Raw genomic sequence first — 71,679 nt, 5'->3', positions numbered from 1 at the left:
TGAATTGCATGTACAGATTCCTGATTAGAGGATAGAAAGGCTTGATTGTTAAGTATGTTGTGGTTAGATTTTTTCCCTTGTTCGAATGTTGCTTGCTTTGTGCATTATGGGATTTTGAGTGATGGGAGTTAGCCATTAGGTGAATACGTCATGTCACATGTGATCAGGGTTGAATAATCTCAGAGTGCTGGATTTGGCCCTATTGTGCAGCTCTTGTCTGAGTCCAACCGTTGTAGGGACGAGTCTTCTACTCGAAGGATTATCTGAGCCTCGTCACATGTCATGGTATTCAGGTGATGGCTAATTGGCATCACAAGGAAGCCTTCAGCAGCTGAGGACTGGTTTGAGTTGAGTCACATGTTTCCCTAGGGTAAGCCTAGGATGAGATAGTACTGGGAGCAGTGTTAGTAGTAGTGAAAGGGACTTGGTGAAGTTGAAGCAACCCTTGAGGAAAGTACGGATAGATGTGGAAGGTAGTATGGGCCCGTACTACTGGAAGCAGAGGATTCGTACTCGAGTCAAGGAGGGCCGAGATGGAACCAGGAATCTTGGAAAGTATTTGGGACCCTGACAACTATATGTTCATTTGCAGAATGGTGGTCACGCGACATGGAGTGGGGGGTTCAGGATCTGGGTCAGGATCGGGCTCGGGTGCAGGGTCCGAGCATGTGGATGATGGGTTATGCGAGTTCATCACGTCCGAGATCACGAGAGGTATCCTTGATGTGACGTCGGTTATCTTCGGGTCGATCAAGGAAGGGATCATTGAGCTGATGGAGGATCGCCTCCGAGCTTTCAGGAGCGATTTAGCATCTGGCCAGACGAGTACGCACATACTGTCCTTCAAGGACTTCAGAGGGAGTGGTGCGCCAGATTTTCACGGGGTGAAGAACCCCATTGCTGCTAGGAGATGGATCGCAGACATCGAGTCTGCGCAGCTGACGAGCTTCTGCCCAGAGGGGTCGAAGGTCCGCTTTCCGGCGGGATGTTTGAGATACAGAGCCAGAGACTGGTGGGAGTCAGTTGGTGATTCCTTGGGAGCCTCATCCATTGAGGCTATTGATGGGTTTTGGTCCTAAGAACATCCTATGTGCTCATACAAACCCTAATGCTTGGATCTAGGTTTCTCTATTGTACATGCAAGTTATCCAAGACTATAAACCCAAATTCTAGCATATAAGTAATCATATTAACATAAGAATGGGTTTAAGATGTTACCTTGATTGTTATGTAGCAATAACAATCCCAAATCTCCTTGTATTGACTTTAGAAAGCTTAGAGTCACAATTGTCACTCCTCTAATGGTTCACAAACACCATAAGCAAGAGGATGAAGAGGAGAGAGGATGGAGGCTGCCCAAAACCATGTACAAACCCTAGAGGATTCTTCACCACGTTTTTGGATCATAAGGGTCTTATATATAGTGAGGCTATTAGGGTTATCTAACAAGGAAACCCTAATTTGGATGCTTAAGCCCTAAGCAACCCATGGACTCCTTTAATTAGGGCCTTGGACGATTTCCTTATGGGTTTCCCCATAGAATTCGTCCACTCCTTATTATAAGGCAATCCATGGCCCAAATTACAATTATCTTATAATTACAATTCCAATCCCTTAAGTTTAATTAATCTCTTTTAGTCACAAAACTAATTACCAATTAATTCTTGACTAATATTAATTAAACAATATGATTTCTCCTTTAATATATTATTCTCATAATATATTAATAAATCATATTTAATCCTTTCTCTCCATAATTCATCCTATCAAGTTGCTTTGGTGAAGGCAACCCAAAAGGACCATGCACCATCGGGTCAAGTACATATCAAAATAGTTATGGACTTAGACACTAATCCAACAGCTATGACCTGACCCGACTTTGTGACCAGGTTTAGGGCGGAGTTTGCACCGAAAGTGAAGCTTCAGCAGTTGGCCAGAGAGTTCCTAGACATGAGACAGACGACAGAGTCGGTGGCGAAGATTATCGCCATGTTTCGGGAGAGGGCCTTATTGGTGCCTCAGTATGCAGGGGATGATGAGATGCAGAGGACCCGCTATCATGACATGTTAAGAGCTGATATTCAGGAGCATGTCAGCTTCTCGGCATGACCGACCCTGGACTCTATGATTTCCAGGGCGCGGGAAAGGGAGATTGATTTGGAGCACATTGCGAAGAAGAGGTCGGATCATATGTATAATCTGGAGGGTCCCGGGAAGAGACCCAAGACTTCAGATCAGCGATTAGTAGGTCGGCAGGTCCGAAGTCAATGCAGCACGTGCGGGAAACCACACGAGGGAGTTTGTCGTTCCAGGGGTTCAGGCTGCTACAAGTATGGTAGTGATGGTCACGTCAGTAGGGACTGCCCACGAGGGGCAAGCCCATTATGTTTTCAGTGCAATCAGGTGGGTCACAAGAAAGCCAACTGCCCGACGGGGAGGGGAGGAGCAGGGAGTGCGTCTGCCCCGACGACTTCGAGGATTACGGATGGGTGAGAGGGTAGGGCTTTGCAGCGACAGATGAGGGAGATCTGGATTACAGCAGCGAATGTTGCAGGTATGTATCTATGGCTATTTTGATTCCATGTGTATTAGGGTTGTTCTTACCCCAGACTCTGGTGATAGTATGTATGAGTTGTCTCTCTGCTTGTATTCGGATTGTACTTTCAGAATTGTATTATGCCAATTGCATACCAGGAACCATTAGTAGCTAGTGTAGGGTCATCTCTCACTCGGGTTCGAAGTGTCCAGTATTATCTCAATTATGACCAAAAACGGTTCAAGAGCGTTGCGTGGAGGTCGGTGGGCAGGGTCCAGGGAGTAGCCCTCCACCATTATCAGGGTTTGGTGACTCTGGCTTGGTACTTGGGATAGCTTTTGGAAGCATCAAGGGAAGTGGTCTATCACTGGTGGGGTTGCTCTGAGCATTAGTTATCCGGACCTTAAGGGCATTAGTTGGAGCCCAAGGGATTATCAGTATTGGGATGCAGGAGGTGTTCATCTAGTATTCAGTAATCGTATGGTATTTGGAATGGGCTGGTGATGGATCGCTAGCGGCATCAAGGCGATGGTAGTTATCATGCCGATTGTGCAAGGGAGGAAGGAATGGAAATCCTCGGGTTTTTCACGTGCAGTAAAGACTTGGCCGAAGCTAAGTGGGGGAGAAACAATCATGTCATAGGAACAACAACGGTTTTGGAACTAGGATAAGTTTTGCTCTCTTGTCAGGAAGAAAGACGGCCCAGGTGGCTGTATGAATTGAGGAAAGTGTGAACCAAAAATTCGGAAAACTTTCCAATCGTGATATCGCATTCTCGGGTTGCCCGATAACAGATTGCAGAAGAATCGATTAGGAGTTTCAGATAGGACGTGCGTACAGCTCGGTGGTACTAGATTGTGCTTGTATGCTCGACTATGGGTTAGTCGTAGCCTCTACTAGCAGCCAGGCGGTGTGGAAAGGTGTTGTCAGACTACCGGATGGCCGTAGCGTTCACCAGGGGTCATATAGTAAGAGGAGTGTGGTAAGACTGCGGTGCGGCCCGTAGCACTAGTTTAGTAAGACTGCGGTATGCCTGTAGCACTAGTTTAGTAAGACTGCGGGGTGGCCCGTAGCATTAGTTTAGCAAGACTGCAGTGTGGCCCGTAGCATTAGTTTAGCAAGACTGCGGTGTGGCACGTGGCATTAGTTTAGTAAGACTGTGGTGTGGCCTGTAGCACTGGTATAGCAAGACTGCGAGGGTGACCCATAGCTTTAGATGGCTGACAGCGCTGAAGTGTTGTGAGACTATGTGGATGGCCCGTAGCATTCACTAGTTGGTAGAGCGAGTATAGTCAGACTGTGGGGTGGCCCGTAGCATTTTTCGGTCCCTATTCGCTAGTGCGAATGTATCAGGTGTGTGAGTCACTAGCAGGGTTTTTCAGATAGTCAAGTTTAGAATGGGGCAGCCGCTCAGATGTGAGTGGGCCACATTATGATTGGGACCAGAATACGGTAGGTCATTGGAGGCCAGGAGTGGCGTAAGACTACAGGTAAGCTGTGGCATTCATTAGTAGCTTGGTTTGCGGAGTGTGGGTGGAGGGGCCCGTACCACCGAGGTAGCATGGGGGAAACCGGTATTCTGGGAAATGGTAGATCAGTTGGGACCAGGACGGTCTTGGTTCACCCGGTAGGTGAATGGGAGTCATCAGGATTTCAGGCAGGGATGATGGTAAGGGATTCGCAGCGAAAAGCCATGAACTGATTAGATGATGCTAAGCTGCTCATCGCGGGATCAAATGGTCTCAGAGTAAAGGATTTGGCTCGGTGGCGCCATTCTCGTTTGAGCCTTAAACGTAATAGAGAGGGATCTGCTACCCGAAGGATTGTCGGAATTCTCATGATTGGTGGAGCCTTCAGTATTGGAGCATTGCATGGGGATTATTCGGTGAGTATTGGTATGATGGTCGACACTGGGAGTGGTCGGGATTGCGGTTGCAGCAGAGGATCGGTCCTCGGAGGAAATTGGGAAGGTTGTTACTTGTGGAAAGTACCTTAGGAAGGCCAGTGACAATGAAGGGTAAAAGGGTAAACCCCTTGCGAATCAAGGGTAAGTGTAACAGGAGTATCGATATCATTACCGGTCGGATAAAAGTATTGTACTTAAAGGTAGTAAGGAAACGGGTTATTCTTAAGATGACATCTTCAAGGTTTGGATCGGATGGGCGGAGTGTGTACCTAGTGGTAAAGTGGTGCCCAGATGGTAAGGTAGTTGGCCGTGGCAAACTTCGAGGACGAAGTTTAGTGTAAGTGGGGAAGAGTTGTAACACCCATAATCAGAAAGACCAAGAAAGGAAAGGAAACCCTGGGTCAAAGGGGTCAACTCGTCGAGTCTAGGGTGGAACTCGACGAGTCCGAGCAAGATCCGGGTCGAAGAGTAAGTGACCGACTCGACGAGTCGGCAAATGGACTCGGTGAGTCCGGTATGGGTTGGGAAACCCTAAGTTCGGGACTTGGTGCCCTATTTAAACGTCTCATTCTCTTCCCTAGGGTTCATATGCAGTCTCTCTCACCCATAATACCGAACCCTAGCCACCATATCCATTTTGAGCAAGATCTAGCCTTGGTGAAGTGATTTGAAGCTTGGAAGGGAAGGAGGTTCATAGTGGTGCAAAAGGAAGCATAGTTGGTGTGACTTTTCAGATCCTTCGAGCTAGTGGAGCTAGTGGAGCAGGGGCTCAGAGAGTTGTCAGTCAGCAGCTAGAGGATCATCAGCAAAGTTCAGCAGTGCGAGGTGAGTCTCCTCACTGTTTGTATGGGTCTAAGGCACCAATGCCGGCCCATTTAGTTTATGTATGATAAGAAGACCCGAGGTTAGCCCTAGGCATTATGCATGAAAGACCAGGAGGCGGCTCCTGGCACACAGTATGTTATTATGTATGGTAGGAAGACCCGGGGGTTAGCCTTGGGCAATATGTATGAAAGACCAGGAGGTGGCTCCTGGCGCACTGTATGCTATTATATATGAAAGACCAGGAGGTGGCTTCTGGCACACTATATGCTGATTAGCTAAGTAAAGTAGTATGTACAGTTGTCTTGTGATAATTGCATAAAAGACCAGGGTGTCCCTTGGCACTTGTCTGTGAGACCGAGGGGGTGGCCCCCAGCTTGGCAAGAAAGACCACGTGGCGGCCCGTGGCATAATGGCAAGACTATGTTTGGCACATAGCGCCTTAGCAAGACTATGTTTGGCACATAGCGCGTTAGCAAGACTATGTTTGGCACATAGCACCTTACTTGATTACGGATATGTTGGATATTTATGGTTCTTGGCTATGTATGGCATGTATGGATCAATTGGTTTGTATGGTATGTGGTATCTGGGGAACTCACTAAGCTTCGTGCTTACGGTTTTCAGTTTTGGTTTCAGGTATTTTGTTTTCAAGGAAAGAAGTCGGCTCGATCGCAGCGCATCACACTATGTTTTTCGCACATGAGATCTTGGGGATTACACTCTGATATGGTTTTATGATAATATGTGTTGATTACTGACACCTTGGTTGTCATGAAATATTATAATGAATGTTTTTGTACTGATGGTTTTATGTAATATCTTATTTAAAAATGAAATTTTTAGCCTTGAATTTTGGGATGTTACACAGGCTACGGTGGGCGTAGCCCAGATTACACCCCGTGTATGGCGTCCCTTGCCAAACTTTATTTTAAGCACTTACTACATTAAGACCTTTCACTCAAAGCTCAGATCTGGTTCCTAATAGCTCCATAATGGATAAAGTTTCCAGCTTTATCCATTAGGATGGTCCAAACAACCAATATCTAGTCTTTAAGTCTCAAAGGGACCAAAAATGCATCTTTCTCAAGCTAATCCATTAAGTCCACGTCTCCAACCTTTAGATCTAAACCAATATGATGTTTAAATGTATAAAGTTTCCAACTTTATCCATAACAAGGTCACAAACTTGCAAAATCCAAACTTTATGCTCTAAAATGACCAAAAATGCTAACACAAATTGCATAGCTTAATGAACAAGCACCAAAGAACAACTTTCCAAGTCCAATAAGTCCCAAGAGTGTTCCATATAGACCAAAAGGTGATAGAGTTGCCTCAGCTCCCAAAACACAAGCTCAAGGGAGCAAAAAGTGACAACTATGACAATTAACAAGATCTATGGAACCAATGAGCAAGTTTGAAGCTTTTTACATCCTGCGTAACTTGCCTACACACCTCAGATTTATCAGATCAAAGCAATAGAACCGTAATCCAACAACAAACCACAAGTGATGCCTTCATCGGACCTTATGCAAAATCGTGTGGGTTTGATACCATAAATGAACAAAAACTTATCACAACATCAACAACTCTATTATTAAATCAAGAACCGATTGGTTTTAATGAACAGACGAGAAAACCTCACTACATAAAACTCTCTAATTTTTTACATTCAAACTTACTACAACTCTAAATCTAATCTACTCTCAAATCTGAGTGTAAGAGCTAAGAACCCTAATCTAGAAAAGATAACATGTAGGTAACGCTCAAGAGGAGAACTAAAGAGAGAAATATGAAAGAAACCCTGATTTCATGTCACCAAATGAGTCTCATCTCAACATTAAATACTCCTAGCTGAACTTCGGGTCCAGATCAGAGCGACAAACCCGCGAGAATTCGATTGAAGTTTCATAACCTATACACTTTACACCCTTTGACAACAATTCTTTACCAAATATAGTTTAAATTAATAAACAAAAATAATTTATTTATCTCACAATAACAAATTAATTCAACTCTTATACCAACCATTTAACAAATAATCTCATGTTTAGTTTGCCGACAACACTAATTTCAACATAATAGTTTTTATATAACTTTTTTTCTTTTTTATTTCATCTCTCATCATATGTTTTATTTATACATGAATAAAATGTTTATAAAATTTATATAAAACTCATTCTCTATTAACATGTGGATATAATAAACCACAAATATACACGGTTTATTTACATGTAAATAAAGCGTATGATGAGTGCTAATTTTAAAAAATAAAAATAAATTGACATATATCAATATGAATATGGATTAATAGAGAATAAAACATTATAAATTTTGATATATTTGAAAGTTTTTTTTTTTTCTATAAACATAGCATTCTAAGATGGGTAGCCAATATTTATTCTTACATTCCCAACATTTTTATTATTCTCCACTGAACCTAATTCCCAAAAAAAAAATTGATTTGTCCCCAACGCCCCTTAATTTAAAGGAATTATAAACTTAAAAAGTTTTTTAGCATCCCATGCTTTTCATTAATTCTCGTTTCTCAAATTGTGTTAGTAGGTATGGCCGCAACTTGTTAGTATTATTATAGGTAGTTAGGTATCGATTTTCTTAATTGAATACCTAATTGAGACGTGAGAATTGATATGTCACCCGCCTTGACTACAGTCCAAATCTTATATGTTTCGCCTTTATATTCTTCTTTGGAGAGCTCTGGTGCCCATGTGAATGAGATCCATTAGTATAAAATTTGCTTTAAACGTGGGTTTCTTCATTAAATCGATCATATAAAACTAGTTTACCAAACTTAACTACTCCCACGTGTATTGTCCCGGCGGGATCGTAGCCATTGATCTATAAAAACAACAGAAAAGGAAAAAAGCCGCCAAGATTAATGCAAAGCAGATTGGTCAAGGTAAGTATGCACTCATATGAAACACGCATATGCAGATATACATAAATATGTATTCATATATCATATATATGTTGTTGTTCACTTAGAAAGAACATGAAGGATTTGCCCCATGATTGCGTAGTACACATCCTCTCTCGTGGGTCCCCTCGGGATGCTTGTCGGTTTGCAGTTGTCTCTTCGGTGATTAGGGACGCTGCAGAATCGGATGTTTTGTGGGATGAATTTTTGCCATCTGATTACCAAGAAATCATATCGAGATGTGTGTGTCCTGTGAAGTATAAATCCAAGAGGGATCTATTCTTCAGGCTTTCAAGTCCCCTTTTGATTGATGGTGGCATGAAGGTAATTAGCTTATAATCATTTTATTAAATGTTTTCTCTCTATATATTTTGTTGGTCGGATAGTAATCGTTTTTTTGTTTTATGGGTGTAAAGTTAACATTCATTGTGATGGCTCAACTATTCTTTATACCAAGTTACTCAAAAGAAAGCAAATTTTGTAGAATGCAATTGATATAATGATTAATATTAGAGTGTGACGTGGAATTTGGGGGTCCAAATGAATTTATGATCCGACCCAAAACAAAGTGGACAAACCCGAATTGTGAAATCAAATTGATAAGTGGGACACGTTCAGTTCTTTCAGATTTACTTGTATATGGGTTCGGCCCAATAATTACAAAGATTTTTAGTTAACAGTTGAATAATATAAGATATCTGTGGTTCATGTTCTTGGACGTAATTCAAAACTCTTTAGCCGAACCACATAGATTATGGTGTCATGTATTCTTGCTTATCTTTGATTGTATTGCTTAACAATTAAAAATCTTATTTGCCACAAATATTTCTCTTTATCCATTGATTGTTGATCTAACACTCGTGGTTTTGGATTGTAGACATTCTCGATAGACAAAGCGACAGGTAAAAGATGTTACATGTTAAGCGCAAGAGATCTCAACATCGCTTGGTCAGACAATCCACTCTTTTGGTGTTGGAAACCCATTCTACAATCAAGGTGATGTATAATGTACATCTAATAATCACCATAAATGCTCATTTTTATACATTTGATATAAAATAATCATATCTATCTCTACAACTTTTTGATAAATTGCTTTATAGATGGTCCTTACAACAAAATCCTTAAAATTTTGAAAATTTACTGTCAAAAGTCAGGAGAGCCCTTTTATGAGAAATTGGTGGTTATTTAGTGATATAATATGTAGTCATTACTCATTAGACACCTATTTTGATCATTTTTCCGTTATTACATATTATATAAGATTATATGATGATGCTAATTGTATTTATGGATTAAATATGAAACTTTTAATAGATTTGCTGAAGCCGTGGAGCTTAGAATGACAAGTTGGCTTGAAATTGAAGGAAAAATAAACACCAAACTTTTATCACCAAATACCCAATATCGAGCCTACGTCATTGTCAATATGGCATCTCATCGTGCATATGGTTTAGACATTTTACCATCCGAGGTTTCATTGGAAGTGGGCAAATTCCATTCGCAAGGGACAATAATCTTGTCTCCCAAACAAGGATCAAGCTCAAAATTTGGAGAAAATATTTCTAGGGTTTATCATGAACGAAATGACGGATGGTTGGAGATAGAATTGGGAGAATTTTACAACTATGGAATACATGAAAAAGATGTTATAATGAGGTTGAAAGAGATTGAAGGTGTCCATTTAAAAGGAGGGCTTCTTGTTGAGGGAATGGAAATTAGACCTATCTAGTATTATTATCAAAATTGGAAGTGTTTTGTACCGAAGTTGTAAATGTGACATATAACATGAAACTTGTAAAAACATTCAAACGATTTGTGACATGTTCACTTAACTTGGTGATGCAATCTAAATCTTGCTTAAAATATGTCTTGGAGTGCTAACGAGAACCATAAATAGCCCACGATTTCGGTTCATGATGGTCTAATAGCAAACCGTGTAAAAAAACATTAACCAGCAATAGCCGATTAAAATTGTAGGTGTTAATAGCAAAACCTATAAAATAATAATAATACTTCAATACCCTTTACTAGTTTACTTTTAACTTTTTTCAATTATCTATTTTTGTAATATTTTGAATTCCAAGCTTGTTCCGTAGAACTTATCATATGCCGACCTTGACTAGAATCCAAATCTTATCTGTTTTGCGGATATATTTGTCTTTGGATAGGTATGGTGCCTAATATGTGAACGAGATCCATCTTTAGTACCACATAGTCAATATATATACATTTAAATTAAAAAAAGATTATATTTAGAGAAAATTAATCGTAATCCATGACAAGTGGATAATATTATAAAATGAATTTCCAGTTTCCGTCCAAAATACACAGATTATTTTTCCAACTTGACTTGTAAAACCACACCCCTAGTCACGTTTGTGTTCCCACATAATGGCTGCCGCCGCCATTGATCTATAAAAGTTAAAAACTAAAACAAATAAACGAATAAGATCCCCAATGGTGATAAAACTTGTAAAAAAAAAAAAACAACAAAATATTACAAGTGATTTGTTAGCAAAGTAGAATATATATATAACATAAAAGTAGTAAAAAAAAAAAAAACACTTTGAAACGATTTCTTGACTTACTTGACAAGTTCATTGAACTTGATGATGCATTCTAAAGCCCGGTTAAAATCTGTGTCTTGTAGTGCTAACGTGAACCGAAAATAGCCCGGGATTCCAGTCCATGAAGGACCATTGATGCAAAGACCAGTGGCTCTAACCATTGCTTCTCTGATATTCGAGTCATTCAAAACGGCTTTCCAAGAGCAAGAAGAATTTTGTTGATTCAGCTCCAATTTTTTTCCTATGTAAGCAGATGGCTTTGCAACTATGGAAACACCACCACAAGCTTCAACTACCTCCCAACCACACCCCTCCAGTGTCTAATAGTCATACATAAAAAAGAAGACAGAGTGAGAGCTAACAAATTTGAAGCATAACTTTTCAAAGTAAAATGTTACCTCTTTCAGCTGTTTAAATCTTCCAGACAGCAACTTCCACTGTCCTTGAGTAGCATCCAAAAGATCCCCCGCTTTCTGCTCTCTAAGATCCAGCAACTTTTTTGCAGTATATCTAATAGTACTATGCGGTTTACTCAACCCTGAAAAATTATAAATCCCATCACCCCAAAACCTCCGATCTACAACCAAAAACCCAAACGTAATCCCTCCACTAACCATCTTAAAAAACAACCCTCCAAGCAAACACACATTAAAACTCGGTTTTCCCGAAATCAATTTCACCAAACTCCCATCCAAATCCCACTCTTTCAACCCATAATTCTGTTCAAACTCCACCCCAGAAAACGAAGTATCAATTATAACCCGGGCCCCGTATTTCGCACAAACAGTCAGCAAATTTCCGATTTCCTCATTGCTGTAGATCAAACCGGTCGGGTTTACCGTGGGCCCCGCAATATAAACCCATGGTTTACTCACGTTTTCCAATACATCACTGAGTTGATCTTGGGTCATTTTGAAATGGTTTTCGGGCTTGGTGACAACTGGCATGATTTTTGCATTTAGAAATTTGGCAACGGAAATGTAGTTCCCGTTTGATCCTGTTGGCAAACAGAGAGTGGCATTTTCTTGAATGCATGTATGGACTAATTTGGTGAAAATGGCTTGTGGGCAGTCTGCGTATATGAATTCTGAATTGTGATTGGTGGAAAAACCGTATGCGGTTTTGATGAATGTTTTGAGGCTGGGTGTTGTGTCGCATTCGGATTCTGTTACGTTTTGTCTTGCGAAGCTTTCGAAAATGGCGGATTTTACGGGAGTTGGAGTGGGGAGAAAGATTTGGTCCACATCCATGTGGATCAGGGGAGAGTTTTCGGTTTCTGTTATTGAGAATTCCGAGTTGGTAAGAACCGAGATTGCTGATGTTGAAAAGCCGATCATTTCACTGGATTTTGCATCATTGGATTCCCTCTAAAAAAAATAATCATCATAATAGGAGTCAAATCTAGATATATGTAGAGACGTCTAAAAGAGCTTTTAGCTTTACATACAAGACATAATTAAGTGAAAGAAGTAACCTCTGCAGGTGGATGTCGATCAGGAAGCTGGAATGAGAGAAGTTCGTTGAAAAGACAACCATAATAGTATTGGCTAATTAGTGCGATATTTCCCTGTAGTAGCTCCACACTCTTAGACAATGCCTTACAAATGGTTGGCTCTTCTGATATCACAAAAGCTACTTCAAGATCTTTATAAACCTGGAAAAAGAATTTCAGTACATTACAACAGAATAAGCCAAAAACAGAGACTGCAGATTACCTGATTTTTCAATAATCCACAGATAATAGCTGCATGAGGAGGCAATGGAGTTCTAGCAAGATATTTGAGGACCCCATTAGAACTGGGGAGGCTAGAAAGCTCAAACTGATCAGATATATCTATAAAAAGACGAGCTCCAATTTCCATTGTAGTCATTAAAATATGCTCAAAAGCAGAACTAGTAACAGCCTCAAACTCAGCCATCCCAGTAACCACAACTTGTGGCCGTAACTTCTTTATCAGCTCTATCATTAAATCTGATTGGCGTGGTGCTTCTATAACTGTAATTCCACTTGCACACGAATTATCATTCTCGTTATGCTGAAATTTTTAATCCCAAATTGTTATTATATATTGAAGTAAATGTTTAAAAGTTATTATTATATTTATTATACCTCCATCTGAAGTGAAGTTAACCATTGCCTGGGTAGGTGTCTGCTAAGATGATCATCAACAATGGCAAGACGGGGAGTAAACAATTGCAGAGCATTCTCAATTGCTGTAGCTCGTGAAGGAAACACAACAACATTCTTGCAACAAGGTTAACAATGAACAAGTCAGGAATGCAAGTTATTTCTCACAAAAAGATGTAAAAAAAAAAAGGAAAATAGCATTTTATTTTACTCTTTTTTAAAAAGGGAAGGAAGACTTCTTACATCAGCGGTGATTGGTACATGGTGGTATGTTTTCATGAAGCCTGCAATAAGATTCCGGAACCTTTTACTTCCAGATGGAGGCTCATATGGGAAGTGTGAATCGTCTTTCAAAACACTAGCAAGATATGCTAGGAAAGGTATCTTCTCATCAGCAACAGAGTCGTCTTCAAATGATAAATCCAAGGAATTGCTGATATCTTGAAACCCGTTTTTCAGAAACTCGAATATTTTTTTAACCTGTCAGTTTAGTTGGTTTAGTATTCAATCAATTTTCAGTAAGTAGTATCCCCATCAGCTATTTCTTGCATTTAGCTCTATAAATTAAAGAGGACCTGATTCGGTTGTCGAAGCTGACAGCTGTAAACTGACAAAGCATGAGAAATACGTCCACCAGCCTTCCCAAAAGCCCATGCAGTTCTAGCACAAATTGGTTGATCCCCAACAAGTCCCATGAAAAACTCAAAACGATGTGGATTTTTCTTCTCAATTTCAACTAAAGCCGAAATGTCAGTGTCAGAAGCCTGAAGAATTTTAGTCTGCCATAGCTGTGTCACAATGAGACCACGCCTTTGAAATAACCTTTTACAAACAGCTTGCCCTGGTCGACCTCCGATATTGAAAATCATGATTCCCATTGGTTTCATCACTTCAATTCCTTCTTCAACTGCCCTAGCAATTAGACCTAACCCAAATTGATCCTCAACAAAACCCTGTAGTGCACAGTAGTTGCTTAATGAATATAGAAACTCTTCACTTGCGTTTTCCGTGATAAGCTTGGACATTGCATCGGGATTTGGATTGAGAATCTACAAGACAATGAAGATAATTGAAAACATAATCTTGTATTTATCCCTAATTGTAAGCACAAGATGAAAAACAAGAGTAGCTGATTTCATAAGCAGACCTGTGGTATACATCCAACAATTCGTTCAAGCTCTATGTGATTATCTCTGCAATAAGATAGCAGATCAGATTCATAAAACTCCACTCTGTCGAGCAAAGTTTTCTTCTCGTGGTCATAAATAGGCTCTCCATTCTCATCGAAAGCATTTAAATACAAGTTTATCCAGGAAATCTTCACTGCTCTTGGATTTATATCAAGGCCATAAACCTGTAGGAGAAATTTTCATTACCATATTTCAATCAGCATTTCATTAGTATGGATGGACTCATTACCTTCGATGGCAACCATCTCTCGGCAATTGCTATTGATATCCATCCATTTCCACAACCAAGTTCAGCAACTATTTTGTCTTTGAAGATAGTGTCAGGATGTCTATTCAGCCCTTCGTAGAAAGTAAAGGACCAGTCCTCTGGCATAAAGATGCTGGGGATCACCATCATAGTCAGCTTGTTTCTCTTTTGATAACCTAAATCAGGCAGAAAAAGGTAAGAAGGCAAAGCAACATTTCGTCCAGACATACATTCTTCTGCGAAAAATGATGTATAAACACAAATTTCAACAAATATGGCAAAAAAGGAAGAAAAAAAAAAGTGAGTAAAGCTACGCAAATAACCAGTGCTGCTCTTTGCAAACCTCAATTGCAGATTTTAGTCAAAAAAGGGGAAAGGGAAAAAACATAGACGGTGACAAACATCGACAACTTCGATTGGGTACATATGTAGTAGACAGAGAGGACCTTCATTTTGTCCGAGATATACGTCTTGTATTTGGAAATGGTAAGTATCCAGACACTGATCGGACGCTCCATCGCTTTCGAGCTTTTTCTTGAGATGTGCAAAGAAGATCCTGGCTTCGGTTCGGGTCTTCGGATCCTCGAGGCGCTCTAGAAGTGATCTGAATGCACTGTAGGCAGAGTCACCTGACTGTGAACAGTCCTTCAAGAACTCATCTATCGACCCGTACAATCCCTTCACTGCAGCCATTGATGGAGAAAAAGCTTCCGAGTAATCGAATCGCGTAGAACGGTACTGCGAACAGTGTTGTAGAAGCTGCTAGAGTATATGTATATCCGTAGTATGGGTTTTCGCGCTATTTTAAAGATATTTACACAAATAGCCCGCAAATTATGCATGTGGTTTCACAAAATCTGCTAACTCCATCAAGTTTTGTCTGTTAAGTGAAGGGTATTTTCGTCATTTATTTTAGAAAAAAATAAAAAATAATTGTTTTAATATATAATCTCTCTCTCTCTCTCAATAACCCAACCACACACTCTCTCTCACTAAACTTTGAAGGGATGTTCACAAGAAAATCTGATAAGGAACCATGAAGATTCATATTGCTTGATAGATCCAGACTCTGTAAATCCTGCAATTCCAGGACCTTTGAGGGAAATGTTCCATGCAAATTACAAGCACCAAAATATGGTCCAAAAATTTCTTTAAATTATAAATAAAACATAGTAATCCAAATCATCTCATGAGAGTATAAGTAAAATATTTCAAAAGAACATATCAATCACTGTATCAAAATCATATAACAAAATATCATAGTAAATCATCCTAGACTAAAAGTTGTGGTGTCTGCCATACAGTCATTCCAAACTCTTCCTTGCTACTGGAAGTACCTGAAACCAAAACTGAAAACTATAAGCACGAAGCTTAGTGAGTCTCCCCCAACTACCACATACCATACACATAAACGCATACTACAAACATTGGGCCTAGCCCGCTACATCGGTCCCCGCCCGGCATCGGACGAATCCGGCATTAGAGCTCGCCTGACATTGAGCCCCGCTCGGTATACAGATATGTTTCTACTAGGCCCCGCCCGCTATACACATACAGACATATAATCATAATCAAGCTAGTACATAACAATCAACACAACACTATAATTGTTAGTCTCAAGGCCCCGCCTATCTTGGCCCCCGCCCATACTATGCTAATGATAAGATATTGAACCCCGTCCACACTCAGCTAGCGATGAGATACAAGTCCCCGTCCACACCTACCTCCCTACCAGGCACATACAAATATCACAAAGATAACAAGTATAACTAAACATGAATTCCTTCATTGGGCCCCGCCCGACATCGGACTTGTAACATCCCAAAATTCAAGGCCAAAAATTTCATTTTTAAATAAGTTATTATAAAACCAACAGTATAAGAAAACATATATAATAACATATCATGTCAAAACCAATACGTTAATAATCAAAGCAGGTCATCATAAAACAATATCAGAGTAAAATCCCAAAGATATAATAATATCAGAGTGTAATCTCAAAGATCTCAAGTGCGGAAAACATAGTGTGATGCGTTGCGATCGAGCCGACTCATTTCCTTTGAAAAGGAAGTACCTGAAACCAAACTGAAAACCATAAGCACGAAGCTTAGTAAGTTCCCTCATCATACCACATACCATACACTAACATACATAGCCAAGCATATCTGGGTGTCAGCCTCCCCTTCGGTCTATTTCAACCGGATAGCTACTGGGTGCTAGCCTCCCCTTTGGTCTCCTCCAACTGGATAACTGCCTAGCATATTTAGGTGATGGTCTCCCATGCGGTCTGTTTCAACCGGATAACATGCTAGCATATTTGGGTGCTGGTCTCCCCTGCGGTCTGTTTCAACCGGATAACTACCTAGCATATTTGGGTGCTGGCCTCCCCTTCAGTCTGTTTCAACCGGATAACGGGGACTATTTCACCCCTACCACTACCACATAATATCATAGCACATATATCATAATATGTCTATCATAACTGGGTACTAACTACCCCTTCGGTCCTTTCGACCGATACTGGGGTCTATCCTACCCCTCCTATCACATATCACATAACATCATAGCATACTAGCACATAATCATAACAAAGAGCAACATAGCAGATAATTATCACAGAGACAATCATCTTTACTATAACTCTTACTAGTGGGCCGACTATAGCACCTGGTTCTTGGTACATATTTCTTTTTATTTTTATCTAAGTGTTTTGCATTTTTGGCATGGGACTCGGCGAGTTGAAGGACCAACTTGCTAAGTAGAAGCGAGACGGGATGCGGGATTTAAGTGATGGACTCTGCGAGTCGGGTCCTGGACTCAACGAGTAGGCCCTGGCTGGACAAAAACCCTAATTTGAGGGTTTGCACCCTATTTAAACATCTCATTCAGTCACCCATCTTCCTATTTGCTCCCAGAAGACCCCCATAGCGAACCCCAATCGTGTGAGTGAAGATCTAAGGCCTTTTGAGTGATTTTGGTGCTTTTGTGATCTAAGAAAGGAAGGAAAAGCTTGAAGAAACAAGAAGAGGCTAGAGGGATCCGAGTTTGAGCATCTTCCACAGTGCATTTGAGGTATAAAGCTTATACCTTACTCATTATTATTATAGATCTATTCTTGAAGGAAGTTAGGGCTTCTAAGAGCCATTTTGGCTACCAACCATGATTGCAAGCATGGTTGAGGGCTAGGGTTTCGGATCCAGGGTTCTTGAGGGACCCTAAGGTAGAAAGCAATTGTTTTAGAACCCATGGAAAGCCTCATGTATGTTAGGAGTTCCTTTTTGAGCCATTTGGGCTCATTCTTCCATGCATGCACGTAAAGTTAGTAACTTTACGTGCTAGATTGAGCCTAAGGGCTTGGATCTATCTTTTGGTCAAAGTTTGTACATCAAAAATCGAGAATTTAGGGTGTGAACGTTACCGACTCGGCGAGTCCAAGGCATAAAGTCGCATATCTGTTGAGGGTCTAAAGAACTCAGTTGGGTGTTAGAAGGACTATAGAAGGTCAGAAGGAGCGACCCAACGTTTTGGACTTAGCCTTAGACTTGGAATTCATGGGACTCGACGAGTGCTAGAACAGACTCGGTGAGTCCAAGACAATCTCCTTAAGATTGAAGATGAACTCGACGAGTTGTTCATACAACTCAGCGAGTCGAGGTCAGGACTTGTTCATCAGATGAAGGTGAAATAGACGAGTTGTTCATACAACTCGGCGAGTCGGATGAAGGATCATTCGATGTTCTTATAGAAGAGGAACTCGTCGAGTCATCGCCAAACTCAACGAGTCGAGTCATGGATGAGGTCGTGTAAAGGGATAAGGACTCGATGAGTTGACGGCCGAAATCGGCGAGTCGGGTCAACTTGAAGTTGACTTTGACTTGGACTTGATTGGGGGTAAAATAGTCATTTTACCCTAAGAGTAGATGTCAGTTTCTGACTAAGTGTTTTGTGGGGATTGTAGCCGGAGGATTTCCGAAGCAGCAGTAGACAGAGACTTCCCACACGGATTATCAGCAGCTACTTGTTCGATGTGAGTTACCTTCCAGTAGCGGTGGGTCTACGGCCACAATGCCGACCCTCCAGTAGGAGTTGTATGTTAGATGATTGTCTTTGTGATATCATCTAGGTTTGCTACTACCTGATATGTTATATGCTGGCATGATATGTTATATGCGATAGTAGTAGAGTTCAGTTGTTAGGACCGAAGGGTAGGTCAGGCACCCCAAATATGTTTGACAGTATGTGATGATATGTTTATATGTTGGCATGATATGTTATACGTGATAGTGGTAGTAGGGGGGAATAGTCCCCAAGTTCAGTTGTTAGGACCGAAGGGCAGTTCGGACACCCCAGATATGTCTGATAGTATGTTATGTTATGATATATGTGATAGTAGCAGTAGAGGGGTGGAATAGTCCCCGAGGGTCGGTTGTTAGGACCGACGGGTAGGTCAGCACCCCAGAATGGCTTGACACGGGAAGGACGGCACCCCAGAATGACCGCATGGGTAGGTCGGCACCCCATAATGGTCATACCGGGTAGGTCGGGCACCCCATAATTGCCCGACAGTATATATGCTATGTGATTTTATGGTATGTGGTACGATGGGAGAGCTCACTAAGCTTCATGCTTACAGTTTATAGTTTTTGTTTCAGGTACCTCTTCAGCGTGAGGGAAGGAGCTGGCGCGGTAGCGGCACATCACACACACATGTTGGTTTTGGGAACTAGAGTTTCTTGGGATTGTACTCTGACATTATTCTTACTTTTGTGAATGGTTTCAGACATGAGTTGTGGATTTTATGAAAAGTTATGTTTAGATGGTGTTTTCTTATAAATAATTTTACAAGTCGATTAATTAAAAATGAAATTTTTGGACTTGAAATTTGGTTTGTTACACCGACCTTGGTGCCTTAGACCCACTTCTACTGGAAGGTAACTTACCTCACACTGCTGAAGTCCCATAGACAAAACTCTAGCAGCTGGATGACAGGTCCTCGAACTGTCAATCATCAAAATAACACCCAATCAGTAATTGGGTTCCAACATATACCCATAAGTTCATGCTTGGGGTAAAAGACTGCTTTACCCCTATCTTAGCTTGATTCAAGCCCAAGGCCTGGTTTGAGGGATTCGAACACACCTTCGGGGGTGTCTGGACTCAAACCAAGGGATTAAAAGATTTTTACGAAGAAAATGATTTTCTAAAAGCTAAGTTAAAGAATTTTAAGAAAGATCAAGATGTGTGATGTGCGTGACCGACCGAGCTCAAGTAAATTTTCCCCAAAGTACCCATACAATGTTTATATTATGTTTAACAATTTTAGTAGAACAACATGCTAGAATAGGACTAAGGATCTAGGAATGATGCCTTATGTGTCTGCTTTATGTGCTTCGGCTTATGAGGATTGCATGCTAGTATTGAGTAGACAGTAATATGATAGCCTGTTCAGGTTATGCCTAGTAGCATGAGCTCGGCATTGTATGCTAATACAGTTTCTCGCTATGAGAACATATTTGCTTAAGTAGTTTTCCTGCGTATGAATGTTGCTTTCTTTGTGCTTTGTGGGACTCTGAATGATGGGAGTTAGCTATTAGGTGAATACGTCACGCCACATGTGATTAGGATTGAATAATCTCAGAGTGCTAGATTTGGCCCTATTGCGCAGCTCTTGTTTGAGTCTAACCGTTGTGGGGACGAGTCTTTTACTCAAAGGATTATCCGAGCCTCATTACATGTGATGGTATTCAGGTAATGGCTAATTGGCATTACTAGGAGGCCTTCAGCAGCTGAGGACCGGTTTGGGTGGAGTCAGAGATTTTCCCTAGGTTAAGCCTAGGATGAGAATAGAAGATATCAGCAGGGGAAAAGGGACTTGGTGGAGTCAAGGCAGTCCTTGAGGAAGGTACGGATAGATGTGGAAGGTAGTATGGGCCCGTACTACTGAAAGCATAGGATCCGTACCCGAATTGAGGAAGGTTGAGGCAAGATCGGGGAACTTGTAGTAGATGTGACCCCTCTTGATGTATCAGTATCACTAACGGTTTTCTCTATTTATTGCAGAATGGTGGTACTACGACAGAGGCCAGTAGTTGGTCGCTCAAGAGAGGGATCGGGTTCGGGTTCAGGCTCCGAACCGGTGGATGAGAGGCTACGCGAGTTCATCACGTCTGAGATCACCAGAGGTATCCTTGATGCGAGCCCGGTCATATTTGGGTCGATCAAGGAAGGGATTGTCGAGCTGATGGAGGATCGCCTTAGGGCGTTCAAGAGTGACATGGCGACCAGTCAGTCGGGGTCCCACACACTGTCCTTTCAGGACTTCAAGGGCAGTGGTGCACCAGATTTCCATGGGGCGAAGGACCTCATCGCTGCCAGACGATGGATTGCGGACATCGAGTCTGCGTAGCTGACCGCCTTCTGGCCTGATGGGTCAAAGGTGAGATATGCAGCAGGGTGATTGAGAGACAGAGCTAGAGACTGGTGGGAGTCTGTTGGTGACTCATTGGGAGCCTCAGCTGTTGAGGCTATGACCTGGTCAGACTTTGTGACCAGATTCAGGGCGGAGTTTGCGCCAGCTGTAGAGCTTCAGCAGCTGGCCAGGGAGTTTCTGGACATGAGGCAGACTACGGAGACTGTGGTGGAGATCACCGTCAAGTTCCGTGAGAGTGCATTGCTGGTGCCCCAGTATGCAGGAGATGAGGATATAAGGAGGACCCGCTACCATGACATGTTGTGAGCCGACATTCGGGAGCATGTTAGTTTTTCAGCTTGCCCTACCCTGGATTCCATGATTGCTAGGGCAAAGGAGAGGGAGATCGATCTGGAGCATGTCCGGGAGAGGGAGATCGCCTGACATTGAGCCCCGCTCGGTATACATATATGTTTCTACTAGGCCTCGCCCGCTATACACATACAGACATATAATCATAATCAAGCTAGTACATAACAATCAACACAACACTATAACTGTTAGTCTCAAGGCCCCGCCTATCTTGGCCCCCGCCCATACTATGCTAATGATAAGATATTGAACCCCGTCCACACTCAGCTAGCGATGAGATACAAGTCCCCGTCCACACCTACCTCCCTACCCGGCACATACAAATATCACAAAGATAACAAGTATAACTAAACATGAATTCCTTCATTGGGCCCCGCCCGACATCGGACTTGTAACATCCCAAAATTCAAGGCCAAAAATTTCATTTTTAAATAAGTTATTATAAAACCAACAGTATAAGAAAACATATATAATAACATATCATGTCAAAACCAATACGTTAATAATCAAAGCAGGTCATCATAAAACAATATCAGAGTAAAATCCCAAAGATATAATAATATCAGAGTGTAATCTCAAAGATCTCAAGTGCGGAAAACATAGTGTGATGTGCTGCGATCGAGCCGACTCCTTTCCTTTGAAAAGGAAGTACCTGAAACCAAACGGAAAACCATAAGCACGAAGCTTAGTAAGTTCCCTCATCATACCACATACCATACACTAACATACATAGCCAAGCATATCTGGGTGTCGGCCTCCCCTCCGGTCTATTTCAACCGGATAGCTACTGGGTGCTAGCCTCCCCTTCGGTCTCCTCCAACCGGATAACTGCCTAGCATATTTAGGTGATGGTCTCCCTTGCGGTCTGTTTCAACTGGATAACATGCTAGCATATTTGGGTTTTGGTCAACATGTGGACTTTTGAGCCAGGGAGGGGTAAAATGGTCTTTTACCCTTCTGTGGGATTGTGGAAAGGGGTGTAGCATAGCCTTGAAAACCGTTAATGATTGGAATGATTATTTGTTGTGATTAGGCGAGGCTAGGTCGTCGTTTCGAGATTCAGAGATATCGAGCACATGAGATTCTAGACATCATACGAGGTGAGTCTTCTCACTATACTGTACCTGGAAGGGTACCTATGTGTGAGCGGAAGGTCTGGTATGTTATGAGATATATGCGTTGTATGCTATGAGTTGTCTGTTTCGTATGCGCTATGTATGTGATATGTATGCTATGTTTGATATGGGCCGGAAGGCATTATGATATGGGCCGGTAGGCATTATGATGTGGACCGGAAGGTCAGGGAGTTATGGACCGGAAGGTCAACACGGGTAGGACCGGAAGGTTTACCGGGTTGGGACGGAAGTCCCCTGAGACACATGGACCGGAAGGTCGTGTGGAGTATGGCCTGGAAAGGCGTATGTTTGTAAGTGGTATATTGGGGAACTCACTAAACTTCTTGCTTACAGTGTTTATGTGTAATGTGTTTCAGGTACCAGTGAGGACCGTGGGAAGGCGCCGACATAACTCGTACACACACAAGTGGATTTGGATATGATTGATCTTGGGGTTGATATGTTTTGTATTATGACTATGTTACAGTAGATTTTATGGTTTTTCTTAAATGAAATTATGTTTTAAATAAATGAAAAATTGTTTCGAAAATTTACGTTGTTACAACCAAATTGAAACAAAAACAATCACATCTATGATATTTTTAACAAATAAGAGTTTTTTTTTTTTTTTTTTTTTTTTTTTTTTGCAGATTTGTTTTTAATCACTCGATCATGTGTGCATGGATAATTTGATGCAAGTGACATTTTTTAATCTTAATTGAAGTTGTATATTAAGATTCTAAGAAACTTGCAAATTACACCAAGTGGGTTATTTCAACTAACCTAAACCATTAACCATCTGGGGGGGGGGGGGGTTACATAGCAAGCAGTTATATCATCAAACACATAATCTTCATTTTGACCGATTATTGAGAAATCCAGACCAAAAATTGTTATGAGCATATAATCAAACAATTGGTGTGCAGGGATAATTTGATGCAGGTGACATTTTTTTAATCTGAATTGAAGTCGTTTATTAAGATTCTCGGAAACTTGCAAATTACACCAAGTGGGTTATTTCAACTAACCTAAACCATTAACCATCTGGGGGTTACATAGCAAACAATTATATTGTCAAACACATAAGCTTCATTTGACCAATTATCGAGAAATCCAGATGAAAAACTGTTATGAGCGAAAGGTCTGGTATGTTATGAGATATATGCGTTGTATGCTATGAGTTGTCTGTTTCGTATGCGCTATGTATGTGATATGTATGCTATGTTTGATATGGGCCGGAAGGCATTATGATATGGGCCGGTAGGCATTATGATGTGGACCGGAAGGTCAGGGAGTTATGGACCGGAAGGTCAACACGGGTAGGACCGAAAGGTTTACCGGGTTGGGACGGAAGTCCCCTGAGACACATGGATCGGAAGGTCGTGTGGAGTATGGCCTGGAAAGGCGTATGTTTGTAAGTGGTATATTGGGGAACTCACTAAACTTCTTGCTTACAGTGTTTATGTGTAATGTGTTTCAGGTACCAGTGAGGACCGTGGGAAGGCGCCGACATAACTCGTACACACACAGATGGATTTGGATATGATTGATCTTGGGGTTGATATGTTTTGTATTATGACTATGTTACATTAGATTTTATGGTTTTTCTTAAATGAAATTATGTTTTAAAGAAATGAAAAATTGTTTCGAAAATTTACGTTGTTACAACCAAATTGAAACAAAAACAATCACATCTATGATATTTTTAACAAATAAGAGTTTTTTTTGTTTTTTTTTGCAGATTTGTTTTTAATCACTCGATCATGTGTGCAGGGATAATTTGATGCAAGTGACATTTTTTAATCTTAATTGAAGTTGTATATTAAGATTCTAAGAAACTTGCAAATTACACCAAATGGGTTATTTCAACTAACCTAAACCATTAACCATCTGGGGGGGGGGGGGGGGGGTTACATAGCAAGCCGTTATATCATCAAACACATAATCTTCATTTTGACCAATTATCAAGAAATCCAGACCAAAAACTGTTATGAGCATATAATCAAACAATTGGTGTGCATGGATAATTTGATGCAGGTGACATTTTTTTAATCTTAATTGAAGTCGTTTATTAAGATTCTCAGAAACTTGCAAATTACACCAAGTGGGTTATTTTAACTAACCTAAACCATTAACCATCTGGGGGTTACATAGCAAACAATTATATCGTCAAACACATAAGCTTCATTTGACCAATTATCGAGAAATCCAGATGAAAAACTGTTATGAGCATATAATCAAACAGTTGGTGTGCAAGGATAGTAGAATCGTACCTGTAATAACGCCAACAATTAAAATGAGAACTTGGAAGATCGATAATTGCAAGGGTTACCGCCTGAAGATGGATGTAGATCCTAAAGATCGATGTTGGTAGATCAAGAAATTGGAAGATCGATGAAGGAGTTTTGGGCTGGATTGCTGATTGAAGATGGGAATCCTGATGATGGATTGAGAGAATAATTGGAGGCGTTGTAGAGATGGATGCGTAAATGAGGAGATGTAGAATGAGGGTATCAAAAAGAAATCAATTGTATTAATTATGGTCTTTATTTCTAGCAAATTTGTAACCGAAATAAGCTATGTATGTAAACCAATCAGAAAATTACATTTGGAAATAATAAAATTCTAAAAATCTATTAAAATGCCATGTGTCCAAATCATTGAGGACATGACACGTGACAGAAAAATGGTTTTATTTATTAGTGTGGATATGGAGATGGAGATATTGTCATTGCTAGCAAAATGTTATTTATTTAAATTTTCCTTCTAATATACTGTAACTTTATAACATTATATTAATTATAACATTATATAAATCTTGATGCATCTATGCTAATAAATTCAAGTTTTTATGTTGTTTTCTTTACCAATTCTAATCCAGCAACGCAAAGATTCTTCTCTAGCTTAAGTTTTAAATTTAAGTTATATAATGTTTTTTTAAGTAATGTAAAATATTTATTTATGTTTAATAATTATGTTTTTTATTTAATATAATATAAAAAAAATATGAAATAGTAACCATTTTGAAAGTCAGTGGTTTAGCTGCCAAGACGATGAGTTATTGACTATACCCTTACCTAAGATGGAAATGGGGAATTTTATTTACACTCAAAAATTGCATAATGACACTCACGTCGACTATTTTAAATTGTTTTAAATCCATTTTACCATAAGAGTCTATTATGTTATATATTTACATTTTTTTCCCTTTGGTTTACTGTATTTGTAATGAGATCCTTCTTTCATTTTCTATTAAAATAAATGAATTCAACAAATTTAAACGTACCATTTTATATTTTTTATTAGCATATTAATTTGTATAAATGTTTCAAATTATACCCTACTTACATAAATAGTTTTAAATTATATATTTTTAGCTTTTTTTTCTTATTATATAAACATTCATGCATTACAATAATTTCCATATATTCACCAATAAAAATATAAATGGGATTTATTAAATTATCGTGCAAAATTTTTATTTTGTTTTGATGTTTCGTTTGACCGATGCAACTGAATCTAATTTTAATTTTACTATAATTGGCAACATGCCAAAAAAATTCGTAACCAAAAGAACCATCTGATCATGTTTCTAGCTGTGATGGTTTGGGATGTAGGGAGAGAAAGAAGACAATGCAGTTTTCTAAGAATCCAACAAAAAATTTAGAATCGTTCAAACTCGGATCCAAATCGGAGAAATTGGTCAACTCGGTCCATCTTCTTCCTTCTAGCGTCGTCACTTTTCCTCCGGCTACTACCACTATATATATATATATATATATATATATATATATATATATATATATATATATATATATATATATATATAACTTTCTTGGCATTTTCTACAAGAAATTCCTTCAATCAAAAAATCTACTTTATCATAATATATTTTTGACATTTTCATAGAATATCATTCTATCAGAATTGCATTTTAAAAGAATAAAATTGAGTAAAATAACAAATTATGTTAGAATTAAAAATGAATTAAGTAAAAAAATCAGAATTGAAAATTAAAAGAATCAATATCCCTTAAAATATGAAATTTTCATTAATTAAACATGTGTTTCCTAATTTAAACACATGTCTCCTAATTTAAAGATAGGTAAATCATTTACTTAAAGTAACTAAAACCATTAGTCTCTCTCTCTATAATATATATATATATATATATATATATATATATATATATATATATATATATATATATATATATATATAGAGAGAGAGAGAGAGAGAGAGAGAGAAACTAAATATCCTTTTACGTTTTGTTCATACCAATTTAAGATGATGGCATGCATATAAATTTAACATCTCAATCAAATTTAAATTAAATTGAATGACAATTATCACCATTTAAAATAAGTAGGAAGATAATAGATACAAAAAAGTAATTGAATACTTAAATTTTCATATATAATAATAATAATACTAATAACTTTTTTTTAAATTAAAAGGATGCAATATATATATATATATATATATATATATATATATATATATATATATATATATATATATATATATTTATCAACTTATTTATCAATTTGAATTTTATTAAATTGAAAGGGAGTAAAACAAAAATGATATATATATATATATATATATATATATATATATATATATATATATATATATATATATATATATATATATATATATATATATATATAAAATGTTAATGGGATGTGATGGTTTATCAACTTATTTATCAATTTGAATTTTATTAAATTGAAAGGGAGTAAAACAAAAATGACCACATAAGTGAAGGACTAATAATGTATTTTATAGTTTTAATGTTTCTTTGTAGGTAATAATTATGTAATTGACTATAAAACTTTATAGGGTGTCTAGAAAATTGGTGTGTTTTTTAGCCAATCCATAGAGAAATCAATGATTTTTTTCCCCTCAATGTTAAATTCGATAGTAAAGGTATTTTTCATATGAGAAATTAAATATCCTTTTATTTTTATTTTTAATTATCTTTCTACCCATTTAAAAATATGACAAGTGTCCTAAAATATCATTAATTTTATCTAAACATGACACTTGTCACAATTTCATGTGGGTAGGAAGAAAAGATAGGAAGATATCTAATTTCTCTTTTTGTATTCCTTAATTTTAAAGGGATTTTCTAATATATGTCCTAAGAACACATATAAGAAGTATTAATTAAATACAATTATTATCATAATTAAATGTTAAACACATTAATTATAAGAAATATTACCATAATTAAATATAAAATTCATTAATAACCTCCATAATTAATGTATTTCACATTTAATTATGATAATAATTATGATTAATTAATACTTTTTATAATAGTTAAAAAATCCCAATTTTAAACTCTGATGAAGGCCATCCTTTCATTCCGTTTCTCTAGATTTTATTTTCGACACAAAGGCAAATATCACTTGTAGTTTTACGGAAATACCCCAAAACTTTGACACGTTGGTAGGCAGAGGATGTCATTATTACCTCCAGTTGATTTTTTTTTCCTTTTTTTTTCTTTTTATCACACTATGTCACTATCTGTTCTTAGTTAGAAGTCGCGTTGACTCGGATCTCCTGTCAAGCTCAAGCTCTGTTTTGTTTCCAACATCTTCGTACATCCATCTCCTCTTCCTGTCCATTTTTATATCGATTTCAGATTAAGCCACAAGAATATGCCGATTTCAGATTAAGCCACAAGAAATGGCTTTTTTGAAAGATCCCAATATTTCCCAATCCATCTCCACACTAGCTAATCTGGCAATATCTGTAGCACAAACCACGACCAATTTCAAGCCAGAACTGAAACTACTCGTTCTCACCTTAGAGCGAATCGCACCAATCATTCAGGATACAGTTAATATGAATCAGAAACTAGATCGTCCAGAGGCAGAGTGGAAGATGTTAAGAGATGAAATGCAAAGAGCGATAAAACTTGTTAAGAAATGTTCCAAAGTAAAGTGGAATATCATCAAGAAGTCATCCTACCGACAGAAGTTAAAAGATATCAACGGTAACTTCCTACGATTCTTTGAATTTGAAGTTCAAGCTTTGCAGAGTCGGAACATTAGGGAGACGCTTTTAGAGGTAAACAATGTAAAGCTGAAAATGGACAGTTTACCTTCGGATTTAACGAAAGATACCCGACTGAGAACAGGTGGGGTCCGTAATCGCAGTGGTTCTCTGTCGTCTTCATTCAGAATAGAACAATCGAGATGTGAAAACATGGAAAGAGAAAAGTATGGTTGGCGGGTTCCAGCACTTCCGAGTGGAATTGTACCATTTGACGAGTTGTTGGAGAAGCTGAAGGCGGAGGTTGTTGCAGGTATCGATGGTGGTGGTGATGGTAGTTCAATGGATTATGATTATCGGTCGGTACTGGTTGTTGCCGCTGCTGGCGGATGTGGAAAGACGACTTTGGTGAAAATGCTATGCCACGATCCTGGAATTGAAGGTAATCCATCACATTTGTGACTCATCTTTTAGGGTTTTTAACTATCGTCTCTTACATTCAACAGAAAAATTTGGGGAGAATATTTTCTTTGTGACAGTTTCAGAAACACCCAATTTGATGGTAATCGTGAATGATCTCTTTAATCCAAATTCCTCCGGCCTGCAAGTGCTGTTTGAAAGCAATGAAGATGCAAAAAACAAACTGGAGAGCTTTTTGGATGAGAAAGTATCAGGTCCTATGCTTCTAGTATTAGATGATGTGTGGTCTGATTCTTTCATTGAAAACTTTCAATCTACAAAGAGAGGATGCAAGATTCTGGTCACATCTAGGATTGCCTTTCCGAACTATGATGTATTCCAATTGGACCCTTTAAACCAGAAAGATGCTAAAACTCTCTTTTGCCACTCAGCATTTAATGAATGCGAATTGAGACCCAGTGGAATTATTAATGATAAGCTAGTGAGTCAGGTAAGTTTTCTTCTCTTTCTCTTTCTCTTGTTTTTTTTTTTTTTTTTTTCTTTTGCTACTTGGTTTTGGGACTAACTTGTTTGTGCATGTATTCCTTCCATGTAGATGGTAACATGTTGTAAGAAACATCCACTCACCCTTTCTGTGATTGGCAGAGCCTTAAATGGGAAGGACGAGTCAGTATGGGAATCCATGCTAAGACAGTTATCTCAAGATAGTCCGGTTCTAGATTTACACAAGGATGTACTCATAGGCTTAGAAAGAAGCTTTGATGCTTTGGATGATGAATTTAAAGAATGTTTCTTGGATTTGGGGCTATTCCCAGAAGATCAAAGGATCCCGACTAGCGCCCTATTGAACATGTGGGTGCATTTGTACAAGCATGATGATGATGGTGTGGACACCCTCGCCAAGGTTTTTGAACTTAACCACAGAGATCTTGTCAATCTTATGACAACAGGGTATGTGAGTTAACATCCGAAATCTTTTGAATTTCATTGTTGTAGACTAATCCCTGAATTGTTTAGTTTTGGGAATGAGTCAGGGGCATTAGCTAACTATTGCAACCAACACTTCGTGACACAGCATGATCTGCTGAGGGAACTTGCTATTCACTTGAATGCCAAACTACCTTTACCACAAAGGAGTAGATTGATTATAAATGCACAAGGAGAAGATCTACCCACATCAATTGAAAAAGTCCAAGAACCTATGCAAGCACGCATATTGTCTATTTCCACAGGTTTTTATTCCTTCATAAAGTTTTAAAATGGAAGATGAGGAAGTGTGAGAGTTTGAATCTCAACTTTTTTTTTTTTTTTTTTTTGTATCAACTGATTGCAGGAGAGTCATTTTCCTCACAATGGTGGAACATGAAAGTCCCACATGTTGAAGTTCTGGTCTTGAACTTCATGTCAAATACATACACTTTACCCCATTTCTTGGCTGGAATGCAAAAGTTAAAGATTCTAAATCTCACAAACCATTGTTTATACCCTACAGAAATTGATAATTTTCACCTTCTCGGCTGTTCATACAATTTAACAAGGATTAGGCTTGAACGTGTTGCAATAAGTAGCTCCATTTTACCACTCCTAAACTTGCAGAAAGCTTCATTTATAATGTGTAAAATCGGCAATGCTTTTGAGAAAGTCGGCCCGAATACCCTGCCAGGGTTACTGGAGCTAGAGATCGATTCTTGCCAAGATCTGGACGAATTCCCGGGGATATTATGTACAAGTGTGCGCCTCAAGAAGCTGAGCATCACAAACTGCATCCAGATGAGTGGACTTCCAGAAGAATTTGGCAACTTGACGAGTTTGGAAACACTGAGTCTTGGTTCTTGCATGAAACTGGAAAAGTTGCCAGAATCGATCTCGGGACTTCAGAAGCTAAGCATTCTTGACATTTCAGATTGTTTAAGGTTGAGCAAGTTGCCAGATGAAATAGGAAAGCTAGGTGGTCTACGAGTGATTTACATGACAGGTTGTAAGGGACTCCCTCCTGATCATCTGCCACCATCTGTGAAGGACCTATCTCATACACATGTGGTATGCAATGAACAAATCTCTTATCAATGGCGGGAGTTTCGTAACGTGGAGATACATCTGGTGGAAGAAGATTAATTAGGATAATCTTGATTCTTGAAACCCTGAAAATCATATGGTAATCATCATTGGTCTTCATCTCAAGTTCCCCTCGTTGCTGCTGCTGTTTAGTTGACTGTATCTATATATCCTTCAAAACTGACCTAATAACACTTGCAACTTATGCCATCTCTAATCTTCATAGTTTTCTTGATTTTCTTTTTCATCGTGTTTATGAGTAGTTGTCTTGTAAACCAACCAAAACAAACCATTTGGTTTCTCCAACATGTCAAAGTTGAGGTTAAGTTGAAAGCATTGTATTGGCAATTAAAGTTCTAGAGTCCTTGTACTCCAAGATAAAACATACATATAAAGAAATAGTTTTCTTTGACGATGTTTGTTAGATTTTTTTTTACAAATAATACTGGTTACAATGATACAAAACTATAATAATTGCGATTGCGTGGGAGATTCCACTAGATTTCTGACGAGAAACCGCTGGAGCAATAGTACTTGTTACTAAGGGAGTCGGTGAGGACGGCGACAGCGACGGTGACGGCGGTGGTGTACAACGCCGTCGTGCTTCACTAATCGAATTTTAATGGAACCAACCCGGTACAAATTGATTTTTGGGTGAAGAAGACGAACAGGGATTAGAGGAAGAAAGCTAGAAGGAGACGGAGAATTGGTCCGAAGAACAAAGATCAAAAGACGAGTTAGAACGACAGTCTGAGCGGAGGAAGAGAGATGAGGCGGTGGGATCCGGAAGAGGAAGAAAGAATAAAGAAGAAAGAAAGAAAGAAATAAGCAAAAGCTAAAGAAATTCTACTGGACAAGGAGGGCGGCATAGAAGAATCATGATTGTGGTTTGTGGCAAATGTTTAAAACCGAGAGAAATATGTGGCAGAAATCTAAATTCCAAAAGTTTACTGTTCATCACCCTTTTAAGGATTAATAGTATATATAATACCAAAACAATGACAATACAAGCATAAATAGTAATTATATATTACAACAAAATATCATATTTATATAAATTTTTTCAAAAACTCTTTAGATTCTCTATCAACTAACTGTATTTTAAATAGTATTACAAAATATATAAAACAGTATTATTATAAAAACATCATTAAAGCGACACTAACTGAAATAATAAGTATAAATAGACAATAAAATATTAAAAAGAATTGGATATTATACAGATGTATTGATATCATATGAGCCGTGAAGGGCCGGCCCAAGCCATTCGAGGGCTACAAAATCTAATAGGTATCGACTTTTGTCACTTTTGACCAAACCTTCATTTCATAAAGTAAAAAAATGGGTAAAAGAGAAAATGAAAATCTAAAAGAAATTGAAGGCAAAGCCGATTTTGAGAAGATGAGGAGACCGAATTCATCCTTTGGTAACATCAAACATGACCTCGCCAGTCAACACTCTCACTCCATCTCCCTCAGACCCTATGACTTTGACTTTGATTCTCTTCTTCTCTGATCTGATTCATAGCTGATGCCTCCTCCTCCTGCTCTCTCAAATACTTAATTTATACTTGTCATCATATATATCTCGTCGTTGCTCTGGTTCCACTCATCTCCGACCACAACTACAAGGTTTCTTCTTCTCACTTTCATTCTCTTCTTCTCTGATCTGATTCATAGCTTTCTCAAAAGTTTTTTTTTTTTGAAAAAGTTTATTGGTTTCTTTTTCATCGTTTTCTTTGTATTTTGTTGCTTTTAGTATATTACACTCATCAAATAATACCTTGTTAACGGCGCCCAACGAAAAAGCCTAGTGAAATAGCTTTACTGTAGTGGACATATTGGTGGCATGAAAAAGCTTTAATATTGTAGATGCTTAAAGGCTTTTTGCTTTTATTTCATATATGTGAAAGTTGTCTGTATAACTTGATTGCTTTTCAACTCATTTTTGCTCTATAGGAAATAGTACACTGTAGTGTGTGTTGGTATTTGTCCTTTGTGCTTTTTGTCTTTGTTGACTAGACTAGGTCGTTATTTTTTTTGTGTTTGTTGTTTCTTTGTATTTCATAGTTCGCATAAACAAAATGTTTTTCTGTTTTTGACTTTTAGTTTACTGACAAATTATTTTGCTTTGTTTAGATGATTAGTTCTATTGCTACTCATCCACTTCAGCTTAGTATGTTTGTTAGGGGTAGAAATGGAAAAACAGTTAATTAAATTGAGCTAAATATAGCTGGGGAATCTTTGGTAGTGGAAGGGCATTTTGGGTAATTTACGTTTTATATTTGTTAGAGGTTTAGCCTATATATGCTGGGAATAATGAGGGGGGGATATAATCTTTTTCTGAAATCTGCTCTTGTACCTTGGGAGAGAACTAGACTCTCAAATTTCTAGCAATCATCAGAGTTTCATTTTGTATTCACCAAAATCATTGAGTATTGAGTAATATTTCCCAAAGTATTATTACACTGCTTTTCTTTGTATTCAGTACTATTTAGTGAGTTCTTGTTGATCTTATTTGAGAGGGTGATTTCATAGCAAAATTGTTAAGAGTTTAGGATTATTCAACATATTTTAAAAGAGTTGGGATTTTTAATTTTGCTTTACTTTTATGTTACTTGTTAACACTTACCAATTTTTACATTTTTCATATTATTGATGTCATCTTGAAAAAGAAGGTGCTAAGTGTTATTGGTATTTGGTATGATTAGCAAACAAAAAAGAAACAAAAGCATATTCCAGATTTCATCATTCTATGCTTAAGTATTGTTTATTAACATTACAGTTTGAAATATTTGGAGCTCAAAATAGAAAAAAAATAAATGGCAACAGGACATTGTTAATTTCTAACAAGGATCTATAAATAAATGTTAGATTCTAGGAGCTAATAAGTTTTTGTTTGTATGAATGAGCTTGCTAATAGAAAATAACTGTCTTATATCTGTTTGTTTTAGTTCTATCATCTATGGTATAAAAATGGGCATATCTTTTCGTCCCGGGCATTAAATTCCTTAGGACCATCCTGACATCAAGATAGCTTATTGGTGATCACTTGGTAATAAAACACTCCAAAATAGAGTTGACCCGATCTCACATACTTCAATCTCAGGTAGCCTGTAATATTACGCTCTAAAACTGTAAAACCAACAACAAATGTTAGGTTAAGCTTGGTATGTCATTTGTTGATCTCTTGGTGCACCTAAACAAAAAGACTTGTCAAAACTTGATGTAGCTTTTTTTTTTTTTAAAGGTACGTTCAAGCTATTGCATACAACTTTTTCAATCGGTCATGGAACATTTTGATCACCTCAAAATTCGAATGGAAGACATAATATCTGCCACCGGAAACTTTAGTCACGACAGACTAATCGGACGTGGTGGGTTCGGTCCGGTGTACAAAGGAGAACTCTCACTTTCAACACCAACCATGGTAGCTTTCAAGCGCTTAGACCGTAGACTCGGACAAGGGAACACTGAGTTTTGGAAGGAGATCACAATGCTTTCCGAATTAAAACATACAAATTTAGTTTCTCTCATGCACTTTTGCATTCAGGGCGACGAGAGAGTCCTTGTGTACGAATATGCCTCTCGTGGAAGCCTTGATCGCTATATAAGTGATGTTAGTCTTACATGGACTCAACGCCTTGATATATGCCTTCAGGCTGCACGTGCGCTAAAGTACCTTCATGATCCTAAGAAACCTCAAGGAAGAGTCCTCCATCGTGATATTAAAAGCTCCAACATCCTTTTGGATGACAAGTGGACTCCTAAAGTTTCTGATTTTGGATTGTCAAAGATTGGCGTATCAAACCAACCACACACAGTTGTTGTCTCCAATCCTGTTGGCACAGTTGGATATTGTGATCCGTTGTATTGGGAAATGGGCTTTCTATCAAAAGAGTCTGACGTGTATTCCTTTGGAGTTGTACTCTTTGAAGTAATGTGCGGAAGATTATGCACTGAGTATCATAATGATAAACATACAAGTTTAGTAAGTTGGTGGAAAAAATGTTGTGATGAAAAGAAATTAGATGGTATTATCTTTCAACATATAAAGGAAGAAATAGAATGGGATTCTTTGATAACCTTTTCAACCATCGCCAATCGATGTACAAGTAGAGAGCGTAAAGAACGACCAACAATGGATGAGATTGTGGAAGAACTTCAGATTGCACATGAACAACAGGTAACTAAGCATTTCTTTTGTCATTAAAATCATGTATATCATATTCTGTTTTTCAGAGAATACAAATCCTAAAACAAAATATTTCTACAGAATATCAATAGCAACGTCCCTCTAATCGAGATGTTAGAACGTGCTGTACCTCCACTATCCTACACATCCCAAAAGGAACTCATATCACTTCTTTCCAAAGGGATCCTTGTTGATGAGGGCAAAAGGGTAATTAACAATATATATATTTGTATCATGTGATATGTTCTTTCCAAGAAAAACATAGTTTATTGGAAGCTTTGTCACAGTTTCATTTGAACAAATAACGTTTAAGATGCTTGTAATTAAAAAAATATGTGTTTAAGCAAACATATTAATGTGCTTTAAACTAGAAGTCTCTCTCTTTTTTTTAATAAATTGCATGCTAATGGGTGTCAAATCAAAAATTTCATTTCTCAAAATACCTCGACCATGAAAGAAGATATACTCAATCATTCATGTAATTTTTTTTTTCAATAACCTTTGTCAAAGAAAGTCATCTATCCGAGTCATCACTAAATTTACGGGTGTTTTACTACTACATATATATTATTGATTACTAAAAGTAGAAAACTAAAGGCTGATTAGGTTGATGCCTATTTGTTTAAGTTGCTTACCTTTTATGCAGTTAACTTTTGGATTTCATTAAACGAGACTTCACTTTCATACTAAACTGAATGTGTTTATTTGGCAGTGGGTTAAAATAAATAAAAACAAACAATTTCATGAAATGATATCTGCAGCAGAATGTATACATGGAGGGAGGTTTATTCGTTGCAGTGATGATTATTCACGGTTGGTGACTTCTCTTAGTGAATCAGTATGTTTATGCTGATTGGATATTTGGATTTAATAAGATGTTTAAGAGTTTCATGTTCTATCATATGAATACATTATATGTTAAATCCCTTCCTTTTACTCTGTTTTTTTATTAATAATAACTACTATTATTATTATTATTATTATTATTATTATTATTATTATCATTATTATTTTGTTATTATATAATTAATGTTTATATTAATATCATTCTTCTGTTTTATTATATTATTCTATTTATGTTAATATCATTTCATGTTCTATCATGTAATCTATGAACACATCATATGTTAAATCCACTAAGGAATGAATGAAGGATTTCTCATGGATTGCGATTCTTTCTCCCGGATGGTTTTCGTTCCATTGAGGAGGTGTGTTTTTTTTATTCCTTTGGGAATGGGATGATATATACTGTAGTTATAAATTATGCTTATTCATATAATCTACAGTTTTTCATTGATCTTTATGAAGTTTTTAAAACTTCAATTAAGTATTTAAAAAAAATATTTTTAGTGATAATATTATTTAAAGATTTCATGGTATTGACTTATTTTTATTTTATAATTTTTTTTTGGTTCATAGATAATTCTTTTTTTAACTTTTTGTGAAACATAAATATGTGTTTTGAACAAAATGAAATATGCTTATGTGTACTTTATTTGATGATTTATCTGTATTAAATTAACTTTTTATTTATTTATAAAATAACATTATTTTTCTGTATTTAGCAGTTCTCTTTTATTTAGTTTTCTTTTTATTAATAACAAACAACATATTTGAATAACTCATTGTGTCATTCCGTTCCATGGAAAACAGCTCTCCCTCATGGAATGAAAATCAGTTAGGAGAGGGAATCACATTGCTTAAGGAATGCTTTATTCCACACCTTTGTGGCAAACAAGCAAGATTTTGTTTCATTCTACCATAATGCTCTATTCTATTCCTTCTTTAACTACTGCATACCAAAAACTACCATAATGCTCCATTCTCTTCCCTCTTTAATTATTTAAGTACATGTGATTGCGATATGTGCAGGTTCTCAAATATTTTCATTTCATTTTCCTCTGATTTCAAAGTAGAAGTGAGGACTCGATTCTTGTCACCACATGTCACGTACACCATAAACCTTGTCTTCAAACATGAAATTAACAAATATGGGATATATGTACCCTTCATATACAAATTGAAAGAGGAGACCCACTATTCAAAGTCACACATTGTGCAACTGAGAAAAGATGGGTGGCTAATGGCTGAATTATATCGGTTTACTAGTTACAAAGAGGAACATGAATTCAAAATTGACTTCTTACAATTTGCTATTACAAGTCGTTGGCGTCATTTAGAAGGCATTGAATTTCGACCCATGGAGCATGTAAGTTGTTGACAAAATGCATTAGGTTTTTTCCATTGTTACCCAAGTTTATTATAGTTTCAAGTTTTAGCTTTTTTTTCAAAATTGTACACTGAATATCTATACATTTCGGAGTGGAATAAAGGTCATCAGATAATTAATGTAAATACACAAATCAAGATAATGAAATTTACGTCAATATAAGGCTTTATATGTGTAATTAATAGGAACTATTTTCTTGATCTTATGAAATAATTGTAAATTTAACACAACAAGTATCTACTTTTAGGAAGCACGTGGAGATCGAAAGGGAAAACATACGAGGTCAAGATCAGGTTTGGACACCGAGTTGGAACAAAAGATGATACTAGATTATATGGATTTAATCAGGTTGTCAAAAGATAATTTACAGTGGACAACTAAGAAGGATTTTTACTTTCTTCTTCGCAAAGGCTTTCTCATCCACGAGGGTGAAAAGGTATGTTCTATGTTCCTATTCTATAAGTGCTTGAAAAATTGTTTCTTTAATGATCATAATTAAATTAAGAAACAAACTAACTAACGAGAAACTAGAGAAACAAAGAGTTACAACACAAATTAATCCACCTCACCTAAGTTTCTATTCTTTAGTCTATTAATCAACAATAACAACACCACTTGAACCTCATCTACCAAGAGCGGAGGAAAGATTAAGAGACATCGTTGGAATGAACTCTTGTGTTCCTAGAATTGGATTTGACCATTTAAAGAAAATATCACAACCCCTTTTAAGTTTTAAGATGTCGGTGAAACCTGTGTGAGATGAGAGATGGAGAACAAATCCTTAATATAAAGCATTGGAGGAAACAACACACCAAACCAAACCATACCAAACCATCTGAATAAAGAAATCCAAAAATCTTTAATTAATAGGGCAACGTATCTTGTCATGGACATTACATAAGGGGTAACCAACAAAAGAAATAAAACCACACGTTTTTCAAGATTGACCCTTATATGGAACGCTCCAGCCAGACTCTATAAATAGTTGTTGACTTTTCCCATAATCGGTTTATTCCATCTAAACTCCCTCCTGCTTTGCTTTAACAAGAAACCGTTGATTGTAATATTTAAGAGATAAAATTGAAAAAGAGCCAGAAGTTTGTTATTTAAAGATACATATCATCACTATTCATGAAGTATATCTTAATAATTAATACTACTATAATTTACAAAAGTTTTGTCCCTTTACTATCTAACTAAAGTTTTGATAATTGTTTATATATATATATATTGATCAGTGGATTTCTATTAGCAAAAATATGAAGAAACGTCTAATGATATCCGCTAGATCCATTCTGATAGAGCGTGACTGGATATGGAAGTCTCTACCAGAATCAAGGTTGTCACTCTTTTTTCTCAACAAATTTGTTTAGTTTAGTAATACTTGATCATACGAGGTAATGGTGCAGGTTGTACAAATTGATGATGATCCTTATTATTTAAATTGAATAATGTGCATGCCATATCAATTTCTTATTTACAGGAACTCCAAAATGTTCACAAAGAAAGTTTGTTATTCATTTTAAACTCGGGTATAGTTAGTATACATTATGTTTTGCCATATAATAAAAGCATGCATGGTTGTCTCAAACAACCGAAATTACCATTTTGTTGTGTAAGAAAGTTACAAATTAAGAGAATGTGAAATTGTTTACGCATACTACTTACAATCCCATGTATGATATGCTTCATCATGCTATACTAGAATTTATAATCATTCATATGTTTTTTACTATTCTACAGATTCCAAGTGGTGGCTGAGTCTATTGACAGTCACAAGTTGACCATTGATTTTCAAATCAAATCAGAATTGTTGTCCCTTGAGACAAGTTATTCATGTCATCTCATATACAGACTACCAGACCAATATTCTTTGCTTGAGGATTTCATAACAATTCGGAGTACGGGATCAAGTAATTATGTTCAATCTTACTATCTAGTCCCTGCTCCTCCTACCCCTATTTTCCGATCCATGGCTGATGAAAAGTACGACAAGTCATCACACTCCCACAAAATAAAAGGTTATCCAAAAATGAGGAAGGATGGTTGGATGGACCTTACATTGTGTGAAGTTTCAACCAAAGACACACAAGTTATTAAAATGTGTCTTGAATGTCGTGGATCTAAAGTTACACAGTTTGTTGGCCTTGTTATTCAAGGGATAGAGTTTAAGCCGTTGTAAATGTCATTTTCTTTTCGTTATTCATCTTGTATTAACAATATTACCAATGGAAAGAAATTAAATAAGGTTCCCTATGCTATTATTTAATAAGGAGTTTATTATTGATTTTTATGTGAACAGTAGGTATATTTAACCATCACTACTAGGAAAACCGTAAATTTTGACAATCTTTTTATCAACTAACTAAAGTCTGTTGCTAAATTATCAACATATCAATGTCTTTAGCTACAAAGGTAGACGAGTTAAATTTCAATTCAACAATGAATAATCCAATGGTAAAATGGTATCTATTTATTGAAATTTTGGTGGGAAAAGTATTCAAGGTGTGAAAATTACAAGAGATTTAAATGTCGTTTAAATGTAAAACCAGGTGTTAATATGAAAACGAGTACGTCAATTCAATATGGGTAACACTTGAATTATAGCAACTTTTGCGGTGAAGATGTGAAAATAGAAAGTTGAGACATGATAATCATGTTAGGAGGTTTGAAGTGATACATTAGAGAAATTCAAAGGTGAAATCAGATTTGTGGTAAAGAGAAGCATTGAATCCATAAATTTAATCTCTCAAGGAAAAACACATCCCTATTTTACTTACTGACGTTTGATTTTTGCATCGAACAATTATGAAATCGCGATTTGATTTCAAAATTATATTTTGATTGGTGTTAGAAAGACGATTCTAATGCTTGAGTCCCTCCCTAGCATGTACCACTCAAATTAGTTCTTAGGCTCGAAGGTGTGGTGCGGGAAAGGGTGAGGGGAATCGGAACCGCACCCTACTACACTACCCTGGGGTGTGGTTTAGGCAATGCGGGGAAAGGGTGAGGGGAGGGTACACAACCCTCTCTCTCCTCATGTGATTGGTTGGCTCTATTTTATGTATTTTCTTTATTGTTTTTAGTTTTTAATATAAAAATTGATTTAGGTGAAATGGGTAGCCAAAAGGGAGTTTTCCCATTTTTCGTCGATGTTTGGTGTTCGGGACCTCTTATGGATGTATGAGTTTCTATCTCGCAAATGTTGAATTTTTTGTGCTAAGATTTTAGAAGGCCTTCATGGCATGTTAGGTCTTGCAAACCCTTTGAAAGGGTACATACGTGATGGTTCAAGCATTGCATCCTATCACCACCTTTTACTTTTTCCTTACTCATTGTCACATCATCCCTCATCCCCTCTCCATCTCACCACTATGAGATGGTCATCTCTCATTTCCCGTTACTTTTTTTTTTGAATTAAATATATAAAATTATAAGTTCATAATTATGTAAATATTTAATAATAAATATGAATATTTCATTAAATCAATATTATAAAACATTACATAATTAACAATTACAATTAAATAAATAAATAAATAAATAAGAAATTTATAGATGAGGGTTGGCTTTGGGTTAGGTGATTTTGGTTGTGTTTACTGAACAAACTTGATTTTTGGCTTGGATGGGGTTGGCTATCCAGAACATATTCGGAAGAGCGGAAAAAATTGAGAAATTAGGTTGGGCTTACAGTTGAAATAAAGTAATATTATGGTACATTTGGATAATGAAATTGTTGGAGATGTGATGAGGGTGAAAAAACCAAAGCATCTAGTTTTAGTCGGTAAATTGGTGGATCGAAATGAGAAACAATTTGAATTGGTCTTGTTGAACCCCTTCATGTGATTTGTTTCGGTCGGATCTTGGGGTGAGATTGGTGGAAGGGTTGTTTGAATTCATTTTGGTAAATGAAAGTTAAAATAATGCTAGAAGTTGAGGAAAGTTGTGTGAAAAGTAGAGTAAAAGACGTAATATTTATAGTTGTAAAAAATAAAAAATTTAAATTTAAATTTAGACAAAACTACAAAAATGGTCCCTATGGTATGTATTTTTTCTGAGGTTTAGTCCAAACCTTGGTTTTGTTGGCTTCATGGTCCTTTTGGTCATGTTTCTATATGATTTTAGTCCCTCTAAAACTGAAATTACTGTAATACCTTTACATATTTATTTTTTATTTTTCTTTCATTCAATCCGAAATACTGAAAACTGAAATTACTAATCAGTGATCAAATGTAGTAATCTCTTTTCCTGTTTCTCATGTTAGTTATTTTAGCATGTTTCTCATGTGGTTTTTCATGTTAGTGGGTATGTTTGTATCTTGTGATTTTTAGTATATGTTTTTATGTTTTGTTGCAGGTTGAGAGAGAGAGAGAGAGTAACACCCCGTTTCCAAGACAAACCTTAAAATATGAAGATACGTTTTAAATAGGGATGAGCAACGGGCCAAACCCGGACTGGACCAGCCCAAAGACCGAAAACCCGAAGACCGAAGACCGAAAATCGTGAATTGTCTTACCCGAAAACCGGACCGTTTTTTGGTGTATTGGGTCCGGCTTTGGTCCTGTCCGGTTCCGAGTACTAAACCGGGTTTCGGGTTTTGGACCGAATTAGACTTTAGTAGTGTTGTTTACGGTTTCGGTCCAATCCTATACCAAACTAGGTTTCGTATGTTTGTTGTTTACGGTTCATATTTTGTTTGTCATGTCACTCTCTAGCATAGTATTTCAAATTATAATCTTATTAGGTAACATCCATCATTCGTATCTTTGTTGTTTGCACAATTCAACTAAAAAATACATAAAAGATGATGAATATAATGGTACGATGCGAGACTATAATTAGAATATGTGCAAATGAGGTGTATGCAAACACATAAAAACGTTAGTAAAAAGTCACACTATTTTATTAAAAAAAACCTACACTATTTATATATAAAAAATTTGCACTTAACATCCTTATTTTTATATAAAAAAGTTGCACTATTTTTATAAAAAAATTACACTTAACAACATTGTTTTTATTAAAAAATACTGCATTATTTAAAAAAAAACTGCACTATTTTTATTAAAAAAATGTAGTAGGAAATAACTTTTGATTTTTCGAGAAAAAAAATCGACACCATAATATGATCAAGTGAGGCCGAAACCAAAAAAATCTGACATGTGATCCACAAGAAATGCCGAATCAATTCAATCGGACAACATTTTCTTTATTTTGGTAATTCTCGCTTAATGTTTGTCGATAAAAAAAAAAAGAAAATAATTTTTGGTTTTCCGGTCCGATCTGGGTTAAATCCTTTAATTCGGGTACGGTCCGGTCCAAACCCGAAACCCGATTATTGATAAAAATTAAACCCGAAAACCGGCTCATTAATATGATAATCCGGTTCGGTCCGGGTCCGGTCCCGGTTTTTTTCTGGTCCGGTCCGGTCCGGTCCGGTCCCACGGGTCGTTTGCTCATCTCCAGTTTTAAATATCATTTTATTCCGGCATATGAATATATTTAAATAAATAATTTAGTGAAAAAGTGTGTAATTGGCATTATAATTTGTTTTGGAGGTCTAAAGAATGCTTTCGGGATTCGTACTGGAAAGAATATTTGATAATATGTCTAAAAGATATTCAATTGGGCTTGTTTTGTAGTTTTTGGACTTATATTGAAATTATTTCATAGAGGAGGGACTATTTGAGTAAATTTGGATGTCATTTGAAAGGAAAAGAGGAGGAAGGTCTAAATATGTCATAATTGAGATTTTGGGGTTAAAAAGGTAATTTTTGGATTTGTTTTGCAAAAGCTTTTCTAAGTGGAGGGCTAAAAGGTAAGTTTGAGGATTAATTTGAAAGGATCCTATGGGGAGGAACCGGAATTGTAAATATGCCAAAGTTTTAGAATGGTCGGGGTTTAAAGACCCACCACCCTCACCGTACTAACCCTAACCCTAAAATTATGAGCATTCGCCACTCTCCTTTCCTCCATTATCGGCCGCCACCCTTTTTGGCTTCTTCGGCTACCAAGTCGCCGTTGTGCCATCCCATTGAAGGCGGAAACCTCCCTTAGACGTCGTAGCAGCGAGGGATCGGAAGGAACTCATCTGTTGCGTCGCTATTATCATTCTCGGTGGAGGCCGCCACCCTCTCGCGTCTTCTTTTGTTCGGCCACCATTCTCCGTCGCCTGCTGCGAACGTCGTGACCGTCGCCACTGTAGCAAGTTCCGACGTCGCCGCCTTCCCCTCCATGATTCAGTGTAGTGTTGACGTGTTCCGCCTTCCCCTCCATGATTCACGATGGTGGCTGTGATCGCAAAAGCCGCCGCCTATTCGGGGATTCTGCCGCCGCCAAACGCCACAGGTGGGTGGCTGTGTTATTATTCCCGACAAAGGGTGTAATGTGTGTTTATTGTAGTGTGTGTGGCTGTATTTCTTTTGTTAGATTGGTTTTGACTAGTCGGAAAATCAAAATCAACCACTACCACCACCGTGAGCCACCGCCGGCCACCACAAGGTGGTTGTGTGAGTGTGTGTGTTTTATTAGATTAGTGTGTGCGTGTGCCATTCGAATTGGGTTGTAAATTGTACACGGTATATAAATAATAATAGAAAATCCATAACCACTACCGTGAGGTGATGGCTGCCGCCTCCTGCCGCCACCGGCCGCCGTGTCGGGTGGCAGTGTGCTTAGTTGTGTTGGGATTCCTTGTTGGGTGTTTGGAAAAAGGACTAAACCCTAATGGGCCTAATGAAGCCCTAATGGACCCAAAAGCCCAAACATGTGACTAATGGGTGTAATAAACCCTAATTGACCTAAGGAAAACCCTAATGGGCTTAAGGACTTGGTTTTGGGCCTATTGGGCTAAGATGGGATTAGAAACCCTAATTAGTGTTTAGAAAACCCTAATATTGGATTTATGGGCTTGGACTTATCGGGACCCACATTTGGGCCATTAGAATGGAAGTGTGTATTAAGCCCAATCACATCATATGATTTATTTAGAAGAGTGATGGACTTAATGGATTAAGTTCTTAATGGGTTAAGTGAGAAACACTTAACCTTAATCGTCATTTTATGTGAAACCCTAATTTCACTTGGGTTTATTGTTGGGCCTTCCTTATGGGCCTTGATGATTGGGTTATTAATGGGCCATCCAAGATCAAGCAAATAGACTAGAATAATTAATGGGCTTTGAGGTAAGGCCCATATGAGGAGTTGGGCCCAATTTGGAAAATTGGGCCATAGTTTGGTCCTTTAGGATTATATGATATTGGGCCATTAGAATGTTGAATATTGGACTGGACCAAATGGTGGCCTTATGGTAAGACCTTATAAAGGTTTGGGCCTAATTTGGAAAATTGGGCCATGTGTTGGGCTTTGACCCATAGTTGACTTTTGGGCCTTTGGATTGGGCCTTGGGCTTGAATCAAGCCAAGATAGGGGTAAAGCAGTCTTTTACCCCCAACATGGACTTATGGACATGTGTTGGAACCCAATTTATTAATTGGGTGATGTTTGATATTGACAGTTCGGGAACCTGCCATCCAGCAGCTGGGGTTAGGTCTACGGGACTTCAACAGTGTAAGGTGAATTACCTTCTAGTAGAAGTGGGTCTAAGGCACCAATGGCGACCCACTAGTAGTTGATTACAGTTGAGATGATTGTCTTTGTGATAATTGTCTGGTTTACTATTACTTGATGTGTTCTATGTGCCGGTATATCATGTTCTATGTGATAGTGGTAGTAGGAGGGGAATAGTCCCTCGATCGGTTGTTAGGACCGAAGGGTACGTCGGACACCCCAGATATGTCTGACATCATGTTTATGATATGTTATTATGTGATAGTAGTAGGGGGTGAAATAGTCCCCGTGACCGGGTGGGATAGACTGGAGGGTAGGCAGGCACCCCATAATGGCCTGACATGGGTAGTTAGCACCCTAGAATGGCTTGACACGGGTAGTTAGCACCTCAGAATGGCTTGACATGGGTAGGTTGGGCACCCTAGAATTGCTCGACAGTATGTATGCTATGTGATTATATGATATGTGATATGATGGGGGAACTCACTAAGCTTCGTGCTTATAGTTTTCAATTTTGGTTTTAGGTACTTCCTTTTCAAAGGAAAGGAGCCGACTCGATCGCAACGCATCACACTATGGTTTTTCCGCACATGAGATCTTTGGGATTACACTCTGATATTGGTTATGATAACATGTTTTGATTATTTCTACTTTGGTCTTGACATGACATGATATTATTGATGTTTCTTATACTGTTAGTTTTATAATAACTTATTTAAAAATGAAATTTTTGGTCTTAAATTTTGGGATGTTACAGAGAGAGAGAGAGAGAGAGAGAGAGAGAGATGGAGGGAGGGAGGGAGGGAGAGAGAGAGATTTATTATTTTTTAATTATTTAAATGGATAAAGAATGAAAGAAAAATAAAAAATAAATACATAAGGGTATTACAGTCATTTCAGTTTTCAGAGGGACTAAAACTACATAGAAACATTGCCAAAAGGACCATGAAGCCAAAAAAGTCGAAGTTTGGACTAAACATCGGAAAAAATGGATACCACAGGGACCATTTTTGCAATTTTGTCTTAAATTTAAAACAATAATCGTTCGTTGGAGGAAGTGAAAAGAGAAAGGACGTGTTTGGCAAAAGTAGCTGTTAGCTGGAAGCGGGTAGCGGTTAGTGTTAGATTAGTGTCTAAGTCCATAACTATTTTGGTATGTACTTGACCCGATGGTGCATGGTCCTTTTGGGTTGCCTTCACCAAAGCAACTTGATAGGATGAATTATGGAGAGAAAGGATTAAATATGATTTATTAATATATTATGAGAATAATATATTAAAGGAGAAATCATATTGTTTAATTAATATTAGTCAATAATTAATTGGTAATTAGTTTTGTGACTAAAAGAGATTAATTAAACTTAGGGGACTGGAATTGTAATTATAAGATAATTGTAATTTGGGTCATGGATTGTCTTGAATCAAGAGGTGGACGAATTCTTATGGGAAGCCCATAAGGAAATCGTCCAAGGGCTTGATTAAAGGAGTCTATGGGTTGCTTAGGGCTTAAGCAACCAAATTAGGGTTTCCTTGTTAGATAACCCTAATAGCCTCACTATATATAGAACCCTTAAGGCTCAAAAACATGGGGAACATCTCTTCTAGGGTTAGAACACGTTTTGGGCAGCCTCCATCCTCTCTCCTCTTCATCCTCTTGCTTATGGTGTTTGTGAGCCATTAGAGGAGTGACACTTGTGACTCTAAGCCTTCCAAAGTCAATTGAAGGAGGAATTTGGATTGTTATTGCTACATAACAATCAAGGTAATATTATAAACCTATTCTAATATCTAATATGATTACTTGTATGCTAGAATTAGGGTTTATAGTCTTGGATTCAAAGCATGTACAATAGAGAAACCTAGATCCAAGCATTAGGGTTTGTATGAGCCTAAGCCTTTAGACTTGAAGTGAATTGGTGTGTGGATTGTCTAAAGAGCATTAGACATAAGCAAATGTTTGCTGCAACGTTCATGAGTGCTTATGAATATGAATTTGAGCATTGGATTAAACCCATGCTCACTTGGATCACTCCATGAATTGTATCACGAGTGATTGGTGAGACGATAACATCTTATATTCTTGAAACCGAGATGTGTGAGTTGTATCTTGCAAATCGGTTGCACATTGATAATATGTAAACGCACTAGTAACTTGGTGTTATAAAACATATTGTTGTGTGTGATTCGGTGAGTGAGTGCAAGCAAGCATTGTATCAAAGTTTATCCGTTCCTTTTATCCAAAGTAGGATAAAAGCGAGATTTTTGGGCCCCTCGATGATTTAGTAATGACAAACGTAAATGCTCGGCCGGGCTTGGGCTAATTTTATTTGTTCAATTAGTCAGTCGTCATAAATCAGAAATCGAGAAGTAGTATAAAGAGAATGATTAGAAATCATATCTCATACGATATCTAGAATGGAGGAATATATGATCCCTTATCTATGGACACGCGTATCTGATAGGATCAGAGTTGACAGTGGCTTTGGAAAGCTACGATTGCAGATCAGGATCTGAAGTCATATGCAGAATAGTTGTTAGACTTATCCAAGTGGGAGACAAATTTAGAATGGTCAAACATTAAAGCATTTGCAATCGATCCTATACCCGAAGCGTATGGGACCCGACGCATAATGTTTTATTTGCTATGTTCTCAAAAATTCGAATTGTGAAGAGGAATGCCGTAATCATAATCGAAATTTTAAGAACACACTATGTTTCTTTGACTAAGTTATTAACATTCCACAACCTAAGCCTTTAGACTTGAAATGAAGCATAATATTCTCTCCCTTAATTATAGCAAAACAACCTTTCAACTCTTACAACTTTGTAAAGTATGACTCTTGTTTTCTATAATTAATATTGCTAACTTGGAATACGTGCCTTAATAATCATACAATCATAACTTTTATGCTCCCACTATCATGATGATTATTATAAAACATAACACTTATGCTCCCACTAGCTTCGACATGTATTCATAAACATCTTAACTTTCAGAAAAACAATGCTTATTGAATTTCTTAAGTTCATGTTTCTAATACATAATGCTTTGATAATCTTTTATCAATGCTTCTTGAACTTATACACCTTTGCCTTAGATAGTTTATATGTGTGTCTAAACAATTAAGACTAATTGTCAAACCTCACAATTCAAATCATGGAAAGGGATACCGTAACCATAATCGAAATCGAGAATGCAATTTTACAATCACTATCTTCTTAAAATCTCTCTTAGTGAAAGCATTTCCTCACAATCATTTTCATGAAAGAGGAAATCTTATGACACTTAGATTTAAACGGTGTATGTGTTCCTATCCATGTGAATTTGTTAAAACTAAAGTTTATGACAAATTCAAACTCATATGGACCGAACTTTCTTAATCTTGATTTCTTGCCTTATGGTAGCACAGCTGCCCACCATGTCTTCCAAGTAGTTAAGCAACTCACCCTTTCCTATCAATGTACCTTTCATTGATTAAGGTGCTTTGCCTTTTATGCGTTCAAAATGAGAACTCATAGAACTCACATGCATAATTAACTCGATTGGATTGGCACAGAAACAAAATGATGTCAACACGATAGGTTGTAAACCTCAACTCGTGTTGTAGTGATGATCGATAAGGTTTATTTGATTTGTTCTTGAAACCTTTCAAGACCATTAAGACTCCCACTGACTCCTTGACATATAAGATTCTCTTGTCAAAACATTTCTTGAAAAATAAATATTCAAGAGTTAGTGTAGCTTTTATCAAGACAAAACACTTCATAACTTTGGTCCTAGTTGGTCTTTGTCTTATCCAAGACATCACAACTTTCCACAATTGATGAATGTTATAAACCTTCTTAATACTTGTCACTCATTGTCACAATCTTAACTCTAAGACTTGTTTTTGGAACGAAGTATGATTGAGTTTTTGATTTAACCATTTCTTCAATTCTTGATTCCTTTTCTTAAACATACAATTGTACTAAGACTCATTTAAAGGATCAATTGAGATATGGTTCTTAATCATTAAGACCTATCATAAAGCATAAAAGGTATTCTCCCTTCTTCTTAGAATGGAGAAACTTTTATCTTTCTGCCTACTTGATTCTTCTTATTCGTTCTGTTATTGATCTAAACCCTTTAATCAATTCAGAATTACACTTAATCTTGTAAGTATAATCATATTTACTAAGCCTTTAGTAAATCATGACGAATATCTTTGTTACTCTTATGGTGGACTTGATCAATACGCAACTTTATGTACTCGATCTCCTAGTCCTTCACTTGACACTTTGTCAACAAATTGGTCTAATTTCCAAATACGAAATTTCTCATTCATCGTGCAATCAAGTTGCATGATTCCAAGTTTCTGTCCAATTGAAACTTGGGCGATGATAAACTCTCCCTATTTGGTAAATTCTCGACTTTCCATAAATAACATAATAAGAACCAAATTCATTATTGCTAATAATAGAAACATTTTAACATCAATTTTTCATACACGCCATTGTAAGGATAAATAAATAAAATTTAAAATCAAAATTTATTTTATTACGGAAAAAATTTGTCCTTACAATGCAACTCATTGAAAAACTTATGCTAATACATCTTTCTTAGCAATCTAATTCTAACTTTAAGTAGTAGCTCAAGAATCTAATCTTTGAGAAATGCGATCGAAATCCATTCCTTCACGGTTAGATTTTGCTCACTTCTTCCCTTAAGCTTCCTTTCTTTTCTTTGATCCTACAAAACATCAATTGTAATCTTATCACATTATGTATTAAGAATCTAGAATAGAAGCTTAAAAGAGTTAGTCAATGGATTTTACCTAAAGCAAAGCCATACGTTTTGAATCTCCCATCTCTTAGATCTCTTAGGTAAATAGGGTAGCTTCGTCTCCAATTCCCCTTCTCTTGGCAATAAAAGCAAATTGACTCTTTTGGAATAGAACATGGAACTACTTCAGGCATTGCCTTTCTCTTATGATCAAACTTTTCGATCATAGCATGTCTTTCGTTGCCATTGTCTATATCCATAAAGGTCTTGAAGGCAGATTCACCAATCAACTTTGCTTTCCTATTGCGCCAAACCATTGCTGATTCAGCAGCAATAAGCATATGGGTGTGATCTATAAGGGTCACGTCGCAGTTTATCGTATAGTACTCTCTTACGAACTCACTATACTGTAACATCCCGAAATATCAAGAGTAGAGTTGAAGGGCTAAAAGAGTAAGTTGTGAAAGAGTGACTCGGCGAGTCCATGGATGGACTCGGCGAGTAGAGTCGCGACTGGGTCGCGTGCTAAGTAGCCGACTCGGCGAGTCAGTGAGGAGGACTCGACGAGTAGGCGCTGATTGGAGAAAACCCTAATTCTCGGGGTTGAGCCCTATATAAAGAACATTATGTTTTCCTCCCAGCCTCCTTATCACCCCTTGAGCCCCATAAAACCCTAAATCGCGGAGAAGCACCATTGTTGAGTGGATTGGAGCTTGGAGAAGTAATTGTTGAAGGAATTTTGGGAGATTGAAGGCTTGGAGCAAGGGGCTTTGCTTGGATTCGAATTACATTGCAGTTGGGGCATCTCTTGGAGGTAATATCTCGTTCTTGGGTTGTTATTATGTGTTTCTTCATTTTGGGGTTTGTGGGAACTTGTCTATGGATGTAATGGGAAGTCTAGAGGTTAGATCTGAGGTTGCTACCTCAGATCTAGAAGGGAGAAGAATCAGAGAGCATGAAAGTCCCTGTGTTGGAGTGTTTAGTGAAGCTTTCATGTCCCAAACCCTAGCCCAATGTGCAAATGGCCTAGATCTCTTTGGATTCACGTAAAGTTTGCCACTTTACGTGATGGATGAGTGGTAGGAGGCTAGATCTATGTTTTGGAGCAATTGCATGGCCTGGAATGCTTCCGAATGGATTCAGACCGGTGGTACTCGGCGAGTCACATGGGTATACTCGACGAGTTGGTTGAAGATGGCCTGGAACTCGGCGAGTTGTATGAACAACTCGACGAGTAGGTTGATGATAGTCTTGGACTCGGCGAGTCTGTTCTTGGACTCGATGAGTCTTGTCGAAGAGTCCCGATATTCCCTGGTTGAGTCGAGAATCGGTGAATCTAGGGATGACTCGGTGAGTTGTGTGCGAGTGGACTCAGAGTTGTTGGACTCGGCGAGTCTCGGAGTGACTCGGCGAGTTAGGTCGCAGATTGAGTGAAGATCTGATTGTAGAAACTCGGCGAGTCATAGAGTTGACTCGGCGAGTAGGGTCAGTCAGGGGTTGACCTTGACTGAGGACTTTGATTTTGACCAAGGGTTGACCGTTGACTTTTAGGGTTTGGTCAGCGATGTGGCCTTTGGGCCAAGAGAGGGGTAAAATAGTCTTTTACCCTTAAGAGGGTGCATTGAGAGGATTGATTCTAGTCTCGAGAGTTATAGTCATGAGAGTTTTGCCTTACGTGTTAGGCGGTGGCGAGTTCGAGATCCGAGTATGGAGATATCTGCTTTTTGCTTGCCAGGTGAGTCTTCTCACTATACTTTACCTTGAGTAGGTAACCAGAGTTATGTGACAGAGTATTTGTATGCTATGTATGTTATGTGTTGTACTGCATTATTCCTATGTGATTTATGCTGTGCATGGTTGCAGAGTTGGAACCGAAGGGTTCCTAGAGTTAGAACCGGAAGGTTCACAGAGTTAGAACCTGAGGGTTCACAGAGTTTGGGGGCACGGACCCATAGAGTTATAGCCTCGAGTGGCTTATATGTGTTATGTGTGTGGTATTTTGGGGAACTCACTAAGCTTCGTGCTTACAGTGTTTTGTGTTATGATGTTTTCAGGTTTCTTTCAATATCACGGTACGGCACCGGCTTGATTGTACACACCAGAGCAAGAGTCATATTTTGGAGGATCCTGGTTTTCTATGCAAGTGAAAATGGAGCTATGTTTTGTAATTTGATTATGAATGAGATTTTTTTACAAGTGTTCTAAGAATAAAATGATTATTTAAAATGAAAATTTTGTCTTGAAATTTACGGTGTTACAAGTTGGTATCAGAGCCTTGGTTTGAGGGATTCGGATGCGCCTTCGGGTAATTCTGGACTCAAACTGAGGAAGTAAGAAAAGTTTTCAAAGAAATAATTTTCTAAAGCGAATAAGAGTTCAAAGAGAAAACGAGAAAGAACAGTGTGTACAATCAGCCAGAGCCCGAACGGTGATTTCCCAAAATACCCTTACTTTTGTGTTATGAGATATTTATGATGCACTTTATGAGATATTATTGCATGCTAGAGACAGGCTAGGTATTCCATATATTAGGAGTAGAGTGGCCTGATTTGTGATGCCTTAGCCTAGGAATTGCTGTGATATGCGTTGTGCTTTTGAGTATGTGATGAGTGAGAATATTTGATTGGAATCCTTTAGGGGATTTGAGTAGTGGAGTAATCTAGGGAAGATACCTAGATGAGTACTGTAGTACTTGGAGAAAGAATAGTTAGAGCCCGCGAGGGGAAGAGTTGCAGAGTTCGGTGGTACTTCCGAGGATGAGCAGAGCAAGCGGAGTTATCACCCAGAGTGAGTCATATATATTCTTCGATGCTCGAATGCTGCTTGCTTCGTGCTTTGTGGAACTCTCGATGATGGGAGTCAGCTACCAAGCGAATATGACGATATTCAGGAGGTAGATGGCTGGCATCATTAGGAGCTCTTCAGCAGCTGATGGCAGAGAAGTGTGGGAATCTAAGAAGAGCCTAGGGAGTAACCTTAGCCAGATGAGTGCACTGGCAGGGTAGAGAATTTCGCTGGGGAGCGAGCGCGCGATGGAATTGGTGAACGAGAAGGTCGAGCAGCTACTTAGGAGCTCCGGGATAGTCCGTGTGGAAAGTATGGGTAGATGTGGAAGGTAGTATGGGCCCGTACTACTGAAAGCAGAGGACCCATACTTGATACAGGGAGTATTCTGAAGATTCTAATGAGCGCATTAAGGAGTGATGTATGGTTCGAGTACCATACATCAGAGCAGATTGAAGAGTGATGTTATGGTTGAGTACCATACATCGGAGCAGATTGAGGAGTGATGATATGGTTGAGTACGTCTGGTCCGCCCTTTTGGGGCCTACAGCCTATCCGGACCGCTCGCTGGGCCTTCGGGACAACCGGTCCGCCCTGGGTATCTTGGCCTACAGCACGCAGTAGGACCCGTCTCAACCCAACTCCAGTGCGAACAACCATGTGCACATATACATACAATCATATAGCAATTCACAGTCAACAAGCAGATAAAACATATCACATAGCATATCATCATCCTAATCAGGATACCGACCTAACAGGTCACTAGCATACCATCTCCCTATCTCTCAGGGTACCGATCTCAAACAGGTCTCTAACATATACCATCCTAACTCTCAGGATGCAACATATCATAGCAACAACATAACAACAACTACCCGGATCTCAATCCGATAAGGGCCGACCTTGGTGCCTTAGACCCTGTTGATATAGTGAGGATAACTCACCTCGAAACTGCCTAATTGAACAGATAACCCGAACTGCTCCGATCACTGATACGATCTCTACCACTGGACAACCGCCAATGCACTGAACTCAAAACAACAATCAACAATTACCAAAATGCCCCTGGAAACCACTGGTCAACCCTTGGTCAAGGACAAGGTCAAAGTCAACTCCTGACTGACCCTACTCGCCGAGTCAACCCTATGACTCGCCGAGTTCCCATAATCAAAACTTCACTCAATCCGCGACCTAACTCACCGAGTCACCCCGAGACTCGTCGAGTTCAACAACTCTGAGTCCACTTGCATACAACTCACCGAGTCATCCCTTGACTCGCCGATTCTCGACTCGACCAGAAAATATTGGGACTCTTCGACAAGACTCGCCGAGCCCAAGAATAGACTCGCCGAGTCTAAGGCTATCTTCAACCTACTCGCCGAGTTGTTCATACAACTCTCCGAGTGCCAGGCCATCTTCATCCAACTCGCCGAGTTGTTCTTCCAACTCGTCGAGTTCCAGCTCATATTCAAGCAACTCGTCGAGTACACCCATGTGACTCGCCGAGTACCACCGGTCTGAATCCAATCAGAAGCATTCCAGGCCATGCAATTGCTCCAAAACATAGATCTAGCCTCCTACAACTCATCCATCACGTAAAGTGGCAAACTTTACGTGAATCCAAAGAGATCTATGCATATTACACATTAGGGCTAAGGTTTGGGATAAGATAGCTTCATCAAACACTCAACACAGGAACTTTTATGCATTCTAACTCTTCTCCATCCCAGATCTGAGGTAGCAACCTCAGATCTAGCCTCTAAACTTCCAATACATCCAAAGGATATGATCTCAACACCCCCAAAATGAAGAATCTAGACAATAGCAGCTCAAACAATGGAAAGATACCTCAAAAGGAAGCTCCAGGAGAAGATTTTCCCGAATCCTTGCAAAGCCCTTTGATCCAAGCCTCTTCTTCTTTGGGATCTCTTTAACAACCACCTCTTCAAGCTCCAATTTGCTCAACAATGGTGCTTCTCCACGATTTTAGGGTTTCTGGAACTTAAGGGGGAACAAAGAGGCTAGGAGGAAAACATAATGATCTTTATATAGGGCTCAACCCCGAGAATTAGGGTTTTCTCCACTCAGCGCCTACTCGCCGAGTCCATCATGCTGACTCGCCGAGTCGGCTACATAACATGCGACCAAGTCGCGACTCTACTCGCCGAGTCCATCCATGGACCCGCCGAGTCACTCTTTCCAAAATTACACTTTTAGCCCTTCAACTCTACTCTTGCTATTTTGGGATGTTACAATTCACCCCCACCTAAATTAGGCTTCGTCCTCGAAGCCTACAACAATTCAATCCCAAAGATACTTCCACAGTGCGCCACCTGGTCTTAACCGGGCTAAGTCCCTCAAGGCATACTCATCGAAACTCAAACACACTTTCTCTTTCCTTACGGTGTCCTGACCACCATCTCGAGTCGGGCACCGGCTGTACCCCTGATCCTCACTCTCAATAACCGAGAATTACCCAAGATGCAACTCTGGTCGAAATCTTAACAATCACCTGACCCATAAAGGTTAGAAAACCATGAACCATTGAATCCCCGATCCGAATCCCACTCCATCCATTCTGTGACGACGGAAAGACCCATTCTCGCTCTCAGAGCAACTCTCACGAGTTCCCCTCTTGCAACCGCATACATATGCTGAACTAGCTCTAACACCCTCAGGTTGGGAAAACCTGACACACTGATAATATCCTCCAACATCCCCCAGGATGAACCACTAATACATATCCAATACCCTGATCAGAATCACACAGAGAGCCCAAGACTCTCTCCCTGCATCCCCTCCGAGTCTCTTGGCTCTACATCTGCGGAATTCCTCCGCAACCTCAGCAGACATCCCAAACCGGATGAGCTTCTAATCCACTGCCGCAAACACGCTGCTCAAAACCATACTCGAATTACTCTAATCATAACTCTGCTCTGCCTCTTTCACTTCCGTGAACTTGCACTCCCTCTCGGAGTTACACACCTCTCTCGCTTCCTTTTCCAAGGAATCCACTTGGCCATAATGCCACTCCAACAAGTGTCGCGGTGCTCGCCCGACGCTATACCACCCTTAGCGTGTCCGCTATCCATCCAACACACTTACTCTGACTCTATTCGCAGGGACTCTCAAGCCCATGCACTACCTCAACTAAACAAGATCACTACCCGGGGCCAGACCTTCCAATGCAATCACACTGCAACATACACCATCAGCAATCTCAAATTGATCCAACAATACCTGTAGAGCCTTTAGCATGACTGGACCACCTCACCAGGCCTTCAGCCCATCTGGACCACTCTCTCAGAACCTTCAGCCAATCTGGACCGCTCTCAGTGCCTTCAGTTTGGCTGGACCATTCTCCGAGCCTTCGGTCTGACTGGTACGCCTTCCGGCCTTTAGTCTATCCGGACCGCTCAACTATCAATCAACATTTCGAGCTATCCCCCCTCGGAATTCCTCCCATGCATACCGTTCTAGCCCTCTAGGGGTTCCGAACTCTAACTCCATCATACATACTTGATCCCGGCCTGCTCCCAGGCCCTCCACAATACTATGCCCTAGGTCTGTATCCCGCCCCGCATGCCCGACACTCGCTCCAATTAGCCTATACTCTGGGCTGACAGAACACTGCTGAATCCCAACAGCTAAGCACCCTCAAATACTCATCGATCTCCCGGAGAATTCTCCGATTCTCCCCCACTTAAAGCACTGACCAACAACCACCGGTCGCCATTAACGACCTTCCAGAAAAATCCACACAAAGAGTACACGTACACACTGACTGCTTCCCACAATCATAAACAACCCTCAGCAAAACACATCTCCTCACTGATCAATCCGCTAAAAAAGAATCCGATCTCCAATTATCCTCTCCACGACTGCAGATGCTACCCGACATTCAACCCAATGCCGCATCTCCACTAATAGCCCTCACGAAAGATAACCAATAACAGCACAAACACCAAACTAGAACCATACCAAACCCTCAGGGAACAACGGATACCAAAACGAAAACCCAAAACCCAAACCATAACCAAAAACTCCAACCTGCAAAACGACGAATATCACAACGAAAACCAAACAAAATACCGGCTCATAAACATTACACCACAATAATCACAAGATATCAAGATATCAAGAAGGAAACATACCCGCAGCTGCATCCGGTAATGCTCTGACCTCCTCTACCGCAAGCTGATAAGCACGACCCTGAGCCCTCGGGGGCTCTGCTCCACCCTGACCTCCACCCGTGATCCTCAAAGTGGCCGGTGCTGGAGCCTGCACCGATCCTGCAGCAAACTGTGGACAGTTGGCCCTCAAATGTCCAACCTGATGACAATGATAGCAAATCCTCAAATCCCGAACTGGCGCTGACTGCCGACAATCCCCCGCATAGTGCCCATCCCTTCCGCACTTGCAGCATGCACCACCGGTCCTACAAACCCCGGTGTGACCCTTCCCACACTTCCCACATGTGTGGCTGCTCAAATCCCCCACTCTAACATCAACGGTCTTGGACTGTTTTGGCGCCGGCTGCGACTGCACCGGAGCCTGCCTCAACTCACGCATCTGCAACTCAATCTCTAACTCACGCCGCCTAGCGGCCTCCTGCAACTCCAACAAGGTCTCGCACCTCTGCGCAGACACAAACTGTCTGATGTCCCTCTTGAGCATGCTCAGGTATCGGGACATCTGGGCCTGCTCCGAAGCGAACTCTGGGCAAAACATCGCCCTCTCAGTGAACATCCTGGTGATCTCAGTCACCGACTCCGAATCCTGCTTCAACTCAAGGAACTCCTGAGCCAATCTTTCCCTCTCAACTTGCGGAACATAACGGGTGCTGAACATTTCTCTGAACTGATCCCACGAAACCGCATCCCTCTGCGCATCCGAATATGACCCCGTGGTCAATCTCCACCAATGCTTCGCCCCGAGCCTCAACAGGTTCAGAGCACACCTCACCCTATGATCAGCAGGGCATGAACACGTGAAGAAACACCCCTCCACGTCTGACAACCACCTCATAGCAACAATCGGGTCCTGAACTCCGTCGAATGTGGGAGGCTTCGTCTTATCAAAGTCCCGATACTGAAAACCCCGACTAGCTCCTCCCCCTGCCGCTGCTACAGCTGATGTAGCCGCCGCGGCAGCCGTCTCAATGAGAGCCGCATAGCGCTCATCAAAATACTCAACCATGGCGGTCTTAATCGACCCAAACAGCTCTGGCAACTCAGCCCGGAACAACTCAGCAATCTCATCACGCAGGATCTCACGAATCCTCGCATCCAACTCGCTCGTGCTCATCTGACCAATAACCTCGGGCGGCACCGATTCGCCCGGAACTCTCTCTCCAGCTCCCGATCCTTACCCGGATCCACTCTCATCATGCCTCGGAATCTCCATACTGAAAAGAAACACCACACAAAATCTCAGACTCTTCCCACACCCTGGGATCCAACTCTCTCTCAACCCACCCTAGAGATCATGGTTTCCCTGATACGCGTATGGGTCCTGTGCTTTCAGTAGTACGGGCCCATACTACCTTCCACACCTACCCACATTTGTATGAAGTACTACCACAATACCCTAGAGAACATGCATAACAACGATCAACCCTCACCACTAGAGAAACACTGAGAATCTCCCATAAGGGACCCTAGGCTACAGGCATCACAAATCAGGCAACATATCATGAAATCCTGAAGATCCCTAGCCTAACACTAGCATGCTGTTCTATCAAAGCTCAAAAACAAATAACATGCATGGTATTTTGGGGTTACTTATTGGCTCTGGCTGATCGTACCTCCACGTCCTCCTTTACTCATTTTGAAAACCATTTTTAAATACTCTTTTGAAAACTCTCCTCGATTTGAGACTGGAGTCACACGAGTGTTTCTCCAATTCACTCAAACCAAGGCTCTGATACCAACTTGTAACGACCGAAAAATACAACCAATTTTAAATTTTTCAAAAACATCTCGATTCCATTAATTCTTTACAAAAAGGGTTTTCAATACAAAACATTTAACGCGTTCCCAGAATCACACACTACAAAATCATGAGGAGCGGTACGATCACGCCTTTGCCTTGCCACGATCTCCTAAAGAACCTGAAAAACATGAAACCACAACTGTAAGCCCGAAAGCTTAGTGAGATATCCCCAAAATACCAACGACAAATACCATACACGCATAACATGCCATAACATATCCGATCACAGAACAGCCATGCACTTCGGGTCTACTGTGAGATTGGTCCGTGATATTGCCATATTTACACTTATTTTTAGGCAGTATTTAAGTACATTTTTATTAATAAATTGATAATATGTTTAGAATAATGATACTTATGAGTTTAAATTGTTATTTTCAGTCAATACAAAGGATTTTCGAAGAAAGGGACCAAAGGTGACAAAATGGGGAACATGGGAGGCTTGGAAGACAAGAAAATAATAAATTCACGATAAGAGCTAAATTCACGACGTGGCGATGAAGCCCACGACGTGGCACGGGTGTTCCAGAAGATAAGCATCGCGACGCGGAGGATTTCCTTGAAGGATACAGATTGCTTGAAGCCCACGACGTGGCGAAACCTGGCCACGACGTGGCGCGAGTTTTTAAGTATTATATAAGTTCTTCTGATTATTACGAAAAGGAAGACTTTTGGCAGAAGAAAAAGAGTTCCAGGAGACGAATAAGAACGAAAGAAAGGTTCTGGAAGAAGGTTTTCAACACCAAAAGAAGTAAAGGTTTATTTTTAGAACATGTCTTTCATTAGTTTTAGATGTGTTAGTTTAATTACTATGATGAGCAGCTGAATCTAGCTACTCTTGTTTAGCTAGATGAAGCTTTGAACTTATGAATAGTTATATGATTATGGATTAAGCTTAGTTGGTGAAAATTTGCTTGTGTTTGATTTGTATGACCTAGCATGTTAATATTTGTTTATCTAATTGCTTAATTACATGTTCTGTGTAGCTTAGTGACCATTAAACTGCATGAATCTGTTTACCTAATAATTTAGTGAATATTGAATTGTTAGAGCTAGGATTGACTAATCTTAGTTAGTAATTAGAATAAATAAAGTTTAGCTGTGCTAGAGAACGTAAATTGTGATCATAATTGCGTTTATACAACAAATCTTACATAGCATATTTATATCTATAATTAGTTCTGTGTTTAATTATGTGTGAACATATATGGTTTGACATGAACTAGTTAAGTATTGGTAAGATAGAACTAAATTACAAATATAACTGAAAACCAACTTAGTAATCCGTAATTGTTAGCTAGCTATAAGGGAGAAGTGGATTCAAACTAAACAAGAGTGTGTTTTTATTTATTGAATTTGATTTAAGTTCATCTGATCTTGTAAAATCAGATAAAACCCTTTATTAAATTTGTTAATAAATTAGGTTAATTTAATAGTAAGTAAATTAATTAGAACACCGTTCCCTGTGATCGACACCCGACTTACCCAAGCTATACTGTAATCTGACTAGGTACACTGCCTATAAGTGCATAGATAGTTAAGTTTGTTAGGTTATAAATATTAAAATTAGTGGGTACTTTTGTGCACATCAAGTTTTTGGCGCCGTTGCCGGGGAACGGCTTAGTTTTTAGTTTATTTATTTGCATTAAATTAATCGATCCTTCTTGTGGAGTCACAGCCACAAAAAGTTAATTTTTCAGCAAAATAAATTTTTTTTTGTTAATCACAGAGTCCACGACGTGGCCACATACTTGCCACGACGTGGACAGGCAAAATTTTTAAATTTTTTTTTAGTTGGTAGTTAGTTTTTCTTATTTTAGTTCAGTTTTACGTTTTAGTTTAGCAAGTTGCAGGAGTTCATGACCAGAAGCTCAAACACACACTTGGTGCCACCACTGGAAGACCCCGAATCTGCACTTCACAAGAAAAAGACGCCCTTGCAAGAATTGAAGTCAGCCTTTTCTAGGAAGTCGGGAAAGAAGACAGGAGAGTCCAGTTCATTAGCGAAGCACAAGAGCAATCTTGAGCATTTGGATCACACACCCGTGCAAACCGAGTCCGAAAGCGATACCGAGCCAAAATTTGAAGAACACACAAGTGAACCCGAGAACGAGCCAAGGAACGAGATGGAAGCGATTGAAGAAATGTCCATGGGAGCATACAAAAAGCGGATACGAGATGATATGGGTCTTGGGTTAGTCCAACCCGCAATTCCTGCCACTGCCACATTCGAGCTGAAGGGACACATATTGATAGCACTGAAGGACATCCCATTTTTCGGGAAGGATCATGAGGATGCTTTTAAGCATCTAGACGAAGTCAACGACATTGCGGATTACTTCAATGTCCCAAATGTCACCAGAAATACAGTCTTGCTTAGGATGCTTCCCATCACTTTCAAAGGAGCTGCTAAGGAGTGGTTAAAAGCACTCCCACCAGGTACAATCACCACTTGGGCTCAAATGCGTGAGCAATTCCTGGACCAGTTCTGCCCGCCATCCAAGATAGCCAAACTCAAGAAGGCGATAGCCAACTTTGAGCAACAACCGGGGGAGTCACTATACAAAGCATGGGAGCGGTACAAGGGCTTACTCAGAAATTGCCCTCAACATGACCTAAATGTGCAGCAAGAGATGTCAATCTTTTATGATGGGGTCAATGTAATGACAAGACAACTCCTTGATTCTCAAGGACCGTTGACAAAGAAAAATCCAAGGGAAGTCAAGGAGCTCATCGAAGAATTCGCGAAACACTCCCGCGAATACCATAACCCGAGGCAAGACGGAAGTAAAGGCGGTGGAGGGGCCCAAACTGAAGACATTGCAGCTGTCATGGCCATGCTAAATAACATGGATCGCTGGATAACACAAATGGACCAGTCGATACATGCTATAAGAGTGGGGTGCGAGCGATGCAGTGGTCCACACTTGACCAAGGACTGCAATATGGATGAGTTTGGGAACAGAATAGCTCAAGTGTGCTACTCTAGTGGGGATAAGTTTGATGACGACTGGAGGAAACCAAAGAAGGAGTGGCTGCCATATGAAGAGTATAAAAAGCAAAAAGAAGAGAAGTATAGGCAGACAGGTCGAGGCTTTTACCAAAAGGAGCAGCCACCAATCGAGAAGAAACCCGACCTAGAGACCATTTTGATGAAGTTTATGGAGGCTTCGGAAAAGAGACATGATGCCACGGATTCCGCTATCATGGAACAACAAACATTGATAAAGAACCAGCAAGCCTCCATCCATAACCTTGAAGTACAATTTGGTCAACTAGCCACTTTAGTCCATGAAAAAATGTCCCCGAAGAATCCCGAAGTAAAAGCCCAATCTCACGTAATGGCCATCGATACTGAAGAAGATACAATATCCGAGTTCCTGGAGGCGTTGGAAGAACAACCGCAGCAGCCCAAGAAATCAAGGATCGAAAATGGAGAGAATGCTGAACCAGGCTCGCCACGATGTGGCACGCCTCTGGCCACGACGTGGCGCAAGTCTGAGCAAAAATCTTTTGAGCCTATTCCAGATTATCATCCACCTATGCCATTTCCCACCCGTGCAACACTTAGTCAACTGGAGAAGGAACATTTAGAGTTTGTGAAGCATGTGAAAGGGATTCCAATTAATACTCCCTTTGTTGAGTCCTTATCCAAAGCTTCCGAGAACCAGAAATTACTGCAAGACTTGATAGATACGCGAAGGCAATTAAAGAAACAGTCTACAGTGATTCTAAGTGAGCAAATTTCAAAAGTTGTGTTGGGAGAAACACCAGAAAAGATGGGGGATCCTGGACGCCTCACTCTTCCATGCGAGTTTGGGAATAAAATGAAGGTTAATGCTTTAGCCGATTCCGGGGCTAGCATTAATCTAATGCCTTTTTCATTTTATCAAAAATTGGAGATTCAGAAGATGAAGGATACAAAGATGAAGATTCACATGGCGAACCGTTCGGTGACACAACCCCGAGGCATAGTGGAGGATATTTTGGTGAAAATCGGAAAATTTGTTTTTCCAATAGATTTTGTAGTCTTGGACATGAAAGAAGACACGGATGTTCCGATAATCCTTGGTCGGCCATTGCTTAACACTGCTGGTGCCCTGGTTGATATCCGCGAGTCCAAGCTCACTTTGAGGGTTGGAGATGAACAAGAAGTCTTCGGGATAAGAAATGACTTTCAAGAAGATAAAGAAGAGGTGTTCACGATTAATGAGGAGAATGAACTAGAAGAGTTGGAAAAGCTTATGGAAGAAGAGATAAAGGTAGTTCATCAAGACAAGAGGACAAAACCAAGAGCATCTGTTCCGTATTTGATTGAAGTCATAGCTTACAAGAACCCGCCTTCTTGGGTGAGCAAAGAGGACGAGGAAATGACAAGTGATGAAGAGGAAGTCACTTCAAAAGTAACAAGGCTGGTGGTGAAAGAAGAGGGGAACGCTATAGAGAGCAAGGAACACACAAAGGGCACAAAACGCAAGCATGAAGAAGATGGAAAAGCTAAAAAAGAAAATTCAAAGAAGGCGTATAAAAGGAGAGTTCAAGCTTATAAACGGCGGTTCAAGGAACAAAAGATCCTGGTGGTAGACTCTTCCGAAGAGTCCACGTAGAAGGCACGGAGTCCAGCTCAAGACTCCAAGAAAAAAAGAAGCGCTTCTCGGGAGGCAACCCGAGTTTGGTTTGCAATTTTTTTCTTCTTTTTTATTTTCTTTTTAATTAGGAAAGACATCAATTCATCATCTAAAAACTGGTAATAAGTAGAGAAATAGCTGTAGGGGACGTTAAATAATGAATGATTTGCAAAGAAATTAGTTAATAAGATGAATATTATTAAAATTTGGCATCTGACAGCTCCCACGACGTGGGCATAGCCAGCCACGTCGTGGGTTAAACTATAATACGCGATCTTAGGAAATTTAAGGTCCACGACGTGGGCAGAGCCTGCCACGTCGTGGCCTTTAAAAATCAGGGGGGGACCAATCGCTTAAAACCCTTTGACCGAGAAACCCCTTATCCCCCACTTGGAAGACTGTCGCACTCACGGGAACATCACAACCCTACTGCCAATTTCTTATTATACTTCCAAATTCCTTGCAAGATCTTGCTAATTACTCCATTTGGTATGTGTTTTACTCATTATTTTGCAATTACTTCTTCCAATTTCAAGTTTTCATGATTAGGGTTTGAATGATTCACGAAATTGGTTGAATCTAGTGTCCGATTTTAGTTTGCATGTTATTTAAAAGTCCATAGGAACAAACCCCAAGAACTATTTTTATGGAAATCGCACGTGAACATGACCGATTCAGAATCTGGGTTCGACGTGACCCACGGCGTGGCGCATCCTGGCCACGTCGTGACTTCTGGCAGACCATTTATATATGTTTTAATGTGTTATTTGTTTGCTGCTTTGCTTTGCTTTTGTTTGCAGAATGGGACCACGACGAGCTGTCCAGCAGGAAGAGGACCCGATAGATGTAGCATGCATACATCCTCTATACCAGTTTCCTCAAAACATTCCCCGACCGTTGCTAACAACCTACGAGAATCGACTTGGATGGTTATACAATAGGGAGTTTGCAATAGCCCCAATTATTGATTGGGGATGGCTTGGTAGAGTGGGAATGGTAGTGGAGCTGGAACGTTATTGGTCGAAGACTTATGTTGGAGATCAATTTTCATTCACTTGTCACGGGTGGAGGAATTTATTCGCCATTCAAGAACCCGTGTTCCGGGAATTGTCGGTAGAATTCTTTTCTACCGTTTGTTTTGAAGAGCGCACCCTTGATGTCACCTACAATATGGCACTTGTGTTTCGTCTTGGGGGTGTATATCGTGAGTGTAGTCTTCGGGAGTTTGCTTGGCGTATGGGGCTCTATACGGAAGTGGAGACGCAATCTCCATTTTTTATTCCTTTCTTGCTTGGATGTGTGCGGGATTTTACTCCGGGTACTTTGGATGTGCAGTTTTGGCGGGGCATTTCTAACCATGAGTACAACACTCGTGACTCGAGTGAGTCACAAATACGGAATCCTGTTTTTCGATGTTTGCACCGCCTTATCACGTTTTCAATCAATCACAAGCATCATGGTGATAAGGTCCCATCCAGAATCTATTTTATTTATGGACACTTATTACCCCGGGGGTTTGTTATGATTTGCCTTATATGTTGGCAAGGTTTATGGGGAAGAAAGCGTCCAATTCTAGGCCTGGGAGCCCGATTACTGGGGGGCATTTGGTTACTCGCCTGGCTAGGTCATATCAAATTTTGACCCATGACTTTGTGAGGAATCTCACTCAATTCCCAGACACAGACTTGACCATTCAAGTCTTGGGTGTGATGCGCGCGGTGGTGAATATCGGGGGTCGCTTTGTTATACCACCGATCGATGACGAACAGGAGGAAGTGCAGTCGGGACAGCAGCAACCAGCCAAGCCGAGGCGTCGGAATGTGCGGGCTAGAGGAGAGGTCGAACGAGAGTGTGCTGCTTCGCAGTATGTGCAGGGAGTGCCCACCGACCATTTTCAGAGTCGGGTGGGAACGTATTTGGATAATCTACGAGGTCATGCTATTTACCATACCCATCTTACTGAGGGTATCTATTCACATTTGGGTGTGACCCGACCACCTTCTATGCCACCACAGTATCCCTATTTTCCGACATGGGAGGAGCTATGGCGTCCGCAAGATGATGGAGCCGGGCCGAGTGGAGCACAAGATCAAGATGATGATTGATTTTATTTCTTTTGTTTTGTTTTTGAGTAGTTTTTTTTGTTAACTTTGGTGTGTGATGTAAAACTTTATTAAGACTATTATGTTACTTTATTTTTCTTTTGGGTTGATCTAATTTTTCAGATTAGCGTTGGAATTCTAAGGAGCATAGAAGGTTAACTTTCGAGTCGTGTTTGTCTAGTCAAAGAAGCTTAGAGTCGTGAGTCGGAACCACAATTTAAGATAAGTGTGGGGTCTATTAGGAGAGAGGTTATAGTTGGGAAATATATTTGCATAGAAGCGTCGGAAACCAGTTAGCCATTGGTCAAAGCTGCTAGAGTAAATAAAGCAAACAAGTCATTTTCTGCTGAGGTTCAGTTTCCACGACGTGGACTCCTTGTGCCACGTCGTGGCGCTCTTGCAATTTATAGTAGTTTAGCTTTTTGGTGTTCGCGGTTTCAACCCATATCACGACGTGATCCAGTTTATCATTGCCACATTTTTCCTTACAAATACACACTTTGACGAATTGACATTTCGAGTTCGGTTCGTGGTTTATTTACGTATTCAACCAGTTTTACACCGAGTTTCGATTTTTGGAAGTCCAATTGTACATTGTCCACGCTTTTGGAGATGCTCACGCCACTATCCCAGGGGAGTCTGTTCCTTTTTCTCCCTTTTCTTTAATTTTGATTTGTTTTTATACATACAATGAGGGCATTGTATGAAATAAGTGTGGGGTAGGGGTAGAAAAAGTAAATTGCTAGAAAATTTTGGAAAATTAAAATTAATTGAATCTAGTACTAATAATTTGAGCTATAATTGCTAGTATTATGTGGGATGATCCGATGAAAGTTTAAATTTGTTAATAAATTAGGTTAATTTAATAGTAAGTAAATTAATTAGAACACCGTTCCCTGTGATCGACACCCGACTTACCCAAGCTATACTGTAATCTGACTAGGTACACTGCCTATAAGTGCATAGATAGTTAAGTTTGTTAGGTTATAAATATTAAAATTAGTGGGTACTTTTGTGCACATCAGTCCGCCCGCTACCGGGCCTTCAATCCACCTGGTCCACTCTCTGAGTCTACAGTATGACTGGTCCGCCCGCACCGGGCCTTCAGTCTATCTGGTCCACTCTCCAAGCCTTCGGTACGTCTGGTCCGCCCTTTTGGGGCCTACAGCCTATCCGGACCGCTCGCTGGGCCTTCGGGACAACCGGTCCGCCCTGGGTATCTTGGCCTACAGCACGCAGTAGGACCCGTCTCAACCCAACTCCAGTGCGAACAACCATGTGCACATATACATACAATCATATAGCAATTCACAGTCAACAAGCAGATAAAACATATCACATAGCATATCATCATCCTAATCAGGATACCGACCTAACAGGTCACTAGCATACCATCTCCCTATCTCTCAGGGTACCGATCTCAAACAGGTCTCTAACATATACCATCCTAACTCTCAGGATGCAACATATCATAGCAACAACATAACAACAACTACCCGGATCTCAATCCGATAAGGGCCGACCTTGGTGCCTTAGACCCTGTTGATATAGTGAGGATAACTCACCTCGAAACTGCCTAATTGAACAGATAACCCGAACTGCTCCGATCACTGATACGATCTCTACCACTGGACAACCGCCAATGCACTGAACTCAAAACAACAATCAACAATTACCAAAATGCCCCTGGAAACCACTGGTCAACCCTTGGTCAAGGACAAGGTCAAAGTCAACTCCTGACTGACCCTACTCGCCGAGTCAACCCTATGACTCGCCGAGTTCCCATAATCAAAACTTCACTCAATCTGCGACCTAACTCACCGAGTCACCCCGAGACTCGTCGAGTTCAACAACTCTGAGTCCACTTGCATACAACTCACCGAGTCATCCCTTGACTCGCCGATTCTCGACTCGACCAGAAAATATTGGGACTCTTCGACAAGACTCGCCGAGCCCAAGAACAGACTCGCCGAGTCTAAGGCTATCTTCAACCTACTCGCCGAGTTGTTCATACAACTCTCCGAGTGCCAGGCCATCTTCATCCAACTCGCCGAGTTGTTCTTCCAACTCGTCGAGTTCCAGCTCATATTCAAGCAACTCGTCGAGTACACCCATGTGACTCGCCGAGTACCACCGATCTGAATCCAATCAGAAGCATTCCAGGCCATGCAATTGCTCCAAAACATAGATCTAGCCTCCTACAACTCATCCATCACGTAAAGTGGCGAACTTTACCTGAATCCAAAGAGATCTATGCATATTACACATTAGGGCTAAGGTTTGGGATAAGATAGCTTCATCAAACACTCAACACAGGAACTTTTATGCATTCTAACTCTTCTCCATCCCAGATCTGAGGTAGCAACCTCATATCTAGCCTCTAAACTTCCAATACATCCAAAGGATATGATCTCAACACCCCCAAAATGAAGAATCTAGACAATAGCAGCTCAAACAATGGAAAGATACCTCAAAAGGAAGCTCCAGGAGAAGATTTTCCCGAATCCTTGCAAAGCCCTTTGATCCAAGCCTCTTCTTCTTTGGGATCTCTTCAACAACCACCTCTTCAAGCTCCAATTTGCTCAACAATGGTGATTCTCCACGATTTTAGGGTTTCTGGAACTTAAGGGGGAACAAAGAGGCTAGGAGGAAAACATAATGATCTTTATATAGGGCTCAACCCCGAGAATTAGGGTTTTCTCCACTCAGCGCCTACTCGCCGAGTCCATCATGCTGACTCGCCGAGTCGGCTACATAACATGCGACCAAGTCGCGACTCTACTCGCCGAGTCCATCCATGGACCCGCCGAGTCACTCTTTCCCAAATTACACTTTTAGCCCTTCAACTCTACTCTTGCTATTTTGGGATGTTACAATTCACCCCCACCTAAATTAGGCTTCGTCCTCGAAGCCTACAACAATTCAATCCCAAAGATACTTCCACAGTGCGCCACCTGGTCTTAACCGGGCTAAGTCCCTCAAGGCATACTCATCGAAACTCAAACACACTTTCTCTTTCCTTACGGTGTCCTGACCACCATCTCGAGCCGGGCACCGGCTGTACCCCTGATCATCACTCTCAATAATCGAGAATTACCCAAGATGCAACTCTGCTCGAAATCTTAACAATCACCTGACCCATAGGGGTTAGAAAACCATGAACCATTGAATCCCCGATCCGAATCCCACTCCATCCATTCCGTGACGACGGAACGACCCATTCTCGCTCTCAGAGCAACTCTCACGAGTTCCCCTCTTGCAACCGCATACATATGTTGAACTAGCTCTAACACCCTCAGGTTGGGAAAACCTGACACACTGATAATATCCTCCAACATCCCCCAGGATGAACCACTAATACATATCCAATACCCTGATCAGAATCACACAGAGAGCCCAAGACTCTCTCCCTGCATCCCCTCCGAGTCTCTTGGCTCTACATCTGCGGAATTCCTCCGCAACCTCAGCAGACATCCCAAACCGGATGAGCTTCTAATCCACTGCCGCAAACACGCTGCTCAAAACCATACTCGAATTACTCTAATCATAACTCTGCTCTGCCGCTTTCACTTCCGTGAACTTGCACTCCCTCTCGGAGTTACACACCTCTCTCGCTTCTTTTTCCAAGGAATCCACTTGGCCATAATGCCACTCCAACAAGTGCCGCGGTGCTCGCCCGGCGCTATACCACCCTTAGCGTGTCCGCTATCCATCCAACACACTTACTCTGACTCTCCTCGCAGGGACTCTCAAGCCCATGCACTATCTTCAATTAGATCAATAATATAGTCAAATATATGATATAATCGGATTAATATTGATCTAACATGATAAGGTAACTATCCATAATCAAAAACAACAAGAAATCGCGAAGATATCCCCATCTGACGAGTTGACTCGTCGAGTTTGCATGGACTCGGCGAGTCCAGCCTCCAGATCACAAAAAATCGAATTTTCCAGTTATATAATGCATCAATACAATTGAAACCAAGCTAGGCTCTGATACCACTGATGGGTTTTGGTCATAAGACATCCTATGTGCTCATACAAACCCTAATCCTTGGATCTAGGTTTCTCTATTGTACATGCTTTGAATCCAAGACTATAAACCCTAATTCTAGCATACAAGTTTGTATGAGCACATAAGATGTCTTATGACCAAAACCCATCAGTTAGCTGGTAGCGGGTAGCTGGTAGCTGGTAGCGGGAAGCTGTAGCTTTTATTTGTTATATGAATGTTTGACAAAAGTAGCTGGAAGCTTTTGAAATATATAAAATTACATAAAAGGAAAATTGATTAAAAATAAATAAATATATAAATATATTTTTAAGGGTAATTATGGAAATTGATTTCAAAAGCTCAGGAGCGTTTTGTTAAACGCTACATGAAGTAGCTTTTAGAATCGGAGCGTTTTGTTAAAACTAAAAGCTAAACGCTCGTACTGCCAAACGAAGCTTTTTGTTTAAACTAGAGCGTTTTATCAAAAGCTAAAAGCTAGAAGCTCCCAAACGCTTCCAAAAGCTTCATGCAAAACACGCCCAAAGAAGGCGCGTGTGAATTGGGTCATGTGAGAGGCATCATTGCATCAACGCATATCAGACAATGTGGTGTTCATTGCACCACTGCAGTGTCACCTCATCTCACCGTGGTATGCGATGGTGATATACCAATAGGACTATAGGTGTGCCTTGGGCTTGGTTCCTATTTGGGCATAAAACTTTTAAAAGGGCCCGAATATGTAGGTGTCATATCGTTATTTTGAGTGTCCAAATTTGGTCCAAGAAAGTCTGCTCGACTACAGTTTAAAACCAACTTTAAGACTTAACTGGATTTTTAGCTTTTATTTTACCTTTTAATGTTATTTTTAAGGAATATTATTAATTTTAATAGACTTTTGACACATTTTCACATCTTTTTCCTTCTTGGATGTGTACACGTAAGGGTGGGATTGTTTGGTTGGCATGGAAATAGTCAACTTTTACGTGTCATAATAAATCATTGAAACAAATTTAAACAAATTTCAAGGTTGGTTCCTAACTTATTTAATAAATAAGAATATAAGGCCATGCAGAGTTGGGTGAAGGTGCCAAAAGTGCCAAAAGGGGTGGCCACATCATCAAAACACCATTCCATACCATCCTTACCAACTTGATGAAATGGTGTGTATACACAGAGAAGAAGAGAGAAAGGAATAATATATATATATATATATATATATATATATATATATCGCAGGGAGAGAGAGAGAGAGAGAGAGAGAGAGACAGAGAGAGAAAGAGTTCCCCTCATTTTTCCATGGCAGGCCGTCAAGAGCCATGCCACAACACACCTACTCTTCTTTGTAAATGATGTTCACGAGTGGTAAGGGTGACAAATCACCCTTACAGAGCCTCTTATGGGAGTATACCCACAAGCCTAAACACATCTACTCGTGGTAACATTAGTGATCTTTTATCACTCCAAGAAGGGGACATTAGCGGTCTGTTTATTTCTCAGTTCCTTTGATTTCGATTAGGTTGTTTGATAGGACTTGAAATCTTTTTTCTGAACACATGACGAATCGAATCACTCTCTTAAAAACATAACTTGACGTTTATTAAACACAACTAATACTTACATACAGAAATCTCACTACATTTGTCTACACTACCCTCAACACTAAAAATATACAAAAAGAACATAATCTACTAAAGAGAAAGAATATATGAAAAGAAACACAAAAATTATTTCAACTACTTTTTATTGTCGCTATAGGACCAACTTATATAGAGTATACTTATTTCACATACTCTATTAAGTACCTGATGTGGGACTCAATGACACAAACTAATATATACAACACCTTTGTATTACTAGTATATTAGTATCAAGGAATGAATACAATCCACAACTGCAATAGTACAACCAACAAAACAACATCCATAGTTTTAGCGTATTCATTTTTGCCAGTGTACTTTATTTAATCTGCACAACTAGCTGTAAAGAAACGTAATCAACACAAGATCTTCCCAACATCATCATTTCATTCACTATGAAACAGATGGTTTACATCAACAGATTACAACTCAAACCTCACTACAAAATCACTCATACTCTCATATTACAGATCTTGTAAAATAACGATGAACAAACCCTAACTTGAGATGAAAGAGAAAACTGAGAGATAAGATGAGAAAAAATATCTTCGTCTATGTCTATCAAGATCACCTAACACCTCATATATCATAACCCACTAAACATCGGGTATAACCCGTATATCACTTGACCCGCGTGTCCTTTACCTGCAGTATAATAACACGTATACAAAATACATACAAATATATTGTTTATCATTTTTAATTAATTAACCTATTAACACATTTAACAAATTAATGTTTAAGTTTGAAACTTTATTAATTCTTTTCAACATGCCCCCTCAAACTAAACATTAATTTTGAAAAAAAATTTAATTCTTCTTAAAATTATCAATCATATTAAGTCGATTTATAATATATTCATGTTGAACACTACCAAGCGATTTTGTTAAAATATCTACATTTTGGTTTGAAGACATTATTTTATTAACTTTTAAAATTCCATTTTCAATTTTCTCCCTAACAAAATGAAGATCAATCTCAAAATGTTTTGTCTTCTCATGAAATACAGGATTTAAAGCCAACTTAATTGCAGATTCATTATCACAAAAAATATCAACAGGT

At 39.3% G+C, this 71,679-nt stretch overlaps 4 protein-coding genes and 1 non-coding gene across 11 annotated transcripts; 3 read left to right on the top strand and 2 right to left on the bottom strand.

Annotated features, from left to right (window-relative positions):
* Nucleotides 1-7,893: 7,893 nt before the first annotated feature.
* On the top strand, nt 7,894-10,017 carry LOC111905932 (F-box protein PP2-B15). 2 transcript variants are annotated; one of them, XM_023901664.3, is made up of 4 exons: nt 7,894-8,184; nt 8,275-8,526; nt 9,080-9,198; nt 9,520-10,017. In XM_023901664.3, exons 1-4 carry the CDS (start codon nt 8,164-8,166, stop codon nt 9,932-9,934), a joined length of 807 nt encoding a protein of 268 aa, XP_023757432.1. In that variant the 5' UTR covers nt 7,894-8,163; the 3' UTR covers nt 9,935-10,017. The 2 variants fall into 2 exon arrangements, with proteins under 2 accessions (XP_023757432.1, XP_023757433.1); XM_023901665.3 differs by having other exon boundaries at nt 7,896-8,184; nt 8,271-8,526.
* A 450-nt stretch (nt 10,018-10,467) lies between these two features.
* Nucleotides 10,468-15,030, bottom strand: LOC111905933 (methionine S-methyltransferase). 2 transcript variants are annotated; one of them, XM_023901667.3, is made up of 11 exons: nt 14,784-15,030; nt 14,320-14,513; nt 14,048-14,254; nt 13,476-13,949; nt 13,144-13,380; nt 12,883-13,017; nt 12,488-12,808; nt 12,247-12,426; nt 11,171-12,139; nt 10,794-11,092; nt 10,468-10,633 (listed from the first exon to the last, which is right to left on the bottom strand). In XM_023901667.3, the coding sequence occupies exons 1-11, from the start codon at nt 15,028-15,030 to the stop codon at nt 10,627-10,629; spliced, it is 3,270 nt and encodes a 1,089-aa protein (XP_023757435.1). In that variant the 3' UTR covers nt 10,468-10,626. The 2 variants fall into 2 exon arrangements, with proteins under 2 accessions (XP_023757435.1, XP_023757434.1); XM_023901666.3 differs by having other exon boundaries at nt 10,468-10,617.
* Nucleotides 15,031-27,711: 12,681 nt separating this feature from the next.
* On the top strand, nt 27,712-31,126 carry LOC111905935 (probable disease resistance protein At5g66900). 2 transcript variants are annotated; one of them, XM_023901668.3, is made up of 5 exons: nt 27,712-28,681; nt 28,746-29,149; nt 29,255-29,610; nt 29,677-29,891; nt 29,993-31,126. In XM_023901668.3, exons 1-5 carry the CDS (start codon nt 27,931-27,933, stop codon nt 30,772-30,774), a joined length of 2,508 nt encoding a protein of 835 aa, XP_023757436.1. In that variant the 5' UTR covers nt 27,712-27,930; the 3' UTR covers nt 30,775-31,126. The 2 variants fall into 2 exon arrangements, with proteins under 2 accessions (XP_023757436.1, XP_023757437.1); XM_023901669.3 differs by having other exon boundaries at nt 29,255-29,614; nt 29,735-29,891.
* Nucleotides 31,127-31,896: 770 nt separating this feature from the next.
* On the top strand, nt 31,897-39,437 carry LOC111905936 (probable serine/threonine-protein kinase PBL7). Of its 4 annotated transcripts, XM_023901671.3 has the most exons (9): nt 31,899-32,345; nt 33,668-33,822; nt 33,964-34,899; nt 34,990-35,115; nt 35,621-35,721; nt 36,781-37,117; nt 37,386-37,574; nt 38,377-38,477; nt 38,882-39,437. In XM_023901671.3, the coding sequence occupies exons 3-9, from the start codon at nt 34,003-34,005 to the stop codon at nt 39,318-39,320; spliced, it is 2,190 nt and encodes a 729-aa protein (XP_023757439.1). In that variant the 5' UTR covers nt 31,899-32,345; nt 33,668-33,822; nt 33,964-34,002; the 3' UTR covers nt 39,321-39,437. The 4 variants fall into 4 exon arrangements, 3 of the variants coding, with proteins under 3 accessions (XP_042754092.1, XP_023757439.1, XP_023757438.1); XR_002855065.3 differs by lacking the exon at nt 33,668-33,822 and having other exon boundaries at nt 31,897-32,345; nt 38,391-38,477; nt 38,882-39,020; XM_023901670.3 differs by lacking the exon at nt 33,668-33,822.
* A 21,323-nt stretch (nt 39,438-60,760) lies between these two features.
* Nucleotides 60,761-60,867, bottom strand: LOC128129435 (small nucleolar RNA R71). Its single transcript, XR_008227334.1, has one exon. It is a non-coding gene; the product is annotated as a small nucleolar RNA R71 (small nucleolar RNA).
* Between the last annotated feature and the right edge of the window lie 10,812 nt (nt 60,868-71,679).

The sequence above is a fragment of the Lactuca sativa genome, chromosome 9 (assembly GCF_002870075.4).
Source record: "Lactuca sativa cultivar Salinas chromosome 9, Lsat_Salinas_v11, whole genome shotgun sequence".
In the NCBI taxonomy this organism is placed as follows: Eukaryota; Viridiplantae; Streptophyta; class Magnoliopsida; order Asterales; family Asteraceae; genus Lactuca; species Lactuca sativa.
This window is presented reverse-complemented; position numbering and strand designations above follow the sequence as displayed.

Excerpts from the sequence above, each read along its gene's own strand:
- LOC111905932 (XM_023901664.3), top strand. The coding sequence starts at position 8,164 with ATGCAAAGCAGATTGGTCAAG. Across the intron at positions 8,185-8,274 it reads TGCAAAGCAGATTGGTCAAG|AACATGAAGGATTTGCCCCA; the intron begins GTAAGTATGCAC and ends TCACTTAGAAAG. Across the intron at positions 9,199-9,519 it reads AAACCCATTCTACAATCAAG|ATTTGCTGAAGCCGTGGAGC; the intron begins GTGATGTATAAT and ends AACTTTTAATAG.
- LOC111905933 (XM_023901666.3), bottom strand. The coding sequence starts at position 15,030 with ATGGCTGCAGTGAAGGGATTGTACGGGTCGATAGATGAGTTCTTGAAG. Across the intron at positions 14,514-14,783 it reads ATATCTCGGACAAAATGAAG|GTTATCAAAAGAGAAACAAG; the intron begins GTCCTCTCTGTC and ends TGCCTGATTTAG. Across the intron at positions 12,809-12,882 it reads TAACTTCACTTCAGATGGAG|CATAACGAGAATGATAATTC; the intron begins GTATAATAAATA and ends TAAAAATTTCAG.
- LOC111905935 (XM_023901668.3), top strand. The coding sequence starts at position 27,931 with ATGGCTTTTTTGAAAGATCCCAATATTTCCCAATCCATCTCCACACTA. Across the intron at positions 28,682-28,745 it reads CCACGATCCTGGAATTGAAG|AAAAATTTGGGGAGAATATT; the intron begins GTAATCCATCAC and ends TACATTCAACAG. Across the intron at positions 29,892-29,992 it reads CATATTGTCTATTTCCACAG|GAGAGTCATTTTCCTCACAA; the intron begins GTTTTTATTCCT and ends AACTGATTGCAG.
- LOC111905936 (XM_023901670.3), top strand. The coding sequence starts at position 34,003 with ATGGAACATTTTGATCACCTCAAAATTCGAATGGAAGACATAATATCT. Across the intron at positions 35,116-35,620 it reads TTGTTGATGAGGGCAAAAGG|TGGGTTAAAATAAATAAAAA; the intron begins GTAATTAACAAT and ends TTTATTTGGCAG. Across the intron at positions 38,478-38,881 it reads AAGTCTCTACCAGAATCAAG|ATTCCAAGTGGTGGCTGAGT; the intron begins GTTGTCACTCTT and ends ACTATTCTACAG.